This window comes from Gossypium hirsutum, chromosome D05 (genome assembly GCF_007990345.1).
Source record: "Gossypium hirsutum isolate 1008001.06 chromosome D05, Gossypium_hirsutum_v2.1, whole genome shotgun sequence".
In the NCBI taxonomy this organism is placed as follows: Eukaryota; Viridiplantae; Streptophyta; class Magnoliopsida; order Malvales; family Malvaceae; genus Gossypium; species Gossypium hirsutum.
In genome coordinates, this window is record NC_053441.1 from 23,805,532 (window position 1) to 23,862,833 (window position 57,302).

At 33.0% G+C, this 57,302-nt stretch overlaps 5 protein-coding genes across 7 annotated transcripts in view; 2 read left to right on the plus strand and 3 right to left on the minus strand.

The window, feature by feature from the left end:
• Positions 1 to 5,666, minus strand: part of LOC107914065 (laccase-15) — an 8,682-nt gene extending 3,016 nt beyond the window's left edge. Inside the window, exon 1 of the mRNA XM_016842795.2 lies at positions 5,483 to 5,666. Coding sequence (XP_016698284.1) covers positions 5,483 to 5,512 — 30 coding nt within the window. The 5' untranslated portion in view covers positions 5,513 to 5,666. The remainder of the gene's footprint in view (positions 1 to 5,482) is intronic.
• A 2,444-nt stretch (positions 5,667 to 8,110) lies between these two features.
• Positions 8,111 to 10,719, minus strand: LOC107914068 (putative laccase-9). Of its 2 annotated transcripts, none has more exons than XM_016842800.2 (7): positions 10,555 to 10,719; positions 10,179 to 10,330; positions 9,852 to 10,096; positions 9,644 to 9,769; positions 8,953 to 9,538; positions 8,527 to 8,876; positions 8,111 to 8,393 (listed from the first exon to the last, which is right to left on the minus strand). In XM_016842800.2, the coding sequence occupies exons 1-7, from the start codon at positions 10,651 to 10,653 to the stop codon at positions 8,356 to 8,358; spliced, it is 1,596 nt and encodes a 531-aa protein (XP_016698289.1). In that variant the 5' UTR covers positions 10,654 to 10,719; the 3' UTR covers positions 8,111 to 8,355. The 2 variants fall into 2 exon arrangements, with proteins under 2 accessions (XP_016698289.1, XP_016698288.1); XM_016842799.2 differs by having other exon boundaries at positions 8,111 to 8,424; positions 10,555 to 10,717.
• A 5,221-nt stretch (positions 10,720 to 15,940) lies between these two features.
• On the plus strand, positions 15,941 to 18,017 carry LOC107914070 (laccase-14). The gene is made up of 5 exons (XM_016842803.2): positions 15,941 to 16,117; positions 16,215 to 16,366; positions 16,457 to 16,677; positions 16,759 to 16,869; positions 17,525 to 18,017. The coding sequence occupies exons 1-5, from the start codon at positions 16,019 to 16,021 to the stop codon at positions 17,827 to 17,829; spliced, it is 888 nt and encodes a 295-aa protein (XP_016698292.2). The 5' UTR covers positions 15,941 to 16,018; the 3' UTR covers positions 17,830 to 18,017.
• Positions 18,018 to 35,887: 17,870 nt separating this feature from the next.
• Positions 35,888 to 38,513, minus strand: LOC107914069 (laccase-15). Its single transcript, XM_016842802.2, has 7 exons — positions 38,347 to 38,513; positions 37,966 to 38,117; positions 37,633 to 37,877; positions 37,423 to 37,548; positions 36,750 to 37,338; positions 36,285 to 36,637; positions 35,888 to 36,193 (listed from the first exon to the last, which is right to left on the minus strand). Exons 1-7 carry the CDS (start codon positions 38,431 to 38,433, stop codon positions 36,054 to 36,056), a joined length of 1,692 nt encoding a protein of 563 aa, XP_016698291.2. The 5' UTR covers positions 38,434 to 38,513; the 3' UTR covers positions 35,888 to 36,053.
• Positions 38,514 to 46,929: 8,416 nt separating this feature from the next.
• Positions 46,930 to 48,076, plus strand: LOC107915270 (laccase-3). Of its 2 annotated transcripts, none has more exons than XM_041094407.1 (3): positions 46,930 to 47,446; positions 47,536 to 47,685; positions 47,774 to 48,076. In XM_041094407.1, the coding sequence occupies exons 1-3, from the start codon at positions 47,268 to 47,270 to the stop codon at positions 47,886 to 47,888; spliced, it is 444 nt and encodes a 147-aa protein (XP_040950341.1). In that variant the 5' UTR covers positions 46,930 to 47,267; the 3' UTR covers positions 47,889 to 48,076. The 2 variants fall into 2 exon arrangements, with proteins under 2 accessions (XP_040950341.1, XP_016699918.1); XM_016844429.2 differs by having other exon boundaries at positions 46,930 to 47,437; positions 47,774 to 48,049.
• Positions 48,077 to 57,302: the final 9,226 nt, after the last annotated feature.

Here is a 57,302-nt window from a genome sequence, read left to right on the forward strand (position 1 = left end):
CCATAAGTGGAGCTTTGAGATTTCTATGTGCTTCAACCTTTTGAGGCAAACACTGTTATTGCTCGAAAAGTTGTTTTTAGCCCAAACTGGAAGGAACGTGCCACAAATAAATGGCACTGTAATCAACATCGTTTCGGCCTATTTGGAAACCCTAAAACATAGATCTCCAATCATCTTTTGATAAAGATGACACATTGCTCAACTAGAGAATAATATTTCGTTTGAAATTTTGGGCTAATTAATGTGTTTTTTTTCTGCCTCTGCGTCAATCTCCAAAAACCCAACTTGATTGTGGATTTAACCACGTAAAAAAAATACTACTAACGGAAATATTTGCTTAAAGCTCCCTTATTTTTATTTACAAAAGAGATATAAACCCTAAATTTGGGCTCATTATAGAATGTCATCTCAATTTAAAGAGTAACTGTTAGATACAAGTATTTGATGGATTTCGTATCATCATATCTCAATACTTGGAACTTAAACAGGATATGAATAACCGGAGCAAAGCTAAAAACTTAAATGAACAAGAAAATAAGCCAAAAAGCACTTTCGTTACAATTAAATTTTTTAAAATTACAATTATATCAACAATCTCAATAAAAATCAATAGTTATGAACACTCAATTGAATAATGAATTAACTAAATAAATTTGGTAGAAGTAGGGAAAAGTGGGTAGTTGAGATAAATTAGGCATGGAATTAGGCATAAATGAGGTGATGGAAGGTGGATGCATTGCCGAGAAAAAGAACAAGAAATGAAGGGACTGATTTGGCTAAAACATACTTTTCTTTCAATAATTAGTGAGAAAGCAGATCTAGAAGATTACGATATTCAGGCTATAATTAGGCTAGAATTTAGAAACAACTAGGATAGGACTTCCCTCTATTTATATTGATTTCAAATACAAGTAACTCTCCAGGAAAAGAAATTTCATTCAAACTAAGTCATTCTCTGTATTCCGCTATTTTCCATTTAAAGCTAAAGCCAAACCTTGCTGTTAATCACACTACATTTATCTATTAAAAAAAATATGTAGTACTAAAACTGAAAATTCCTTAAACATATGTTTAAACCAAGCTAATAGCTTTGAAAAATATGTAATTACATGCTTTTACCAGTAATTAATGAAAATCTGTCTTTTTCTTTTTCTTTTCCTAAAAATACACTAAAGACATGGCATTTTTTTAGCTTTACAAGCATCTTCAAACACGGCTTGGGCTAGTATCAATGAAGAAAATTTCAAAGAAAACCAATATGACTAGTAATTAAAAGAGCTTTTCAACCTAGTTGGGATAACATCCAACTCTCGTCATATGATCACCATATCAGGGCCAACCTGCAGTGCCCTCAAGGGTCAGGACTCAATTGTCCTAAGCATTTCATCAAGAATGTCATTCATACATCCTCTACTACCAGTGCCATCAATAGTGTAAACAAGACTAACAAATAGTAATAATCAAGAAAAAGAACAGAAATTAGTGATCAAAATTAGTACAAAGGATGGAGGCCAACAATATCATAGCAAACTCTATGCACGTAGGCTAAGGTATCAATCACCAGGCCGAGCTCGTGGATACGCAAAATATTATCAAAGACTGCTAAGTAAAAGTAACCTCGAGACCAAACTTTAACAAGAAAAACATAAGGTTGCCTGAAAATGAACTCTCATATAAGAAAAACATGTGACAACTACACACAAACACGTCATCATATAAAACTGGAAAATTCAGCCTCACACAATGGTAAAGATCAAATAGATGTATAAATGCATATTTAATCAACCAAAAATACTAAGTCTGCATTTCTTTGATGCATTAATTACAAAGGGTTATTATTTGATACACTTGTGGAGTTTTTTAACTCCTAGGATATGGTGCCCTTGGGGCTTTCTATTTGATTGTATTGAAAGGCGCAATGAATTGGGATTTCCCTATTGGGCCGGGTTATTTCAAGGCATGCAGATCATTTATGATGAAAAGGATGAGCTTCAAGAGATTTAGCGTTCTTGCAGAGTGGAACCATGCAGTACCAGACACGAGATAGATCTTCCAAAGAACAAGGCTTTTTTCGAATAAGCCAATTCATTTGGGATCTTGCGGATCCACTCTTTTTCCCATACAAAGATCAGCCCTTTGTCTCTGTGTTTTCACACTGAGAATTATTTGCAGATGAAGAGATGTCAAAGGGGCTTCTTACTTCCCAAACAGAGCCTCCTATATCTATATATAAATGTTGGTTTATCAAAAATACGCAAGAAAAGCACTTCAAATTATTGATTCATCGCCTGAGATGGCTTAGAACCAATAGTTCATTATCCAAAGGATTCTTCTGTCCTAATACCCGATCCGAGAGTTATCAATATTTTAACTCCGCAAGCGGACTTAAGAAACTGCCAAGTGTCCTTAATTGATATTTTAAAAAAAAACTAAATAAACAAGACATGTGGCAGTTTCTTAAGCCCTCTTGTGGAGTTAAAAATCTCCACCGCCAATGTATCAAATAATAATCCAATTAAAATTGCAAATAATAGAGATACTTTAACACAAGTAAGATATATTTCTAAGACTGCCCAGAAAAGTATGCTCAAAGGAAAAAGAAAAGTGAATAAAATACACATATATACTTATAGTTTGGCACTCTCTATTGCATTTAATAATGCCAGAAGTCAAAAGTATAACCACCATATACAACTTTTTGGGGAATAAATTGGACTCTTTTGGAAAAGTGCAACTAAAAAGAACCCTCAGATCTCATAGCTTTGTCAAGATCATGTAAAGTTCAAAGTAATCGCATTCATCAATAGCTTTTCACACACCACCTTACCACCAAGAAATATCTAATATATATACATACACACAAAACATGTGTACATAGAGAGAGAGAGAGAGAGAGAGAGAGAATGAAAGTAGGTGGAGTGCAAAAGCCAGAGATGAATAGAGAACCAGAACCATCCAATCAAAAATGAGTTTTCCATCATTGGGCAGATAACAGCAACAGTAGAATCACAATGAAATCCGAGACATAAGTGTCTCCAACCCTACATAACACTGTACATAGGAAAACTATGATCTCCTTAGAAGGGTATATACGGAGAAAGCAAAAGGCACAATGGTCACAAAGGCTCTAATCAGATTCAGATACCATAAAAGCCTATAACAACAATATAAAAGGACGATGTAATGTCATCATTGTCATAATCAAACAACTCACTATATTCATTCCAATCTACAGCTTCAGAGTTCAGGGGTAAAAGTAAGCAGAAACAACAAACAAAGAATACGCCATAAAACAACTCATCATTGGCCACATATCAAAGCCTTTGAAATTCATAGAGCATATGTTAGGCAGATGGGAAAAAAAGCACTGAAAGGTTTACTAGATAAGTATCACAAGTAACAAACATGAAAATTACTCATTGAGGTGTTGAACAGGAAAAAGGTTGACAAGAGTTTTTCAACAACTAAATGTTTAACACTTCCAAAGCAGCAACTGAAAATGAGGGAGATAACATGATTGATGGCCTATGAAGTGAATCAATAAGAGAGATGATAAAAGTTCAAAACTGTCCCAAGCATTTAAATTAATAATAAATAAGTTTTTAAAAAAGGCAGAGCTGTATCTCAACTTTAGCACAATTCTTAGAGAGGCCTTCGATAATTTCATCTAACAACAAAAGACCATGCATTGTGAACTGTGATTAAAAATAAGATATAGTCAGTGAGATTGACAAAATCCTTAAGACTAATGAAGCTAAAGGCTCATACAATCCATCCCAGAGAGACCCTACTACGAATCAGTAGCATTACATTTCCATATTATCCTCAACAAAGGACAAAATGGACAGCCTAAAATAACCCCATTATAGAAAACTACTAAATTACCATGCACACAACTATGGGTATGCAAGAGAATGATCGAGATACAAATTATATGCAGAAAATATAAATAGCATGTTACATGTTACATTACCCAACAAAAGGATTCAAACGAAAATAGTATGATCAAGATACAAATCCTGGTCCATCTCGAATATTACAGTAGCTGGTGGTGGCGGCAAAAAAAAGATACACATGTACTTACAGTAAAATCAGAGGAAGAAGAATCGTGAAAAATAGACACACATATTTATGGTTTGGCACTGTATATAGCATTTATTAATGCCAGAAGTCAAAGGATAAACACCATACAAGGTTTTCTTTGGACTAAATTGGCCTCTTTCGAAAAAGTGCAACTAAATAGAGCCCTCAGATCTCTCATAGCTTTGTCAAGATTATGTACAGTTCACGGTAAATTAATTCATCAATAGCTTTTCACACACCACCTTACCACTAAAGAAATACCTAGTATATATATATACATACACACAAACGTGTGTACGTAGACAGAAGAGGAGGTGAAGGAGGAAGTAGGGAGAGACAGAGAGAGAGAGAATGAAAGGAGGTGGAGTGCAAAAGCCAGAGATGAATCAAAAAACAGAACCATCCAATCAAAGATGAGTTTTCCATCATTGGCAAAATAATAGCAACAGTAGAACCACAATGAAAACTAAGACATAAGTGTTTAAAACCCTACATAACATCGCAGAGAGAAAAAAACTATAATCTCCTTGAAAGTGTACACATTGAGAAAGCAAAAGGCAACAAGGCCACAATGGCTCTAATCAATATAAAAGGAGGATGTAATTCAAAGAAAGTAAAATTCGCCCAGATTTCATTGTTTTTATAATTAAACGGTAGAGGAACCCACTTCTCTCGTTCCAATCTACAGCTTCGGAGTTCAGACATAAAAGTAAACAGAAGCAACAAACAAAAGAACTACCCTACATGACAGCTTCTCATCATTGGCCACAGATCAAAACCTTTGAAATTCATCAAGCAAATTTTACACAGACGCAATCGAAGGCATTGAAAGATTCACTAGACGTACTTTCTTAAGTGTCACCAGACAACAAACAAGAAAATGGTGGAATAAAAGGCATCGAGTACAGACGAGGGAGATACTATAATTGATGGCATATGAAGTTCATCAAAAAAAGGAGATGATTGAAGTTCAAAAACTGCCCCAAAGCAAATACATTAAGCATTTAAACTAATAATAACATTAAAGACAGATAATATTTCAGTTTTAGCACAACTCTTAGAGAGGCTTTGAATGATTTCATCTAGCAACAAAAGACCTTGCATTGCAAACTATGATTGCAAATAAGATATATCCAGTGAGATTGACAAAATCCAGAAGATCAATGAATCCAGAAGATCAATGAAGCTAAAGACTCGTACAAACCATCCCAGTGAGACCATACTACTAATCAGTAGCATCAGATGTTCATATTGTACTCGAGAAAGGAAAAAAAGAACAGCCTAAAAAACCCATTATAGAAAACTACTAGATTATCATGCATTCAACTATGGGCATGCGAGTGTATGATCGAGATACAAATGATATACAGAAAACATAAATAGCATGATGATACGTTACCCAAAGAATGCATTCAACCGAAAATAACATGATCAAGATACAAGTCCTAGTCCATCTCCAATATTACCGTAGCTGGTGGCGGCGGCACAAAAGAGGAAAAAAACAGTAATGAAGACGTAAGACAGGGAAAGGAGGAGAGACAAATGAGAGGAGACAGGTTAGGGTTTAAAGGCAAGACAATGCAGAATGACTAAAGCGCCATTGGTTTGAGAGGGAATGTCTCATTTTTTGTTAAAACATAAGAGTAATTATACTCAAATCACTTCATAAATTAATTAACTTTAAAAAATTATTTTTTATTCAAGATTATGATAAAAAATTTAAAAATTATATATTATAAGAAATAATTTATGTTGATTTTATAAAATTATAACTAAAAATTATATTATTTAAATCTTAAATTTATTTTTAAAATTATACCAAAAAATATATTATAAAAAATCATGTGTGTTATAAAAAATGATATAATATACTTATAAGATATTATTGTGACACCCACATCTAACTCAGATCGTCGGATTCGAACTAATGAGCTTATTTAAGTTACTGAGTTGTTAAGTTTTTTTTTAAGTCCAACTAGCGAGCTTCAAACAATGATTCGACGATCGTAACTGTGGATCTAAAAATCGGTATCGTAGACTAAAGAATAAAGTTATTTAGATTTTGGTTCATTGATTCAAGACGTAAAAAACTATTTTATGAAAAAAAAATCTACTGAAGAGAAAAGAGAGCTTTTGATTGATGCAAGTGATACGAATAAAGAAAGTCATATAACAACGATTTTATCAATCCAATTAAATAAGAATTTTGAAATAGTTCAATGATCATTTTGTAATTATATATAAAAAGATATAACGGTAATTAAATTAAGTTATTTGATTTTATTGTTTTAAATTCTTGATGCTATAATTTTAAAAAGAAAATCTTAACTATATAAATTATAATATGAATTTTATTAACTTGTATTAAAATTAAAAAAATAATATAAGAATGCTGGACGCTTTCAATTTCCTTGGGAATTTAATGGCCACGTCCAAAGTTGAAATAAAACAAGCTTTTTCTTTCTGTCTTTTTTTGACTTTTCGTCAGTTTTTATTTTTTGGGTATTTATGTTTGAAAATATGTTTGTAGTCTTCTTGCTTTGAAGAATGATTTTACCATAATTATTATTTTACTAATTAGAAAACAAATCACATTGTAAACTTACACACTCAGCACCAATCAAGAAATTGTAAGGAGTGAGAAAAACATGTGAAAATTGAAACTTAAATTATGTCATGCCAAGGTAAAGTTTTAAATAAGGGAACATATCAACACAATTTGGATTTGATTATGAAAGAAAGAGTCAAAGTTAAAATAAGGTAAATAAGTGGTTTTGTTTCCAACATACTCTTGGAAGTCAAGTCGGAGGAGGGTGGAATCTATATTTGCGTCCTGACATAGGAATGTGTTGGTTTAGGTAAAATAATTATGGTCGAGACAAAGGTTGGAATTGAGATAGAGGTTGGGTTAAATGAATTATAGCAAGTGGATCGGTACCGATTAGATGTGTGAGGTTAAAGTTTATATATCTAGTAAATCCGTATAAGTGATTATATCAAGGAGATTATTTTAAATTGAAGAAATTTGATGAATTCTTTCTAAAAGTTCATATTAAAATAGTACTAGTTGATGAGAGTTACTTCAAAAATAAAAAAAGTAAAGTCGAATTTTTTTTGTTATTCTCTCAATTCGAATAAAATGCAACTGGATCTAGTATGTATGAGTTGGTGATCAGAATCTATATGGATAGAATTTATAATGAGATCTCGAAAAACAAACAATTTTTGTTGGGCCTTTATCCTTCTTTTTTTTTATTTTTTGGTTCATTAGGGTTTTTATTAGTTAAAACTTCTAGTTATCTCGGTAGGAATTTGATATCTTTATTTCCATCTCAGCAAATAATTTTTTTCTACAAGGAATCGTGATATCTTTTTATGGAATTGCAGGCATCTTTATCAGCTCCTATTTGATAGAAAGGAGAGAATAGTATATATTTTTTGTGGGGTTTTTTTGAAAAAAATCGTCGTATTTTTTTATAATTCTTTATGAAAAATATTCAATTCAATTTACACTCATCGTGTCCTTTATATGGAAATCAGAGGCAAGGGGGATAAAAGGTGTTCCTGTTGAAGATGTCTTGACTGTTATACTTGTTGGTCATGACGATAAACTCAACTTTACGAATGTAAAAATTAATCTTGAATTTATTAAGGTAATGAATGAAGATTGGACCCACCCACCAACCAAGAAGGATAATATTTTTTTCCATTGTATTCATAACTATAAACTTATCTTTCAAATGACTAAAATGGCCTTTGAACTATAATCCTATCTTTATCATTCTCCTTATTCAACACGAGAAGAAAGGTCATTGGTTTCCACATTATTATTAGTGTGTTGGTCCAGAAATTGCAGATTTTCAGTCACGTTCGCATGTATGTCTTGTGGGGTAACTTCCATATAGCGACAAAAGAAAAAGGAGGTTCCAACTAAAAAGGTTTCATGCCTCCACTCCATTTCAAAGCCTTAACTTCGGGGGCAAACCCTGTAACTATTTAAAGATCATTTCTAACCAATAAAACAGAGTTTAATAGCCTTGGCGAAATAATAATCCAATACAAAATCATCCTTACAACGATCACAATTCCATTATTAATTACATTTCCATATGGGAATCTTATTAACAGAAATTCGAATAAAATTTGATCCATTAGTTTATTAAAAATAATGTAAATCCACAACTATATCCTTCTACTGGTTCTAGGTTCCAGGACAACGAGGCATGGTAGACGGCGGTGGGCGGATGCTGGTTTCCGTGGTGGTACCATTCCTCACAATGAAAACAGTGTCCATTCCCCAGCTACTATGCCTTTCGAAATGGCAATGCATAAACCATACCCCTGAAAATATGATATATCAAATTTGTTAATACTAGCTTTATTTTAAAGGAGGATGGAAGAGGATAAGATTTTTTTTTTTCTTCTCTCTAATTGAAAGCTTACCAGGATTGTTTGCAAAAAATCTGAGTGCAGCCCATCCTTTACCAGGAACGTGGATAGTGTTAATGAGGGGTGGATCAACCAGGTTGTAGGTGCTTGGATCTGTCTCATTGTTGAAATTTCCGGAACCACTTCCCACCCGATAGAAGCTGAAACCGTGCAAATGGATTGGGTGACTTCCACCACCACCCAATTGGGTTGCTTGCAGCACAATCTCAACTGCTTCCCCATAGTTTAGCACAACAGCCCTCGTCCCTAACTCAGCTCTCGTGTTGAAACCAGTCAAGTTTCCAGTAAAATCGTAGAATACTGGTGGATTAAGGGGAAAATCTTCCGTGAAAACACCACCGGTACTACAATAATAGAAAAAGTTAAAAGAATGCAACAATGAAACAATTTTTTCCCCTAGCGATGTTAAAATTGCTATACCTGTTGTAGTATGCCTGGAGAATGTCAATACGTGGGAAAACAAAGCTGACGTTGTTCAAACTTGCAACAAATCTATTAGGTAGAAGACATTGCGAGGTGTTGCAAGGCACGGTGTTGGTGGCGATTGTAATGAACACTCGTCTATCGATACCCGTTGGCACATTCAATGGGGGATTCTGGGTGACGTTGGTGTTTCTAATTCGGCTGATGAAGCTATTGGTAGCATTTGTATCGTCTCTCGCGGGCAGGGTTATCAAGGAAGCATTCAATCCGCCGTCGCTGTTCGTATATTGGAAAATGCCGGTTGTGATGTTGTCAGGAGGCATAGCAGAGGCATCAGAGAAAGGCCTGGTAGCCATGTAATATTGGCCCACGTTTTGGTTGGCGGAGACCAACACATCCATGGTTTGGCCAGGGCTTATCAATATGTAGTCGCTTGTGAACCTTTGAACGTAGGAGGCATCTTGGGCGACGACTGTGAGGGTGTGGTTCGTGATGGCGAAGAATTGCTGTTCGTTCATTGCTGCATTGATTATGCGGAGAAGGTACATCTTCTCATAATCAACTTGCATACGGAATATTGTATCTGCAACACCCAATTTACAAAATGTTAGGTCAGTTTACAGTGAAGAAAAAAAAAAGATTCGAAAGCCGATTAACTCGATCAGGACTTGGTAACTCTAGAACGTACCATTAGTGCATCCATATGTGTCTCCTAAATTTCCATTGATAGCATAAGCATCTGGTTGGCGAGGAGGGATACCGGTTGCAAGTGCTTGATCGATGATTTGCTTGTAGTCCCCATTGTACCATGATTCTGTATATACGTACAAGAAATCAAATTATTATTCATATGGTCATATGAGTAACACAACCAAAAAATCCAAACATATGCTTACGAAGTATGATTGTTTGATCCGCGTCTGGCGTGGGGAACGGATAAGTTTCGTTCTCGGCCGGTAAAATGATGAAGGCTCCCTGGACGGAACCGCGAGTCCAGTCACTGTGTGCATGCCACCAAAGGGTTCCTATTTCGTCCGATAAAATGACTTCGTACGTAAAGTTGGTTCCTGGTTGGATAGGGCACTGCGTTATGAACTCGGGACCGTCGAACCATGGATTCCTTGGTTGTTTCACGCCGTGCCTGCAACATGTTTAATTTATTGTAATCACTGATGAATTCAATTCTTACGAAAATTATCATTGGAGGAATGAATTATAGTTACCAGTGAATGGTGAAGCCATAGTTTCCTTGATTGTGGACATTAACGAAGACAGTGTCACCTCTTCGAACCCGAATCTCAGGCCCTGGATAACTGTCGTTTACGACCAGCAATGTCGTCGTGTTGCACAGCTTCGTAAAGTTCGACTCTCGCACCTGCAATAAAAAAAAAAAAAACAACCAAATGATATCTCATTACTGTTATTAATCAACGAAAAGTATAGAAAAAAAACGATAGTAATCATTTTGCTGTCTGGAAAAAAACCAAGCCAACCGACATGATTAGTCAGTAAATTAAGTAGGTTTAAGATTAATCAACGTAAGATTCAAAAAAGTCTATAAGAAACAACTGTGACATGTAAAGGAAAAAGGATACTCACAAAGAATTCATAGTGATGTACTTCAGCACTGCACAGGAACAAAGTGCTTAGAAATAGAACCCCTACGAACCATGTCACTGTATCTTGCTGTAAACCCATTTTTTTTCTCTCTCTAAAGTGTTCTTAGTTCTCCCCTGATTTTTCTCATCTTTGGGCTATAAAATTCAACCATTTATAGGAAAGGAAGCTAGTTATTGATTCACTTGGAACAAAGATTACACGGAACATGACATGTTATCTAGTTAAGCAAGTCGGATTTTTTTATACATAATATGGATTTTTATGTTCCAATTGTCAACTCTTTATGATATTTAGTTAACGTTCTTTTCATTCAGCTTGTTCATTGCTGTCCTTGTTTCATTTAATAATATTTTAAGCTACTGTTGAATCATTTCTATAAGCTTGTAGTTGAGTTGTTGTAGATTTTTGACTTTTTTATTTACTTTGGATGGGAAGTTTTTATGTTGTTTTATAATCCGCAATATTTTTATGATTCGTGTTATTTAATATCGATGAAGTTATTGTTTTATATAATTTTGATAATTTTATAAGGAAATTAAAATTATTTGTTTACATGTTTTTTTTGTATGAAAATGAATTTTTTCAATTTTTAAAAATATAAAATATTTTAGTATTACACTTAATACTTATAGATAAAATTAAATATTTGAAACTTAAGCAAGAAGTAAAACTATTAAACATACTATTAGAATACCTTTGAAAACCTAATAATATATGTACAACTGGAAGGTTTTATTTATTTTTTAAAAGATACACGATAAAATAATTAATTTGTAGAGTTAAAACTTTCCACAATCAATAAATCACATAATTATCCATAATTCATTGAACATCATCATTTAATAGTGACGTTAACATTTGAGATATATTCATAAGTTTTAACAATTAAAAAAAAGGAAGGATTAAGTAAGCATCTTTATAGTTGATATAGAATATGAATTTCCTAAGTACTTTGACCCATATTAACAAACAAAGATATCCATAAACCAACAAAAAGCAATTGTATGACTAGTCGCATGGATCCAATTTGGTAGGTTCATTAATAAAGAAAATTAATGTACGTAGAAATAAACAAAGCTGAATTCAATATCATGTATGGTTACGTCTTTCAAATTCATAACTTGGAGATTATCCAACTAGCTAGCCTGCCATTCACGACTTCCTCAATTGCTAACTTTGAAATAATTAGTTTGAGGTTTAAGGGCATCAAAATAATATATATTGGATACAGTTGCGTGTCAACGCGTTCTGTAGTAAACCATGCAAACTTTTCATTGGCTTCTTACAACTCCAGGGACATGATCCACAGTTTGAAATGTTTTACTTAGTTAGCCGTCCATGTCTGGAAATAACGGACACGTGACTTATTTATTCTTGTTCACTTATTTCATGCTATGACATTTTCCTCCATTTGTGTTTGTATGCCATTATACCACCATTGCCGCCTTGATTAACTTAGGACAACATTTTCTATGCATTAATTACTTATTATGCATGTCCAAATTTTATGTTTTAGATGTCTGCCACTATCATAATATTAAACATTATTGATATTTTTCTTACATGTTTTTGTAAATAATAAATGTACAAGGTTAAAATGAAAAAAATTAGTTTAAAATGTGAGTAAAGAAAACTTTAAATAAATAAATAAATCATAATAAAAATATTAAACTCATTCCAACTGCTTTTCAACTCTGGTGAAAGGAAAATTCAATATTAAAAATAGTATTATAAAATATTTAATATTGGATTAACTTGTAGCTTTAATTTAATAACCGATATTATCTATACTAGATTATGATACACGCACAATAAACATGAAAATAGAATTATATAATAAATACATTTATAAAAAATGATATAAATAACATAAAATATAAATGAAAGTTTAAATTCAATTTTTATGTGCATATATTTCTTATTTTATATAAAAAAAATATAAAATAACAATGTAATACACTTTGTAAACATATTTTCCCTCTAAATGGCAAAATAAAAAGAAAATTCGTCTCGTGTAGTATAGGAGAAGAACGGCCCTCCATTTCTGACTACATTTTGCTGATAAACCTGTCCACAAATACTTTGTCAATGACTTTTATCTTCATCTCTGACTTTTGCATTTTTCGATTTTTTAAATTATTTTATTGGTATACTTTTTAATATAAATTTGTTAGAGTCGATTATTTATTTGTGTTAAATTATAAAGTAAAAATTTGAAGATTAAAATATACCTTAAGCAAAGTTTTCAGAACTAGATCAACGGTCGAATTGATCAAGCCACTAGTTCGTAAAATTAGATTAAAAAAATCATTAAAAAATCATAAAGATAAAATATTTAAAAAATAAAAAATTAATTCAATTGATTCTTTATCATGATTCAACCAGTCCATATCAATTCGCAGATCAACTGATAAAATTAATGGTTTATATATAAAAAGCAAGTGGGTGTGTGGCATGTGTTAACATATAGGTATATAAATATTGAATTGACGTCATGATTATGTTATTATAAATAGTAGTGGTCACAACAATAATAAAAAAAACTACTAACACAAAAGTTGTTAACACAGATTGGAGAACTTCATTACACAACCTTAAACACTCTTATTTTTATATATCAAAATATAGCTCTCACAATTTACTACTCTCAAGTCATACACAATTAAATAGCCAAACAAGAAACATTGGTAAATATTCCTCCAAAGATTATCATCAATTTCGAAAGCCTCCACTATAGCTTTATTTTCAAGCCCTCATCTTTGAACCGCGCAGTCTTTGTAGCTTTGACAACTTTTTACCCTTTATTCACTTACCTTGTAAAACATAAGTTGAGACCGATTTACAAGTAATTGAATTTTACTTTGTTTCTACTATGTATTAGATAAAAAATTATTGATATAAAAATATAGTTTTAAAAAATGCCAATTAAATTAAAAAAATTGAAGATGGCAAATTTTCTGAGTGGTGAAAAGGTTTTCGAGTCCCGTTTGCCTGATGATTCAGGATACGAAAAAAGTCTGGTTCAAAGGGGGTGAGGGTGATGTTGGTGATGATATGCTTGTGGACTTGGAAATGAGGCCGAAGGTGTCCTGTAAACATATGTTGATTGGGGAAGGGAATACTGATCGGAGGGAGGCGAATAGAGGTGCTGGGAGTGGCAGTGGTGATGAGATAGAGCTTATGGAAAGAGATGTCAAAAAATCGATAAGCAATGGAATCCTAACTATAGAGTTTTCTAATCATATTCAGCAGATCCTATTTAAGGAAATGAAGACAACGATAGTCTTGAAGTTACCGGGGCAAAACATTGGATACGCCGCCCTTCACAATCGAATCAGTAGCTTGTGGAGACTGTCAAAACCGTTTCATTTAATGGATATCGAGAATGGGTATTTCCTAGCTAAGTTCCATTGTAGTGAGGATTTCAACAATGTTATGAATTATTTATGGTCAATACCTTACTGTTCAACCATGGACTAAATATTTTAATCCAAAGAAACCTTACCCGAGTGTGGTTCTCGCATGGATTAGACTCCGGGTCTCTCAAGATTTATGTGCAAAAGGAGCATCTTGGAAGCAGTTGGAGGTTTAGTGGGTAAAGTGGCAAAGTTAGACTTTAATACTGATAGCAAGACCAGGGGAGGTTTTGCTAGAATGACTGTCTTTGTGGATCTCGATAGGCCGTTGGTATCTCAAGTATTGGTGAACGAAGAGTTGCAACGGGTGGAGTATGAAGCTTTGCCTACAATATGTTTTTCCTATGAAAAATATGGCCACACGAAGGAGATGTGCTCATCACCAACGATGATGACGAATAGTGAGAAGGTTCAAGAAAATGGGGAATTGGGGTAAATAGAATTAGCTAACGGTGGAGAGGGGTCAATGTACAGACCATGGATGATGGTTGAGCGTAAATGTTGGTGGGTTAAAAAGAGTTGTGAAACCATAGGGAGGGGGTTCAGGAAATTCAAGTTTGGGGGTCGAGATGTATGGTATTGAATGATTCTGAAAATCTGGATGAATGTGGGCTGTCTATGGATATGGGAGTTTCGGGTGAAGTTACTACAAAATTGAAGGGTTGTTCTAATTCCAAATTGAGGAATTTAGGGAAAAAATCTTCAGGATTTAAGAAAGATGTTGGGGGCTTGGTGGATTCAAATGGAGGTATGGGTCGCTGCTTATTTGCTAATGATTATAGGTATGTTGGGAGTCTCAAGGAAGGAAAGAAATCTGTGGCCCGAATTTCTAAGGTGGTTAGTGGTCCTCAGGTGGGGCTCACCAGTAGAAGTCACTGGATTGTTAAAATTTTTTTTAAGTCGATTAGTGAGCTCAAAGTGACAATTCAGTGATCACAACTATGAATCAATACTCATTGACAAGTAAAAGAACATATATTAGATTCAAGTTGATCTGACGATTAGTGTTGGGGATAGAGAAAAAAACTATTTGGATTTTGATTCACAAATTTGAGATGTTCAAAACAGTTTCATGAAAAAATCGAACTATAGAAGAGAACGGGAAAGAGAACTTTTGATTGATCTAAGCGATGCGAACAGAAAAAATCATACAACAATTTTAATAACTTCGTGACATAAGTGAAAACTTTTAAATAATTCAATGACCATTTTATAAAATTATGAAATTAAATAACTAAATATAAACTTATTAATAATTTAATAACTTTTAAGTATAGTTACCAACATAATAAACTTGGAATCCAAGAAATGGAAAAAAAAAGGTGGCTACAATATGTCCTCAAGCTGTCAAGTTGTTCATTGTATTTTAAATAATTATGGTGGTTAAATAAAAAAAATTATAATCATATGAGGCAGATCCTCATTAGGGTATAAGGATTTTAGCTCAATTTTTGAAGTCCTTCAATTTTTTTAAAAAAATTACTATTAAACTTTCAAATTAAAAAAAAAATCTCTAAAATTTTAAAAATTTTGAATTAGACTTATCAAAACTTTTAAAAATTTTAGTTACACCCCTTAAAACCTTAATGCGATCATCGGTGAGCGATGAGCTTTCGTCCATGTGGGAAATGGAAGAGTCCATTTGCATGTAACTTGTCTTACCTTCATAATTAGCCTTCATGAAAAAGTCCATTTACAATGACATATTAGGTTGGGTAGAGGATCACGTCAAATCTTTTTGTCTGACTTTGACTATGATTTGTCTTTCAGATAATGTGTCTGTCTAGATAAGTTCTATTTTCAAATCTTCTATAGCACACACTTTGACTTTGAAGTTTCGCTAGGGTGGGTGGGTATAGTGATTTCAGAAACTTAAACTCGCCCCTAATCAAATGAATTGGACCAATGGCTGCTTTTTCATCTTCTTTTATAAATTATTAAGAAATGGACAAAAACCAAAGACATAAGAAAGAACGAAAGGGGAGACCTGAAGAACACAGATACATAGAACCAAGAAACAGAAAAACATGGGTTCTGAAAAGCAAGGGTTTATATGGTTATCAGGGCTTTTGTTTCTAAATATCCTTGCCTTATCCACAGCTGAAGTCCTTTATTACGAGTTTTTTGTAAGTTCCTTGCTTTCTTTTCCCCCTTCTCTGTTTGTGTTTGTGTTACTAAGAGAGAGCAGTACTGAGTTTTGATTCTTTGCTCTGTTTAAATTAGTTGCAAGAATCCCAGTTCACTAAGCTGTGTAGCACGAAGAGCATCTTGACCGTCAATGGCAGCTTTCCAGGGCCTGAGATTCGGGTTCGGAGAGGGGACACAGTTTTTGTCAACGTCCACAATCAAGGAAACCATGCTGTATCCCTCAAGTGGTAATATAAACATACATGTATATGCTTACACACCTTGTTTATGATGAAACAATTAATCATATATATAGATATATGTTTGAGGGTTTTTAGGGAGGGCGTTAAGGATTCAATTGATGGTTCGAATGAGCTGATTCAGCCAGGGAGAAACTTCACTTACGAGATAGAGTTAGAGGATGAAATAGGAACTCTCTGGTGGCACGCTACTAGTGCTTGGGCTGCGGCAACCGTACACGGCGCCTTTGTCATTTTGCCGGCAGCCAATGAAGACTATCCTTTCCCTGCACCTACTTCTGACCAAACAATTATACTTGGTACATCTGATTAACATGTTTGATTCATATATTTTGCAAATGAATTGCTTATATGAATCTTTTGGATTATTATTCCTTCAGGGGAATGGTTCAGGGAAGAGTTAACGGAAGCTAATCAAACCATAGCTCCTGGCTCAGCAGATGCTTACACTATCAATGGTCATCCCGGAGAAACTTACGGATGCAGCAACGGTATGTATGCACTATTCTTTATATCCTCAACATTCTCAACTTATGACAAAATGATAGGGATATTTACTTTTTTAAAGAAATAACTACGTATTATAGAAAAAATTACAAGTCTTTTTCCGTATTTAGATTTTAACTTATATATTTTTGTCTTATTTTGTTTTAATCATTCTACTATGCTAAAATTTGAAATTTAATACTTCTACATTAATTGAACATAATTTAATCTTTTTACTTTTATAATGTTATTAGCAAGTCCCCAATTGATACTACCTTGGGTCATTTCTGCTAAAATGATGACATTGGGCTAATTTTAAAATTGCTTTAAGAATTCAATTGATATGTACATTAATTATTAGTCGACAAAATTTACTAGATTTTCACATGGCTTTGACTGAATGACTGAAAAACAGTAAAAAGAATCATGTCATCACTTTAAAGGTAACAACTAATCGATTTACTAAGACAAAATTATGACAAAATAAACTAGAGAGATTAAAAGTATAAAATCTTTGTTGCTCAGCATTAAAACTATAATTAGACCCTTATTCTCAATATAATGTTTTTTAGAATAATAAATTCTAGTGTATTTAAATACATATGAGCATATGAGTGGTAATATTTTGTCGTTAATCCAATGAATTTGATATAATTGCAGATACAACGTATGAGATGCAAGTAGATTACGAGGGTCTTTACCTTGTTCGAGTAATAAATGCTATTGCCAATGAAACAATGGTGTTTGGCGTAGCATCCCACAGCTTCACCATTGTTGGACAAAGCGGGGCATATAGCAGACGTTCCTTTACAAATTCTCTAACCCTAGCACCCGCCCAAGTTGTTGATGTTTTATTGTGTGCAAACCAAAATGTAGGACATTATTACATCACTGCTCGACCTTCCTCCGGCGCACATATTACCAATGGAATTCTACGATATACCACCACTAGTTCTTTAATTTAGTCAAACAGTTTGCGTTGATAAAGATTAATAATGTTGATGTTCAAATAAGAAGACCACTCAATCACAATATAGGCGTGGAAATAATTTGATGTTTGTTGTTTTAAACGAGGAGTTCTAAATGTTGTAATGCATGCACTGATTTATTGTGGGTCAAATCAATTCATCGTGATTTTGAGTTAAAATATGCATAATCAAAGATTGTATGTTCACATGTTGAATTTAAATATCTAATAATCAAGCTGTATGAGTCTAGATTAAAGGGTCACATATTGGTTACTTGATTAAAATGAATGAATATCGCAAAATCTAAGAGTCACACATGTATTTCAAAAATCATTTGGAGTTACTATATAAAAGATTATAAGTATTCGATCCATCAAACCAAAAGTAAAAAAAAAAAAATCATATTCCATCTTGTGTATCTCTTTTCTTTACCATCTCTCTATTTTTTTTCAACAAAGTAGTAATCAAAGCTGGAAATCCTTCATTTGCTTTGCCACCATTAAAAGGGATCATTCATAAGCAAATTATGTTAAACATTATGTTTGGCCCCTCCATTTTCCTTTCTCTTCTCATTGGGAATTCCATGTTTATGCTACTTTCACATAATCAAATAGTACTTCAACAAAATTACTATTATCAAATATAACTGCTAACTTAGGCCATGCCAAAATTTTAAGTTTGTTTAATGTTTACAAAATTTTTATTTTTAGTTTGAATTTTAAAATTTTCAATAAATTTAGTCTTTAAAATTTATAAAATTTATCAATTTAATTTTAAATAAATTTTTTTAACTACAATTTTTTAATTACTATAAAATTAGTTCTAATTCTAAAAAAAATTTTATTTAAAAATTTATTTCACTAAAATGACAATTTTTAAAAAAATAATCTTTTAGTTAAGTATATATATGAATTATTATTTCATACATTGACAATTTATATTTATATAAAAAAATTGATTTTGGTGCTTGATGTTGTAGATAGAGACAATATTTTCTTGATATTGCTTATAACTGGAACATTTATTATCATTAGGATTTATATTTGATAAATTGATAATTTATAAATATATATTATGGATTAATTGGATGATGGGAAATTATAATAAATTTAAAAAATAAATTTAGACGACTTAGTTTTTTTTTATGATATATCATAATTTGATTAAATGAGTAAAAAAAAATAAGAAAAGAAAAGATGTAATTATCATTATTGGTTTGTTTAGCTAACTTTCCATTGAAAAGATGTAAATTTAGTGAAATGTCTAACCTTTAGAACAAAAACAAATAAAAAAGTTAAATGCAAAGTAATGTAAGGAGCAAAGTAAGAAGAGAATTAACACATGATATTTGTTAACGCGGTTTAGAGATAATGGTTGTATGTTTGCGGAATCTCGCCTAGTGAATGATTTTATTCAATAATCATCCAAACAACCTATTAGTTTAAGCCCAATCTATCCTTACACAGAGAAGTAATTGCAATCCGAATATCGACGCACAAATCACTCACCCAAATACTTCAAAATACAATTAATAAACTCTTTAAAGAATACCTAAAAAAGAGTCACAAAAAGAATACATTTATTTCACTTTAAACTTCTTAATATGACCATTTAAAGAGCTGAGCAGTTCTAAAAAAACTATCTTAAATAAATATGATAGTTATTTTAAAAAATAATATTTCAATCACCAAAAGATAATAAAACTTTCATGCACCTTAAGTAATTTAGTTGGGAGTCTTTAAAATATTAGTCGAATCATGTTTCGTGTTTTATCAAATATGCCACACTATGCAAATCCCAACCCAATGACATAATCATTACAATAGAATATAGAATAAGCAACAAACAACTTTCTCAACAGAATCTCAATTATGTTCTGTCAATGATTTGAATCTCAAATTTGTTCAATATACCAACTCGTAAAAACGATAGTATGAATCATCGGTCAAATGCATATTCGATTTTTTTTTAACTTAAAAGAATAATTTGAGCATATAAAACCTATAGCAAAGTTTTGAAATAACTACAGAAATTTTCTTAAGTGGCACACTTATTTTTGTGGTACAATTATTTTTGTGACAAATAGTAGTATTAAATTGTTTATTTAATCAAAAGATATGCTTACCAAGTATGATTGTTTGCTCTGTGTCCGGAGTGGGGAACGGATAAGTTTCGTCCTGGGCTGGCAAAATGACGATGGCGCCATGTACGGAACCACGAGTCCAATCACTGTGTGCGTGCCACCCAAGGGTTCCTATTTCCCCCGATAATACGACTTTGTAGGTGAAGTTGGTTCCTGGTTGAATTGGGCACTGGGTTATGAACTCAGGACCATCGAACCATGGATTCCTTGGTTGTTTAATGCCGTGCCTGCAACATGTTCAATTTATCTTAATCACTAATGGTTTCATTTCTTGGGGAAATTGCCATTGAAGAATGAAAGAAAGGTTATGATTACCAGTGAATGGTGAAGCCATCGTTTCCTTGATTGTGGACATTAACGAAGACAGTGTCACCTCTGCGAACCCGAATCTCAGGCCCTGGATAACTATCGTTTACGACCACAATATCGTTGTGCTGCACATCTTCGTAAAATGTGACTCTCGCACCTGCAATAAAAAATCACCACCGAGTGAAATCTCAACACTAAAATTATATATTAATCAACAACTATAAAAGAAACAATACTCATTTTGCTGTCTGAAAACAAAACCAAGCAACTGTCATGATCATGTCAGTAAATTAAGTCGGTTTAATAAGGGGTTTAAGATTATCCATACGAAACAACTATGAGATGTAAGAATATATATATATGAAAAGGAAAAATAGGGAACTCACAAAGAAATCATAGTGGTGTACATCTGCATTGCAAAGGAGCAAAGTGCCTAGAAAAAAAACCCCTACAAACCATTTCACTAAACCTTGCTGTAAACCCATTTCTTTTTTCTCTCTCTAATGTGCTCTTAGTTCTTCCCTGAATTTTCTCATCTTTGGGTCATAAATTTCAATAATTTATAGGAAAGGAAGATTGTGCTCCTTGAGCTTTTTTCTTTGCAGCTATAATTTGAATACACTGACTTTGGAAAAGAAGACAGAAAATAAATTGAATTTTCCGGTAAAAAATCACACAATCACGTAACATGTTTCTAGTGTTTTTTTTATTCATTACATAAGACGTTGTTAGTTAAACAAGTGGGATGGTTTGAGTAGATAATATGGATCTGTAATAGTTGGTTGACGTTGTTTTCATGATCTTTGTGGGGAATGGATTGTCCAAGTTTGGAGGTTGGCCTCTCCACTGCTGCTGTCCTTGTTTAGTAATATCTTAAGTTTTTAAACAAACATGATATGTTTGTTTGATATATACATTAATTAACCTGGAAATTATCCAGCTAGCCTGCCATGTACGACTTTATTAGTAGCTTTGAATCCATTAGTTTGCTGTCAAAAGCTATAGAAAGTTCAATTAGAACATATTGCATGCATTTTTGGTCGTATTAATGCGTTATACAAACTTGGCATTGGTTTCTTACAATTCCAGGAACATTGTCCAAGTTTGACTGACATGTTTTACTTAGTACTTAGCCATCAATGTCTGAAATTGTATATAAATAAATCGTTTTCATGAGAATGTTTCCTTTTTCTTGTAGCCATGATCAACTTAATTACATGTTTTGTATAAACATGTCCAAGTTTAACTTTTGTATGGTCGTGCATTTCGTGATATTAAAGATCTCTCTTTGAATAACAGAAATAAATAATTTTCAGAAAATGGGCTCCTCATTTCTAACTACATTTTGCTCATAGAAACACCTCACCAAAATTCTATCTCTTAATTACACGTGAATAATGACTTTTGCATATTTCAAGTTTATTTATTTATTTTATTTTTGCCAAACAATTTTTCATTTTATTAATATATTTTAATAAAATTTCAAATATTATTTAGCATAAATAAATTTTCAGAATCAACTTTCATTTTCATTGACAATTTGATTGAAGAAAGAAACAAGTACTCAAAGGCCACCAATGTAGAGCAAATTAGAAAAAATGTCCCTTAACTCCTTTATAAATAAAAATTTTAATCTAAAAATTAAATAATTTTTATTTAAAACGATAAAATTATAACACTTTGAGCACACATAAGAATTTATAACACAATTAGTCTAGCTTCACCTCCTTAGCAAATGATTGTTTCCATGAATAAGCAAGAAATGAATAAAATCCAAAAGATATTACAAAGGGGAGATCTGAAAAAGCACAAATATATAGAAAAAGTAAAACTTGAGTTCTACTAAACAATGATCAAAACTCAACACTATGAAAGAAGAAGAAGAAACTTCAGAGAATAAAATTTGAATTCGATAAACTGTGAATTTTAGAAGACTGTTCTTTCTGTACATTTTTATACTAGACATGTAGCAAACTTAGCTATCAGGTAACTACTTTCAATGGTCTAAATACTAGACACACGTGCACAATAACCCTTGAAAGCTTTCAGCTCAATTGCTAGTAGTTACAGTCATTGACTAATATTTCCCATGTTTGCTCTTTCCCTCAAATCAGAACTTCATCTGGAGAAAACACACACAGCTTCCTACGAAGATCAACAAAGAAGGCTGATGACAGAGGTTTTGTGGACAGATGTTTGGCTGGTATATAGTTGACTTGAAACCTTCCATCATACAAAATGCAAGTGTTTCAATAGTTGCAAATTGAAAGTTATAATTTACCAAAAGTTATGTCACTTAATTAATAACAAATGGTCATAATTGTTCAAGTAGATATCTATTGAATAATTATGTTTATTGCTAAAGATATGACTATCCATTTGGGTAGTTATATCCCTAGGAAGAGGCATGAGATCTCCTATAAATAAGAGTGAAGTTTCATTTGCATGACAACTTAAAAATATAGAAAAAAGTTTCTTTCTAATCTCCCACCATATTTTATATTCTTTATATATAGAAAATGATATCTTTGCTATGCTCCGTTCAATGCTCAATGGACTATTTCCATTAGTGCAAAACGTAGACAATCATTGGGCTTCATTGTATCTTTGAGATTCATTTGCCAGTAATCTATATAAAACTCAATAATGTCGTTTTCACTATTCTACTTTTTTATTATTTTGTTTGAAGACTTATTATATTCTAGAGGCAGAAATAAAAGCCTTAGGACAATCAATCACACTTGAATTTTATTTTTTATTTCTCTCAATTTCCTTTTCTTGGACTAGAATTTATAACAATCTTTAAGGCTTTTATTTTCTACTTTAGCCTTATATAATTATGGAGATTGAATTAACTTCAAATTTAAAGATCTACCAAGACATGATCATGGAGGATAAAATAATGTTCATGTACAACTGCCGTGGATATATATTGAATTCTCTCACATATCATCTTTATGACCTACACAAAAACATAGCTTTTCCAAAGGAAATTTGGACTACATTTGAGAATTCAAATAGAAACGATAAGAAAGGCACAAAAGTTTTTTTAGCATTAAAATATTTGAATTTACAATCACTAAACCTATTGTGGATCAAGTGCATGAGTTGCAGATTCTATAGTTTTAAAATTAAGTAAATCAGGAATTTTGATTCTTGATTCACTTCAAGTTGGTGTAATTTTATCCAAATTGCTACCCTCTTGGGATGGATACCGAAAGAAGATACTGCATTCCTCGGAATCATTTACTATACAATTTCTTTTTGGCTCATTTACAAATTAAAGCTGAACATTACACTTGTGATGCACTTATTATTGGTTGAAGAGAATTATGAGAAAGGTAAAAAAAAAAAAACATAAAAAGAAGGCAGATTAAAGTTAGAATCTACGAAAAGTTGGAGATGTTTTGTTATTTATGTTTCACGTGTAAGTTGTCAATTAATTATATATATATAACATATTTTAAATGTTTATTATATACACATTAAACTTTTATTAAAGTCATTTTCATTTTGAATTTTTATTCCATCTACTTCTTCTTTTTAATCAGATTCTTAATTGCTTACGCTGATTCTTACCTCTCTTTTTTTTTAATTATTATTATTATTCTTTTATTTTATTTACTTCTTAAAAACAATAATAAAAGTTATCATATTTAAAATTTTATTTTTATAATAAATTAAAAATAAATTTAAATATAAAATTAAAATTACCTCGCAACGCGCGGTTTATTAAGATTACGTTTTCAGATGAGAAACTTAATAGCAATATTTCAAATGAAATTTGATCCATTAGTCTATTAAAAATATAAATCCAGATTTTTTTTTTTTTGCATTCTGCAGCTTGTACCACGTTACTTTAAAGAATAAATTATTCTATTTTATTATAAATTTCATATATTTGTACGGTTAAAAATTAATATAGTTGACGAAATAATCAGACAGTAACGTGTTATGTATACTTCATATTGACATACAGTGATCAATTTTTTGTTGGATAAACACGCTAGCGAACAAAATAGATAAATATAAAAAAACAAATATTTTTATATATAATAAAATATAAAAAAATAATTTATATTTAAATTGTCAAATATGTAAACCAATAAATATCCTAACAAAAAGTTGAAATCGAAAAGAAGAATAGAAATTTATTAAACGTTGTGGTCTGTTTAACACAGTTTCCTTAAGACAGATTCGGCTGCTCTTACGATACTTGGAGAAATATTGATCGACTATCTCCCAGGATACAACAACACAATGATCAATGCAGTAGCACCTCTGCAGCGATTAACGAACAAACGTTACCTTTTTCTATCACTGGTGTACAAGCCCAAATTGCCCGGGCCAAACAAAAACAAAGCAGGCAATTTTAGTTTTTTTTAATAGCAGGCCTAAACTCGTCTAAGGCCCAAATATCCAATAACAGGCCCAACAACCAATTTTCAAACCCTAGCCCAGCAAAAAAAAAATAGAATAGCAGAAACCCTAGCTTCTGCCTCAACGCCGCAGCAACTGCTTCCGCGCGTCATGCCCGTCGATCCCGCACATCGTGCCCCTCGCCGCCACGAATCTCGCGCCTTCCCTGCACGTTGAACCTACAGCAACAAACGCAAACAGAACGGCAAAAATCTTGCTAACAAAAACAAAGGGGATTTCTTTGGATTTGATTTCTTTTTCTTTTCTCGGCTATTTAAAGGCCAATTTTAATCTGTATTTGGGGAAATTGCAATGTAAAAACACACAGAAAAATCAGAGGAGAGAAAAAACTAATAGGAAAGAAATATAATTTTTTTTCTTTGAAATACAAAAGGTGATTTTCTTTCATTTTATTTATTTGGTTCATCATTCTTAGTTTCGTTTTTTATTTTTATTTTTATTTTTTTCCCTTTTTTTTGTTTTCATTTACCTTTCGCTTAAAACAACAAAGAAAAGAAGGAAGGAAAACTTACCTTTCGTCGGAGTCGCCGTGCCACCGCCATCTCCGTCGCAAATCGGAGCTTTGGTGAAGGCATAGGGCTGAATGGCGGCGCAAAGAAAGGGGTTAAGAAAAACCCTAGCAGACCACTGTGTTTTTAAAAAAGAAAAGAAGCAGAATGGTTTTAATTTTTTTTTTAGTTTTGTATCTTAAAGAAGGAACAAAAAACGGCGCCGTTTTAATGGCCAGATCCATGTGTTCTGCCCTGAATGGGGGATATTGCGCAATTGGTCCCTCCCTTTTGCAATGCGCTTCAATCAAGCCTGTTTTACCCTTTTTAAAAAATAGGCCGCATATTTTATTTTCGTTTCAATTTGGTCCCCCGATGCGCTGCGTTTTGGAGGGTGGGATTAATTTCCCTTTTAGTCCCCCATGGTCGTTCGCGCGTTCAAGTTGGTTCTTTTTTATTTATTTCCAATTTCCCCCTTTTTTTCGTCTTTTGCTCAATCTAATCCTTTTTGTTTTGAACTATTTTACTGTTTAATTATTTTTTTATATTATTATTATTATTATTATCATTTATATTTTTGTATATACAAACATATTTTTTATAATATAGATATGCTTTTATATTTTTTTTCTACTTTTGTAAATACATATTCACGCATATTTCCATATATATTTTATATATTATTCACATTTTTTTACAAATATATATATATATAAGTATACATGTACATTTTAGAATATACATATATTTTCTATATATTATAATTTAAAATATAGATTCATTTTTATAGTATATATATTTACATTTTTTTAAAACGTTTTTTTATTATTGTATATATATTCTATTATTTTATATACGTATTGTACATATATACATATATTTACATACACACATATTTTCATGATATACCCATACATTTATATTTTGTAAATACATACACATTTATAATTTAAATTAAAGTATGTGTTTCATGTTGTATATTAACATTTTATCTTGCTTTTAAAGAAAATATATGTTTTCATTAAAGCATTAAAATCATCATATTTTACGAATTTTCAAAATATTTGGCATTCATGATTCTCGAGAAAGATCGTGTCCTAACTTACTGGATTGCGATTATTTTTTCGATGAATTTAGAAAGCCAAGTATTTGTTTTGTAATAAACCCACAAATTTCAAATAAAAGCTTATTCTCGGGAATTCAAAAATGTTGGGTCCTAACTTACTGGTCATGACATTTTATTATCTCGAAATAAGGATTTCAAAATCAAAGGCAATACTTAGAATTTTGAAGATTTAAAAATATTGTGCCCTAACTTATTGGGTGTGATGTTTTATTTCTTTGAAATAAGAATTTTTTTTTGATTTGTTTGCGAGTTAAAATTTCTCTTTTAAAATCTTTTTAAATTTTCGACACCAAGACATTAAATAATCAATTTGGTACCGATTTTGGGCGTTACGAGGGTGCTAATCCTTCCTCGTGCGTAACTGACTCCCGGACTCATTTTCTCAAATTTAGTAGACCAAAATCATTTTAAGGTAAGCCAATCACACCTTAATAAAGGATCGGTGGCGACTCCAATTCTTGTTTTTCAAGTCGACAACTAATTTTTGTTTTAAAAAAACGGTTTTGACAGCTTGGCGACTCCACTGGGGACACTAGAGAGTCGAGCCATAAATTGATTATGTTTTGTCTTTTTGTCGAAAATCAAAAGTTTTTTAATCACGATTTCCTTTCACATTTATTCATCCTCATCATGATATGTTTGCATGATTGGACCAAGTCCAATAATCTGCATTTGCATTTTGCATTACATGGTCAGTTTTACCCCTCTAAGTGGGAGCGAGAAACTAGTCCTTCGTGAGGTTTTCACCTCCGTGCAGGGTAGTGGACCGCTTTCGGGATACATCCGTACCTATGTATTCGTGAGATTTTCATCTCCGTGCAGCCATAGGGAAATGTATCCCCCTAAACTGAACTCGATCCACATGAGCCTATAATGGGTGAGGATCGAGGAATTTGCTGGTTCGGGTACCCTTACTCTAGAAACTAAGCCTCATATAGTGAGCTTTAGGAACTTGCCTTAGGTAGAGCTATACCAAACCCTAGTGGATTCCTGAATAAATGTTCTTGCTATTTCATGTTTGTATTGGATTATATCTTTTTGGTGTGATACTGACTTGGGTTTATTTTGTTTTGATTGCATGACATCATGATAGCATTGCATTTGCATCTTAGAAAAGAGATGTTGATTTGAGCTCGATTACTAGATTAGAAAGCTTGTTATGGAATACGAGTTTCTTGATAAAGTGGAAGATAATACGGTGGTCTGAAGAAAATATGGCACGAAAAGCCTGCCAAGAGGAGTATACGACTTTGCTGCATGACCTGAGGATCCAAATTGTCAAAGTTTATTCAAAAGTCATCAAAGATCCCAATCTCATAAAGAAGCTAATAAACGTGAATGAGTAAGGATTTACGACCTAGATCAAACAAAAAGGAGATCAAATTCGTGAGATGTATCTTAATATCTGAAGGGTCGATGTCTTCACTTGGAGTATGAGGGTAAAGCTGTATATATATATCCACTTTATGTAAAGAGATTTGTTTTCTAGTAAAGCTTTCTAGCAAAAAAATTGAACATGAATCAACGTCTCTTTTAGCATTCATTTCATGCATTTGCATTTCATTACATCATATGCATTAAACACAGTTAAAAGATCCTAATTAACTAAGGTCATTCCTCAGTTAACCTGGAAACCAACCAACTGACCAAGCACCGTTACGGCACTCGAGCAAAGATTAAGGACATGGATCAGAGATTGGAAAAACTCGAACAGTGTTAGAAGGAGATGCAAGACCAACTTCACTTATAGGTGCAGGGGCGGTTAGATAAGATGCAACAGGATATGTCTGAGAAGATACGAGAATCCCAAGATGATATTATGGCGAAGCTAACCAAACTGTTGACTGGAGGAGGTGATAAAGGAAAGGGTCTCATGGCTGATGGCGAAGAGGGTAACGAGGATGAACTACTCTATCCTCCAGGCTTTACTCCTTCACACGCGCGAGCTCAAGCTGAAGCATACCCTCTCAAATCGACTGTCACAATCAGGCCTCAGCATTTCCAGACCGGTGCCCCAAATTTCCAGGCTGGATCGGGCTCCAATCCCGAAAATAACCATGTCAACTTTGCCATTCCTGACTTTAATGAAGTGGCTGAGAAGGAAAGAATAAAGGAGGAGTTACCGAAAAGGTTAAAGGAAAAGTGCAAGTGGCTAGAGGAGAAATTCAAGGCGATGGAAGTCACTGAAAGCTATCACGAGATTGATGCTAAAGAGCTGAGCTTAGTTCCTGATTTGGTACTCCCTCATAAGTTTAAGATGTCGGAATTCGAGAAGTACAATGGGACGACTTGCCCAGAGGCTCATATCACCATGTTCTGCAGGCGAATGGCTGGATACGTTAACAATGACCAACTATTAATACATTGTTTCCAAGATAGCCTAGCAGGGGCAGCATCTAAGTGGTACAATCAGCTGAGCCGTACCACGATTGGTTCATGGAGGGACTTGGCATAAGCATTCATGAAACAGTATAGTCATGTGACAGACATGGCTCTTGATAGAATTACCCTTCAAAACATGGAGAAGAAGTCGAGCGAAAGCTTTAGGCAGTACGCACAAAGATGGAGGGAAGTCGCCGTCCAAGTTCAACCACCGCTCTTAGAGAAAGAAATGACGATGCTTTTTATAAATACATTGAAAGTCCTGTTCATCACACATATGTTAGGAAGTGCCACAAAAAGCTTTTCTGACATAGTCATGAATGGTGAAATGATTGAAAGCGCCATAAGGAGCGGGAAAATTGATGCAGAGGAGAGTAATAAGAAGTTAATCTCAAGGAAAAGAGAAAATGAGGTGAACAACATGGGTTACTCTAAACTAGTTACTGTGAGTCAGCCAAGAACGGTGGCTACTAACCAACAAGGTTCATTAAGACAAGAATCTGGAGTGAAACCAGGTACTGAGAAGCTCCAGTTCATGCCAATTCCGATGTCGTATAAGGAGCTGTACCAAAGCTTATTTAATGCGCACGTTGTTTCCCCTTTCCACTTAAAACCCCCACAACCTCCGTATCCCAAGTGGTATGATGCGAATGAACAGTGTGACTACCATGCGGGAATTACAGGGCACTCAATCGAGAATTGCATTACCTTCAAAAAGCTAGTTGAAAAACTCATCAACATGGGTGTTGTCAAGCTTGATGACTCATCTAGTGCAAAAAATTCGCTTTCCAATCATGATTGACAATAGGGTGGATGCAATATATAAAGAGGTTTGGGGGTGTTCACATCGATGCCATATATACAGACACAATTAAAAGGGTCATTGTTAGATATTCGCCTGGGAGGTGTTATAAATAATGGACTGAAGAGGAAACCCCTATAGTATTTAGAATCTGTTAGAGTAATGTTCAGAACACACTTGTTGCTTTTAGCCTAGAAGCAATAAGAATTTCTTTGTGAAATAGGCTCATGTCCGGACATTATTATTTTAATGAAATACATTATTGCAATTATCTTTGAGCAAATGTTCTTTCATTCTTTACGATTCTTTCATTCTTTTGGATTTTTTTTGCCAAACCATTCATTCATTCATTCATATTATTCATACATTCTTTTGTATATTCTTAGGTACCCACTATGGGTCCCTAAATATCAATGACATGAGTGACGCTGCTACAGACTCAAAATTTCCTTTTGAGTGAGACATGTGTTTAGAGGGATCTCATGACTTTGAAGATGTCATAAATTGTAGCTTATCTCCTAACTTGTTGATGATGGTAAAGCAATAAGAGAAACAAATGAGACAATAGAGACAGTGACCTTGAGGGAACATGCATGACCAGAAAAAACAAAGCAATACGTTGTGGAGTTACTTCAAGCATTCAAAGATGTCTTCGCATGGTCATACCAGGATGTGCCCGGTTTAAGCGCTGTTATCGCAATCTGAACAACAGCCCGATATCAAAAATTTGCAGTATGTTCAAGGTGAATATCATGAATGGTGCAATGAAAACTCTACCGGGGCAATGCCACTCTTTCCAGTTTATCACGTTTTTTCATTGAAGTTAAAATTCTTTCTCTTCGAGTTTTGGCTGAGCTGAAGTAGGATGAAGATCCAATCCCGATATGACTAGTTGAACCTTGTTGAAGAAAAAGGCTAGAAATTATTCATCAAGGTCAGATGTACCAAGAAATGAATGATGCGAGCCTATAGCAAAAGGTTTGTCCTAGAGAATTCCATGATGGCGACCTAATGCTGAAGAAAATCCTCACTCTATAAAAAATATAACGGATGCCAAATTGGGAAGAACTTTATGTTATAGAGAAGGTCCTTTCCAAAAGAGCTTTGATTTTGAGCAAAATGGATGATAAACCTGTAAAGTCCTATAAACTCAGGTTCAGTCAGGAAATACTCCGCTTAAAGAAGGAGATGACCAAGGTAAAAACCCGAACAGGGCACTTTGAGTCATTAAAAATGATGAAATGAAAAAATGAAAAGTGAAAAGGAAAAATGAAAAATGGAAAAAGTAAAATGGAGAGGCCAAGGTGAAAACCCGCAAAGGGCGCCTTAGACCAAAGGGGATTTGAGTTGAAAACCCAAAAAAGGGCGGCTCAAATATTGAACAGAATGGGGCATGAGATTATCGGAGTAGCTCAAATACTGATCAGAATGGGGCATGCAGTGGTCTTGCTATACCTGAATCAACAGGAAAAGGTAGGCGATATCTTAGGGCATCGACAAAGTACTATTGATCTCCTAAACACATGTTAAACTCAGAATGGGCTTCAGAAAGTTTGTACAGAGAAGTTCAAGCTGCGATATTTGGGGCACCTAATCCTTATATTATTTTTTGTTATTCTTGGAACACTTCATTCATTTCTAAGATATGCATTCCTAAATCAATTTCTTTGTTATCTATCTTTATTATCTTTGATAACTTATTCATTTCGAGCTATGCTCAGAACCAACTCTATTCTTATCCATGATTTTTTTGCAAGCATGTTGCATTAGAATAATGGTTAATGGACTAATAAAACTTTCATAAGGGAAGTTTTGCATATTACTCTAGAAGTTTCTGAATAATATAGGAACCTCAAACAGGACTATTGTTTAGAACGCACCAGGTTGGAAATCTGATAAAGAATAGTCTAAATTAAGACTATCCATTTGAATTTTCTTGTCTAAAGTATTATTTGAACAAAATGGCAAGATGTCGTGTTGGTGACAAAGCTTCAATGAACAAGCAAGCAATAATCACCGAATAATAAGAAAAAGTTGTTCTTGGAGAAGATTTCTTCATTTGTGCATGAGCATTTGGTACAACACCCTGGGAATGGTGTAAGAGACTAAAAAGTTTCACATCCAGTATCCTTGAATTGTGATAACAGAGGATTGAGAAAAGGCCAAATCTTTTACTTTTGGGTTAAAACGGGAAAAGATGGTACAAATTTTGCATCCCAGTGGATCAAACTTGGAGGTTTACAGTGGGGGGCAGTCTGACTAAATATTTCTTTGGAGACGCCAGCTAAGCAAGAAGGTGTTATAACACATTGGCAATAAAACTTTAATAAACTTTGAGTAATGATAACCTAAGTGATGAGAAGGGATCATTCTAAGAAAATGACATTCTGCATTCATTCAAATGTCATTCATACATGTCTAGTTAGGAGCATTGGATTCATTATGATCATGACATCCTAATCATTAGGCATAATTAGGTTCACTATACATGTCATGTTCCCAGAGAACAGATCAGTGATGCTAGCAGATCTTGCCTTTCTGCATTGATAGTGAAGCAGATCAAAGATGGAAGATTTTACCTCCCGGTGGTTACAGTGGAGTACATTGAAGCCAGTAATTCTACTTCCCTGGATAGCAACGGAATAGATTGAAGATTTCAGATCTTGTCTCCCTAAACAATAGTGGAGCAGATCAAAGATGACAGATTTTACCTCCCTGTGGTTACAGTGGAGTACATTGGAGCCAGTAATTCTACTTCCCTGGACAGCAGCAGAATAGATTAAAGATTTCAGATCTTGTCTCCCTAAACAATAGTGACGCAGATCAAAGATGGCAGATTTTACCTCCCTGTGGTTACAGTGGAGTACATTGAAGCCAGTAATTCTACTTTCCTGGACAGCAGCAGAATAGATTGAAGATTTCAGATCTTGTCTCCCTAAGCAGTAGTGGAGCAGATCAAAGATGGCAGATTTTACCTCCTTGTGGTTACAGCAGAGTACATTGAAGCCAGTAACTCTATCCCCCTGGGCAGCAGTGGAATAGATTGAAGATTACAGATCTTATCTCCCTAGGCAGTAGTGGAGTAGATCGAAGATGGCAGATTTTACCTCACTGAGGTTACAGTGGAGTACATTGAAGCCAGTATTCCTATCTCCTTGAAGTTGCAATGGAGTGGATTAAAACCGCAGATCTCATCTCTCTGAAGTTGCAGTAGAGCAAATCGCATCAGATTTATCTTTAAGTTGTAGCAGAACAAATTGAAACTATAAGTCTTATCTCCCTGAAGTTGTAGTGGAGCAGATTAAAGATAGCAAATTGAGAAGCTACAGCATACGAATCTTATCTCCCTGACATTGCAGTGGAGTAGATTGAAACACTAGTAAGGCCGGGCACAATTGGGCTTTTAGTCTTTGCTCTATTCCCGTTACACGACAATGAGCAAAGAGGGGCAGCTGTACAAGCCCAAATTGCCCGGGCCCAAACAAAAACAAAGCAGGCAATTTCAGTTTTTTTTAATAGCAGGCCTAAACTCGTCTAAGGCCCAAATATCCCAATAACAGGCCCAACAGCCAATTTTCAAACCCTAGCCCAGCAAAAAAAATAGAATAGCAGAAACCCTAGCTTCTGCCTCAGCGCCGCAGCAACTGGCGCAGCAACTGCTTTCGTGCGTCATGCCTGTCGATCCCGCACATCGTGCCCCTCGCCGCCACGAATCTCGCGCCTTCCCTGCACGTTGAACCTACAAAAACAAACGCAAACAGAACGGCAAAAATCTTGCTAACAAAAACAGAGGGGATTTCTTTTGATTTGATTTCTTTTTCTTTTCTCGGCTATTTAAAGGCCGATTTTAATCTGTATTTGGGGAAATTGCAGTGTAAAAACACATAGAAAAATCAGAGGAGAGAAAAAACTAATAGGAAAGAAATATAAATTTTTTTCTTTGAAATACAAAAGGTGATTTTCTTTCATTTTATTTATTTGGTTCATCATTCTTAGTTTCGTTTTTTATTTTTATTTTTATTTTTTTCCCTTTTTTTTGTTTTCATTTACCTTTCGCTTAAAACAACAAAGAAAAGAAGGAAGGAAAACTTACCTTTCGTTGGAGTCGTCGTGCCACCGCCATCTCCGTCTCAAATCGGAGCTTTGGTGAAGGCATAGGGCTGAATGGCTGCGCAAAGAAAGGGGTTAAGAAAAACCCTAGCAGACCACTGTGTTTTTAAAAAAGAAAAGAAGCAGAATGGTTTTAATTTTTTTTAGTTTTGTATCTTAAAGAAGGAACAAAAAACGACGCTATTTTAATGGCCAGATCCGTGCGTTCTGCCCTGAATGGGGGATATTGCGCAATTGGTCCCTCCCTTTTGCAATGCGCTTCAATCAAGCCTGTTTTACCCTTTTTAAAAAATAGGCCGCATATTTTATTTTCATTTCAATTTGGTCCCCCGATGCGCTGCGTTTTGGAGGGTGGGATTAATTTCCCTTTTAGTCCCCCATGGTCATTCGCGCGTTCAAGTTGGTTCTTTTTTATTTATTTCCAATTTCCCCCTTTTTTTCGTCTTTTGTTCAATCTAATCCTTTTTGTTTTGAACTATTTTACTCTTTAATTATTTTTTTATATTATTATTATTATTATTATTATTATTATCATTTATATTTTTGTATATACAAACATATTTTTTATAATATAGATATGCTTTTATATTTTTTTTTCTACTTTAGTAAATACATATTCACGCATATTTCCATATATATTTTATATATTATTCACATTTTTTACAAATATATATATAAGTATACATGTACATTTTAGAATATACATATATTTTCTATATATTATAATTTAAAATATAGATTCCTTTTTATAGTATATATATTTACATTTTTTTAAAACGTTTTTTTATTATTGTATATATATTCTATTATTTTATATACGTATTGTACATATATACATATATTTACATACACACATATTTTCATGATATACCCATACATTTATATTTTGTAAATACATACACATTTATAATTTAAATTAAAGTATGTGTTTCATGTTGTATATTAACATTTTATCTTGCTTTTAAAGAAAATATATGTTTTCATTAAAGCATTAAAATCATCATATTTTACGAATTTTCAAAATATTTGGCATTCATGATTCTCGAGAAAGATCGTGTCCTAACTTACTGGATTGCGATTATTTTTTCGATGAATTTAGAAAGCCAAGTATTTGTTTTGCAATAAACCCACAAATTTCAAATAAAAGCTTATTCTCGGGAATTCAAAAATGTTGGGTCCTAACTTACTGGTCATGACATTTTATTATCTCGAAATAAGGATTTCAAAATCAAAGGCAATACTTAGAATTTTGAAGATTTAAAAATATTGTGCCCTAACTTACTGGGTGTGATGTTTTATTTCTTTGAAATAAGAATTTTTTTTGATTTGTTTGCGAGTTAAAATTTCTCTTTTAAAATCTTTTTAAATTTTCGACACCAAGACATTAAATAATCAATTTGGTATCGATTTTGGGCGTTACGAGGGTGCTAATCCTTCCTCGTGCGTAACTGACTCCCGGACCCATTTTCTCAAATTTAGTAGACCAAAATCATTTTAAGGTGAGCCAACCACACCTTAATAAAGGATCGGTGGCGACTCCAATTCTTGTTTTTCAAGTCGACAACTAATTTTTGTTTTAAAAAAAACGGTTTCGACAACTGGAATCTTGAAAAATATGGTGAGGAAAAGAAGAATTTTGAGAGAAAATAATATCGGTGTGAGAGAGTGAAATTGAGCAAAAAATTCCAAAGAAATCTTAGCATTTTATAGACATTCAAAGTGGAGTAATTTTTACAACTATCCATGTATAAGGAGACAAAATCTGCATTAAATGGGCAATTAAATCAATTTGATTAAAATCTAGATATATGTCCTTTTATATAAGATTTTGTATATATTTGTTGAGGAAAAATAAAATAAATTTCGTGTTGGAAATGAACTTAAAATATCTACAAACAAGTGTGGACCTACAACCCCACTTGCATGCAGTATAAGGATCTTAACTTAGCCATTCAATAACTTTTTGAAAAGGTTCTCATATATATATACACATCTCACACTTGGTATCTAACCAATGTGGAATCTAAGCTTTTCTTTTCCTCAACAAATATTTTCAAGTAGCTTACTTTGAGTATTAATTTCTCATTCATCACTTAACCATTTTGAGCATATAATATACTGTTGTAAATGTCTAATGGAGTAGAATATGAAACTATAATTTTATGATTCAACTCTCCAGTTTTACCTATTGAGAATATGCCTCAAAGTTCTCATAAATTACAAATTTTTTCAACATTTTTAACAGTAGAAATATATGAAAATTTTAATATATAGACCGGTTTATTTATTGATGTAATGTATATGGACTAATTTGTCCATCTATTAAGTAAAGAGGATAAAATGTAATATAATTATTAGTATAAATATACTTTTATGGTACGTTATATACACGTATCTATTTGTTCTATCCTGGTAGTAGTTCTAGGTTCGATGACAACGAGGCATGGTAGATGGCCGTGGGCGGATGCTGGTTTCAATGGTGCTACCGTTCCTCACAATCAAAACAGTGCTCATTCCCCAGCTAGTATGTCTTTCGAAATGGCAATGCATATACCACACCCCTGAAAACATTGTATTATATAAATATCAATTACTTAATAACTTTAGTTGTAAGAACGATGGAAGAAGATGAGCTTTCTAAATGAAACTTACCGGGATTGTTGGCAAAAAATCTGATGGCAACCCATCCTGTACCGGGAACGTCTATAGTGTTCATGAGTGGTGGATCAACCAGATTGTAAGTGCTTGGGTCTGTCTCACCGTTGAAATTTCCAAACCCAGCTCCCACCCAATAGAAGCTGTAACCGTGCAAATGGATTGGGTGACTTCCACCAGCACCCATCTGGGTTGATTGCAGCACTATCTCAACTGCATCCCCATAATTTACACAAATAGCCCTCGTCCCTACCTCAACTGCAGAAACTACACCAGTCAAGTTTCCAGTGAAATCATAGAATTCTGGTGGAAGAAACGGAAAATTTTCGGCGAAAACACCTCTGATGTTCCTGCAATTTTACAAAAACATTAACAATTAGGCAGCTACAATAATAAAACTACTACTCTTTTTTCTTTTTTCTTTTCTAGAGGTACCGAAATTGCTATTATATATATACACACCTGTAGTATGCTTGGAGAACGTCAATATGTGGGTAAACAAAGCTGACATTGTTCAAACTTGCAGCAAATCCGTCACTTACAACACACTTCGAGTTTTTACAAGGCAAGTCGTTAACGGCGAGTGTAATGAACACTCGTCTATTGATATCCGTATCTACCGGCACATTTATCGGCGGATTCTGAGTGACATTCGTGTTCCGAATTCGGCTGATGAAGTTAAGCATAGCATCCGTATTGTTCATTGCGGGCAACGTTATCAAGGAAGCATTCGATCCACCCACAAAGTTTGTATATTGAAAAATGCCGGTAGTAATGAAGTCAACGGGCGGGACATCGGAATCAGAGAAAGGCCTAGTAGCCATGTAATATTGGCCGGCGTTTTGATTGGCAGAGACCAAAACATCCATGGTTTGGCCAGGGCTTATCAATATATAGTCGCTCTTGAACCTTCGAACGTAGGAGGCATCTACGGCGACAACTGTGAGGGTGTGGTTCATGATGGTGAAGAATTGCTGTTCGTTCATTGCAGCATTGATTATGCGGAGAAGGTATGTCTTCTCATAATCAACTTCCATGCGGAATATTGTATCTGCAACACCCAATTATAGGCTCTTATTGTAAGGGACACCAAGGCGTACAAACTCAATCCAGTTTCATAATGCGGAGAACGTACCAGTTGGGCATCCATACGTGTCTCCTAAATGTCCATTGATAGCATAAGCATCTGGTTGGGGAGGAGGGGTACCGGCTGCAAGTGCTTTATCGATAATTTTCTTGAAGTTCCCATTGTACCATGATTCTGTAAATACATACAAGAAATCAAATTAAGAAGCGTATAATTATACACAGGTAACACAACCGAAAATTCAAAAGATATCCTTACCAAGTATGATTGTTTGTTCCCCATCCGGCGTGGGAAATGGAGAAGTTTCGTTCTCGGCCGGCAAAATGACGATGGCGCCATGGACGGAACCGCGAGTCCAGTCACTGTGTGCGTGCCACCACAGGGTTCCTATTTCCTCCGATAATATGATTTTGTAGGTGAAGTTGGTTCGTGGTCGAATCGGGCACTGGGTTATGAACTCGGGACCGTCGAACCATGGATTCCTTGGTTGTTTCACACCGTGCCTGCAACATGTTTAATTTATTTACTCACTAATGATTACGTTTCTTGGAGAAATTATATTTGGAAGAATGAAAGAAAGGTTATGATTACCAGTGAATGGTGAAGCCATACTTTCCACGATTGTGGACATTAACGAAGACAGTGTCACCTCTGTGAACCCGAATCTCAGGCCCTGGATAACTATTATTTACGACCAGCAAAGTCGATGTGTTGCACATCTTCTTAAAATTTGACTCTCGCACCTGCAATAAAAAAAATGATCACCCAATGAGATCTCAACATTGTTATTGTATATTGATCAACAACAATAAAAGAAAACAATACTCATTTTTCTGTCTGAAAACAAAACCAAGCCTCTGCCATGATCACGTCAGTAAATTAAGTAGGTTTAATAAGAGGTTTAAGAATATTCATACGAAACAACTATGAGGTGTAAGAGTATATATGAAAAGGGAAAAAAAAGGCACTCACAAAGAATTCATAGTGATGTACATCAGCACTGCAAAGGAGCAAAGTGCTTAGAAATAAAACCCCTACAGACCATGTCACTAAACCCATTTCCTTTTTTCCCCCCCTCTAACGTGGTCTTAGTTCTTCCTTGAATATTCTCTTCTTTGGGTCATAAGTTTCAATAATTTATAGGAAAGGAAGATTGCGGTCCGTAAGCTTCTTTCTTTGCAAGTATAATTTGTATAAGTTGACGGAAAAAAGAAAGAAAGAAAAACGAAAATTGCATTTTCCAGTAAAAGAAATTACACATCATGCACATAACATGTTTCTAGTGTTCTATTTTTTTTCATTACATAACACGTTTCTAGTTAAGCAAGTCGGATGCTCTTAATACATAATATGGATTTTTAATGTTTATGTCCCAATTAGAGCTTGTAAGATCGTTGATGTTAATTTAATTATCGTTAAAATTGTTTGTGGAAAATGAACTATTCAAGTCTGGATGTTGGCTTCTTCACCGTGGGCTGTCCTAGAATGCTAGTATTTTAAGTTATTAATTACTCAACAATAAACAATTTTGAACAAATTTTAATTATTTATTAAATAAATGTTTTAAAAATAATTATTAAACATGTTTATAAACATAAATGATTGACCAAGTGATCGAGATTGATCGTGTGAGTAGTGCTAGGGTGGTTAAGAAAGTCCGTAGACAAGAGGAAGAACGGTTGAATATTTGTCTCAGTTACCGCAGTTAAAACAATTTAGCTATTTTTAGTCCTTTTTAATTTGTTGTTGATATTTAGAGATTATGAATCTTTTAGTTGCTTATTTTTAGTTATTGGTGGTTGAATTTTTTCCCTATATATGTATTACTTTTTCAGTTTAATGAAACATACACTTTTCATCCAAAATTATTTTCACTTTATTCTTGCATTTATAGTTTCTTACACCAAGTTCTCAAAAATGCCAACAATTTAATATCAAACCATTTTCTTAATTGACCTATCATTGAGAGAATTTTTTTTCTTCTATGGATTCAGAAACATTTTTCACTGCACTTGCACAACTTATTTTCAATTAAGAAGACTATCATGTTTGGGCAACAAGGACAGAGACTTATTTGGAGACAAATGATCTTTAGGAAGCTATTGAGAAGGACTACGAAGTTCCTCCCTTGCCTACAAATCCAACTATGGTGCAACTAAAGAATAACAAAGAGAATAAAACAAGAAAGTCCAAGGCTAGAGCTATGTTATTTACTACAGTCTCACTAGAAATCTTTGTCAGAATTATGACAAAGAAATCAACATTTGAAGTCCGAAATTTCTTTAAAGAAGAATATGATGGAGATGAAAGGATCAACGAAATGCACATTCTCAACTTGATTAGAGAATTTCAACTATAGAAGATGGAAAACTCCGAGACAATTAAGGAGTATTTTGACTAATTACTCAACATTGCTAACAAAGTAATATTACTTGGCTTTAAATTTCCTTATTCTAGATTGGTTCAAAAAATTCTTGTAACAGTTCTTGAAAGATTTGTAGTAACTATTTCCTCACTAGAAAGCACTAAAGATCTGTCAGAAATTACTTTGGCAAAATTATTGAATGTTCTACAGCCACAAGAACAGAGAAGACTTTTGAGGTCTGAAGGGTTTGTCGAGGGGGCATTGCCTCAAGAGTTCAGTCAAATCAGGGAGACAAAGGAAATAAAAAAAATAAGAAGGAAAACTCAACTTTTGATTCTCCTAAAATCAACGGGGAAACAAAATATGTTTTTCCTCCTTGCAAGCATTGTAGAAAGAAAGGTCACCCATCATTTAAATGTTGGAAAAGGTCAGATTAGTAGTGTGAGAAATGTCAAAAGATAGGACATCATCAAAAGATTTGCAAAAGTAACTTTTAGCAAAAAGAAGTTACACAGATAGCTAATCAAGAAAAGAAAGAGCAACTCTTTGTAGCCACTTGTTTTGCAACTAGCAGCTCTAGCGATTAACGACTTATTGATAGTGGTTTGACAACCCTTATGACATTCAATTGTGATCTCTTCAGGGAATTGCACACTTCAATAATTTTCAAAGTACAAATTGGTAATAGAGACTATATTGTTGTTAAAGGAAAAGACACTGTGGCAATTAGATGTCTTTCAAGTACAAAACTAATCAATGATGTGTTATTTGTACCTAATATAAATAAAATTTTGTTAAATGTTGGTTAATTACTTAAAAAAGGCTCCAAAGTTTTCTTTGAAACCGATCATTGTCAAATCAATAATGTAGAAGGCAAAGATGTATTCAAAGTAATGATGAAAGGAAAGAGCTTCACTCTGGATTCTTTAGAGTTGGAGCAAAAAGCCTATGTTGCAACTAAGATCAATGTGTAAGTGTGGCACAAAAGGCTTGGACACTTCAATCATGTTGCTGTAATAAACCTACAAAAGAAGGATCTGGTTCAAGGGCTACCTCACCTTGAAGCTAATATACCAAATTGCAATACTTGTTAATTTGGTAAGCTAGGAAGTCTTCCTTTCAAAAAAGCAACCTAGAGAGCCACTAAAAAACTGAAATTAATCCACATAGACCTAGCTAGATCTCAAAAAACTTTGTCACTTAAAGAGAGTAAGTATTACATGGTTTTCATTGATGACTATATTAAGATGTGCTGGATTTATTTCCTATGGTACAAGTTAGAGGTTGTTGGGTTGTTCTGGAAATTCAAGGAATGGGTTAAAACTCAAAGTGGCTATAAGATCCAAGATGTTTTTTATTTAATTTTGACGATTTTTAGTTCTTAACGTTGAGAAATTGTTTTTGTTAGTTTTAAGCCATTTTTTATACCTAAATTGGCCAAATGCGCCATGGGGAACTAACCATATGATTGAGTGGTGTAGGTAGTGAAGGATGGCCCAAAATAAAAAAAAAATCACCTCTCAGATGGGGGTATAGCAATATTGAGTTATAAAAGTCGTGATACCCTTGATAGTGCTAAAGAGAAGGAAATTGAGGCCATTTCTAGTGATATCACGATACTAAGACACCTCAGGACCCCTAATGCAAGACTGGCGTGGGTATGGCGCTATCGATACTTGATAAGGAGAAAAATGACTACAGAGGTAGTTTTCTTCCAACACCAATGCCAATCAAAATACAACATTCATGGGCATTTTGGTTCAAAATTTTGGGTTGTAATCAGATGTTAAAAGCCACTTTTGGCTGAGAGCTAGAGGGGCTGCTTTATTTTTGTTCTTTCACCTTTTTGGCTTAGGTTTAGAGTTGTCTTCTTTATTATTTAAGGTTTTTAAATATAGCTTTAGGGTATTAACTATTTTTTAGTTAGTTTTACTGTAGCTAGGTGTTATTTATCTTTAAGTACTTGGACTTTGTATTGTATTTTCATTTTCATCCCAAGCTTTTAATATAGCTTAATCCTATTTTTAGTATCTTAGATAAAAATATGATCTTTAGTATTCTTGTGCATTATCTTTGCTGCCGATGTCATCTACTTCAAGAATCTTCCAAGAAAACCTTAAGCTTTCTTATCCTTATCTTTTGCACTTAATTTAATGCATACTTTGGGTGTTTATTTGATTGTTGTTTGTTTAGAAATGAGGATGAGTGGATAAATCTTAGGTGGTTAGTTGATGGAAGTGTTGTCTAGTTAGTTTTTGGTACAGGGACTAAATCCTAAAAACTGAACTAATTCAAATAGACTTTAAAACTTAGGTTTGAATAATTTTGAGTTATCCGATAAATGGTTGTTATGCTTAGCTACCAGGACAAAGGAGGCTCTAGACAAGCTAAGCCATCAAGAATAAGGAAGCAATATGAGTTCTGCACTCTATTTTGGATGGTTTATGAGATTGAGTTGTTGAACGATTTTGTGTCATGGCTATTTTGGGTTGTTAAGTCTGTCGTTGTGTGCAAAACTGTGATTGAGCATGTCGTGAATGCATAATTTTGTACAAGTATGTGAGTATTTGTAAGAATGATCCTTGAATGTTAAAACGAATAATGCATGGTGTTGAATATTCAGTGTACTTTATGTCATGTATCAAGTATCTACTTTGCATGAAATGCTTGTATTGCATGTTTATAACGGTGAAATATGGAGGGGAGATTTTTGACGAGATAGATGAGGTTAGGATTTGTATTAAGATTTTGTAATCCGATGTTGCTTGGTGTAAATCGTGCTATGCGAAGCTCCAGGCTTTGAAAGGGGACAGTATGGTGTTAAAGCATCAATGTTAAAAAAGGAAAAATAGAGGCATGGGGGATTAATAGAAAAATAGAGTTTCATTAATATTCACAATCCAGTGTTGCTGGGTGCAAATCGTGATGTGCAAAGCTTCAAGCCTTGCTAAGGGGACATTGTGGTGTTTGAGCATCAATGTTAGATGAGAAATGAAATGTTATCGATTGACTTACTAGAGTGTCACCATAACGACGGTTAGAGTAACACTGCGACAACAGTAAGATCTTTCGGGGCGACACCTCAAAGGAGATTTAAATGTGTAAGACCATAGTTCGGTTATGGCAACATAGAGGGTCCGCTAGGATATTAAGCATTTGGGTAAAATGTGTGAGACCATAGCTCGACTATGACGACATAGAAGGTCCACCAGGACCTTAAACATGGTGTAAAATGTGTAAGACCATGGCTAGGCTATGGCAGCATATGGAGTCCACCACGACAATAAATGCGAGGTAGTTTGTCGGGACAATAGAAACGGGATAGTCCACTAGGATTGTAATCATAGGAAATTAAGCAAGTGATAGTGAATGGTAGCTAACTAACGGGCTTGAGGAAGCCCACCAAGAGTGGAAAAAGTAACAAAAATGAGTAGAGTCTACCAAAACGGCAAACCTAGGAGCCGGAAGGACCTATGAGTGGTATCCCAGCAGGAACCAGACATAGGAAATGGCGTGCCAGTAATACCTAATGTTTAGGCGAAAAAAAGGGGGGATTGTCAGAGGATCACAGATAAATATTCGCCAAATCGTTACGGAAGGGTTAGGAATATGCAATCCTCAACAATGATGAGGAACTAAGAGGGAAATTGCGTGAGGGAATAAGTCCACAGATTTTGGTTGATAAACCATAATTGGTGATATTGAGAAGCTCAAGCGGATCCTAAATGTGAGAATTCGTATGTAAAAAAGGGTAGTCTATGACTGGTAAGTCCACTACAAGATACTTGAGTAGATAATCTGTAGGACAAAAGCAGGGATTAAGGCCTGTTTGGAATATATCTACTAATACCAAAGATTCGGAAAAATTGGAGCAAGATGAACTAACAACGCGGGCTAAATGTCATAGTTCAAGTATACTACAATGGTAGGTCATCTGTTAACCTAATTTACTGATAAGTTTAGAACCGTGAGTATTGAGCTAGTTAAGGTGCAAGGAAGCTGATATAAGGCGGAATCAGGCCAGTACCGTAAAGAATGTGCTTATGTCTAAGATGAAGGATAAGTCCACCAACGATAAGCTACGGGAAAAGGGAAAGACATTGACTACACTAGTGAAACCTACTAAAGGTTAAGGATAAATAAGGAGTTTTAAACTTCTGATTTAAAATTTATTACTCGAAAATATTGTTGATACACTGTTTAATAAAATTTCACTAAGTTTAATTAAACTTACAAATCTACTACTGCTTTGCAGGATAAAGGTTTAACTCGAAAATCGAGTAGAGGGATCAAGCTAAATACTGCCAATTGTGAGATGGGCATGGATGTTGTTCATGTATATAGAGGGACTCCCTTAGCGGCCACGCCTCGGGGATCGAGTCAAATGAAACTATCTTTATGTTTAATTTTAGTGATGTAAATACTGTTAAGTTGTAAGAAGAAGAAGAAGAAGAAAAGTTACATTTCTTGATATGACTTGATGTGTATGTATGAGTTTAAGTTAATTAGAATAGAATCGATGTTGTTGTCGTTGTTAAGTTATTCGGGTCCTTGTATAACCTAATATCTGAAGCTGGCAAGCGGTTGGGTCTAGGCACTACATTGAGTAAGAGTTTGGTGGATAGTATTCTTAGAGAATCCTTGGGTGAAAGGATTTTAGGTTACTCTAAGACCATTAGATACTCAACAGAGCTAGAGTCAGAACTATGTGTGATATTAATTGGCTTGCAGGTGGCATGGAAGGAAAGTCATTGAAGAATTCCGGTGGAGTTTGATAATTTGACAACTGTTAATCTTGTTAACGATGTTTGGGCTATGTCAAGTAATCTCTCTTTGGTCTGTTCTGTTTAGCATTTTAAGGAACGGGAATGGCAACTTTAGTTCCGACATGCTGGTCGAGAGGCAAATATGGGTGTTGATCACCTTGCAAAGCTATCTTTTGATGGTGATCTTACTACTTGGATTTTTCATGATGCGCCTGCTAGTTTAATAACCAATTTAGATAATGAACATTGGGGCTTGTCTGCTAGTTGATTGAAGCTTGATCTGATTTAGTTTAGCAATTTTGTTATCTTCATATTAAAAAGAAAAGTATTTGAAATTGTGAAATCATTATAAACATTATGAAATTGTATGAAAAAATCTTACTAAATTATAAGTGATTGTATCTTTTGCTTTGAAATAATGGGGAAGTACACTTCATATATCATTTGAAGCAATTTAATTACTCATCTTAAAAAAGTTAGGATAAATTATACAATTAGTTACCTAATTTTCATAAGTTTTTACTTTGAACACCTAAAATAAAATATATTTTCACTTTGGGCATTGCCATTAACAACCATTTTCATTTGGGTCACATGTTATTAATTTGAGGTAAAAAAATATTATTTTACACTCATTTTAGTCACCTAATTTTAATAAGTTTTCATTTTGGCCACTTATTTTCCTTATAGGATTTATTTATATTTTCCAAAAAAACTGAGCTTTTACTAGGAATTAAATTAATTTTCCTATAGAAACCCAAGTAATTTCCTATAAAACTCAGGTTTTTTTCTTTTACCGAAGAAATTAAAAGGAATTAAAAAGATAAAATGATTTTTCCTTGCAAAAAGCTTGATAATTTTTTGTGAAACCTCAAGTTTTTCCCTTTTACATAAAAAAACTAAAATTAATTCTAAAAAGGAAAAAAATAAAAGAAATTAAAAAGATAAAAACCTAAGTTTTCCCCGGTAAAACCCAGGTAATTCCTTATAAAACTTAGATTTTCCCTTTTACTAAAAAACTGAAATTAATTCTAAAAAATAATTTTTCCCTATAAAAACTCAAGTTTTTCTCTATAAAAATCAAGTAATTCCCTATAAAATCTCAAATTTATCATTGGAAAAACTAAAATTAATTTTTTTAACAATATCATTTTAGGTTATGGTCATATATGATCTTTTTGATACGATGCCTAAAACTACTCATATCCTCTCCCTAACTCATAGATAGGAGAATAATGCGTTTCAGTGCACTCAAACCCATGTCCTTCTACATTGGCAGCAATGCCCATGCCAATCGAGTTAAGATTCAATTGGCAAAACTAAAAATTAATTCTAAAAAAGATAAAATAAAAGAAATTAAAAAGATAAAATGATTGACCAAAATGGAAACTTAGTAAAGTTAGATGATCAAAACAAAAATGATTGTCGGCGTCAAGGCCTAAAATACAATCTTTTTTTTTCGATGCTAACTGTATAAGAAAAAAAAACTAGTAAAAATTCAACTTATCAAAATTAAGCCAAAAAAGGAAAAGAAAAGAAATAGTGATATGTGGTTAAACGTTGACCAAAATATATATATCGTCACAATTGTTAACCTGTTATGTTAGTTTCATAGTCTTTTTATTGTGATTCCATAAGATCTGATTCTCTGTTTTAAATTATTAAGTTGGAAATTATAGAGCTAGCTACCCTGTCTTCCACGACTTTGTTAATAACTTTTGAATCCATTCGTTTACAATATATATATATATTAAAACATTGCATTGCGTTCTCTAGAAAATGATACTAACTTCCCATTGGTCTCTTACAATTCCAGAAACATATGATCCAAGTTTTAAATTTTTTACTTACTTAGCCATGCTGCAATGTCTGAATTTGTAGATAAATAAATCATTTTCTTCCATGTTAATGAGAATGTTTTCTTTTTCGGTTTTATGCAATTGTACCCATCATTTGCTCAACTGCATATTTTGTATCGTTGGTTTTAGTTTAACTTTCCAGAAATAAATGGGCTCCTCTAGAAGAAGGATGGCTCCTCATTTCTAACTTCATTTTGCTCATACAAACACTTCACCAAAATTGTATCCGTTAGAGTTGTATGAACCAAATTCTTATTTTTAAAAAATGGACAAAGACTGCAGTCCGTCGCAGATCCCCATTAAGCATAAAACTGGACTGGGGTTGCAACTGGGGGTGTGGGGGCTGAATAGATAGGGGGTCTATGTAGTACTGTACAGACTGCACAAGTGGAATCCGTATAGAAGTACAATTCTTCTATTTGATATTTGATTTGAATAAGGTGTTTCAACCTTATTGCATTACTTCTATTAGACCTTGATTAGAATAAGGTTTTTAAACCTATAAATAGACGTAATTGTTCTCTCTCTTGTATTCAATTCGAATTCAACTGTTAATGAAATTTTATTCTTTTTTATTTTTCTTGAAAGGGTTTCCATATAAAATCATCTATGTGTTCTATTTTCTCTTTTTCTTTATGATTTATTGTCATTATTGGCGTTTGAAGTTTCAAATGGTAAATGACTTTTGCATGTGTCAAATTTTTCTATTTTATTTTTACCAAAAATATTTTCATTGACAATTACGTTGGCTAAAGAAACATGTAAATTGTCTGTCAAATATTTTGTCTGATTAAATGCGTCTAGAAAGTTGGGAATATTTTACTGCGCAGACTTCGAATGTCCTATAGCGTACGCTGATTTCAGAAACTTAAACTAACCTCTGTTTCTATAAATAAGTAAGAAATGAATAAAAAACAAAAGATATTACAAAGAAAGGGGAAACCTGAAGAGCACAGATACATAGAAAATAAAAACTTGGGTTCTCAAAAGCAAGGGTTTATGAGGATTTCAGGGCTTTTTTGTTATTTTCTGAATATCCTTGTCTTACGCAGGGCTAAAGTCCACCATTACAGGTTTTTTTCGTAAGTTTGTTGCATCTTTCTCTCGTTTCCGGTTGAGCAGCGCTGAGTTTTGATTTTGGGTTTTGTTTATTTATGTCTGTTTAAATTAGTTGGAAGAATCCCGGTTCACAAGTGTGTAGCACGAGCAACATCTTGACCCTCAATACCAGCTTTCCGGGCTCTAAGATTGGGGTTCGCATAAGGGACACAATTTTTGTCAATGTCCACCATGAAGCCAACCATGCTGTTTCCATCAAGTGGTAATACTAATATATACATATATGTATATGCTTACACACCTTGTTTATGATAAAACAAGTAATCATATATATGTTTGTGGGTTTGTAGGAAGGGCGTTAAGGATTCAATTGATGGTTCGCATGATTTAATTCAGTCAGAGAGAAACTTTACTTACAAGATTGAATTGAATGATTTAACCTCTTTCTACGTTAATGTAATATAAGTTTAAATTGTTCTTTGATTGATTAGATTTTCACTTCACTTACGAGATTGAATTGAATGATTTAACCTCTTTCTACCCTAATGTAATCTTCCAAATTGTTTTCTTTGATTGATTAGATTTTCATTTGATTCAATCAAAAAAATTCTTGTCATTATTTTAAAAGCAACTATTAATAATGTTATCAATTAAGACTTATTAAGAATATCATCTTGTCATTGTTAGTAGGAGTTTATTAGAATATCATCTTAATTTAAAGAAGATTAGACTCAGATAGTAAAACAGATAAAAACCCATAAAAAATGTGGGGAAATTACAACCATAATTAGACTGGGGGGTTAAGAAAAGAGATAAATATGCAGCTAAACAGCTACCATTCTCGTCCATGTTAATCCTTGCATATCATCGTGTAGTAGCTGCAACACCCTTGAAGGTGGATCTCGAAAAATCTGCAGACGAAACGATCGTCCAATAGACACAGCAGCCATCTCATCTGCTACACGATTACATTTACGATAAATATGCTCAACTCGAACCTCTCAATCTCACTAGAGCAAAACTAGAATTGACCGCAGAACCACATTCAGCGGTGCAACAATATTCTACTTTTGCAGTAAGTGCACTACTGATGCACTAACTGTCTCCAATATCACTTTTCTCATCCCCAATTTCCATGCCCGACAGAGATCACGGTAGACCCTTATTTTGAATATAAATAGTTTTCAAAATTCTTATTGCTTTCATCTCTTATAATTTGCACCATAAAAGTAGAAAAGACAGTTCAGACCACAAGCTTAAAGTTGTTTTGGGCAAACTTTCAACAATGTACTCCTTAATGAATTTTACCTTGAAGTGTTGGAGAGTGTTGCATAATAATTTTACTAAAAGAAGTATATGATCAATTTGCTGCCATCTATCACAACTCTTATAGTTAAAATAGGGTGATAGAGATTAAGTCTTAAACAAATCACTCTCTTGAGACTATATATGTCATCTCCATGATAATAACTAGTGCAAAGAAGTTTTACTGCATGCAATCCTCTAAGATACCGCAATCCCAATCACCCATTATCCATCTTACTAACCTGCACTATTTAGAATTAATGTTTCCACCACAATTAACATTTTCTTCACTCAATTTGATTAGCACTCTTAAAACTTAGGATTTTATTTTTCCTTTTCCTTTTGAAAATGGATGATTTTCCTACGAAAAATTAACCATATTTATAGCATAGAATTGAAGGAAAATTTTAACGAAGTGAAGCAAAACTCGCATCCTTAAATGCTTGTTGATGACAACTTTCTTTAATATTAATTTTAGTTTTCTTTTTTAATTAAAATACCCCCAACATTTCATCTTATATGTGGTGTGCGAAAAGTGATGATAAAGTAATAACAACAATAATTCTCAACATGATCTTTTTTATTCATATGGTAACATTTCAAAATTTTCAATTAAACACGTGGTACTATTTTGATAGCAAATATAGTGAATTTTTGGAAAATTAAAAAATTTGTTAGATAAAAGAATTCTTATGAAAATAAAGTGATCCATGATATAGGAATTAATGAGAAGAATTTTTGAAGTAAAAATGTGACAAAATGATCAAATCAAAAAATTTGAAAAGTTTGAGGATTAAAGTGTAAATTTGATCAAAAAGTGAAATTTGGATTATTATTGATTATTTTGCATGAAAATGTATTGGATACATGTTAGTGTGAGAAAAATCACTTTTGGACCAAATTTTGGACCAAATTGAAAGAATTCCAAAAGTATAGAGACTAAATTGTAGATTTCCCATTTTTATTGAGAGAAAGGTAAAAGTTAATATTTACCACCAAAAGACTTGTACTAAAGGTTTAGTATAAATTATGGGCTTGTATTGGACTAAGTGTTTAATTTTTTAAAGAAATTGAATTTTGAGACACGAAGGGGTGACATGGTAATTTTGTCACGAAGGGGGTATTTTGGTCAATTCTTAAGAATTCATTATGTATATATTATTTATATGAGATAATTGGTGCATGGAATAAAAATTGGACATTTAGAAATTGGACTATGTTGGCGGTGTAACACCGAAAAAATATCAGTTTCTCCAATAGTAGTATTTCGAAAGATAAATAGCAATTTTTTTCAAAAAGTAAGAGTTTGTCAATTGAAGAATGATAGTGAAGTCAAATTTTGACATTGAAAAAGCAAGTACTAATAGTAAAATTTTAATAAAGATTAAATTGAAATTTTGTGAAAAATAGATTAAAAGTGCAAATTTACCATTTTAGAAAAGGAGCAAAAATTTAAGAAATACTTTTTATGAACTTGACATGGATATGAATTGATAGGTGAAGTCAAAAAATTGGGATATGGACTAGATTGAAAAGTGGTGAAAAGTATAGGGACTAAAGTGTAATTTTACCATTTTATGAGAAAATGGCTTAATTGCAATTATACCATGAATAAAAAATATATATAAGTAATAATTACTTAGGACACATAGGTATGTGATGTGTCAAACAATTGAGTGATGGAAAAAGGTGAAATGACTATTTTACCCAAATGTCTTAAATATGACAAAAGATATTTTAAAGGACAATTTGGTCATTAAATATTATTTTTAAATTTTGAATTATAAAAGTGTGATATTTTGATGGGATAAATTATAACCAGTAATTAAAATCATGTGATTAAATGTGAACTCTTGATAAAATTAATTAAATAATTAAATGTTAAATAAAGAAAATTCTATAAATATGAAGAGAAATCACTCTTTTATAAGAACTCCAATGTGGGGTGCATGGAAAAAAGAGGAGAGGAACAAAAAAGCTTTACATTTAATTCAATTTGGTCTTTTTCTTGTTTAAACATATTTCTAACCTAAAATTCTTAGAAATTAAAGTGAGATATCACATCCAACTCTAATTCAAAAGTGTCATTTCATATGAAACCAAACATAGAGGCTTGAAGATGAAGATGGAAGTGAGAGAAATCTTGGGTAAGTTATTCCTGTTGAAACATTTTCAAATATTTGCAGTGTTCCAATAACTATTAATGAATGAGTGTAATTAATCAAAAGATTATATTATTTGATTTTTTGAAAAAGAATTATAACTATTTAAATAATATTATTTGAATAGTTGTAATATTAAATGAATAATTATGTGTTTATTTTAAAGACATTATTATTCAAAAAGACACCTAGTGATGATAATCTATGAAGAGACATGAAAATTCCTATAAATAGGAATGAGATTTCATATGGAAAACACACCAACAAATTCTAATATTCTTTCTTTCCTTCCTTCATTTTCTAATATTATTAGATTATTCTATAAAGTAGTACTGCAGAAGTCATTTGTAGAAATTGAATTTCTTGTTATACATTACTCAGTGTGTACTAGACTATTCTCGTCAGTGCAAAATGCAAAGAGTCATTGGCTCCATTGTATCCTCGAAGTTAATTTGCTTGGAACTCATTTGCACATCGAAGATAGGTGGGGGCGAATATAACCTTAAAGATAGTGGCTTGATACACACCTTGGAGCCTCGTTCTATCTCTTCTTTTTCTGTTCGAGTTTTGTTCGTGTGTTCGAGATTTTCCTCACCGGAGATTTGGACTAACAATTTTAAGGTTATAATTCATGATGACTACCACAACACATGAAAGTAGAATACTAAGGGAGTTGGCTTCCAACTAAATCAAACTTGATTAGTTTGTTGGTGGCAATTTTTAACGATGGCAGAAAAAGATGCACTTCTTATTATCAACTTTGAAGATTGCTTATGTTTTGGATACTTTAAGACCTGAAGAGAATAAAAATGAATCTGTTGCTGCAACCCGAGAAAGACAAAAATGGGAAATGTTGATTACATGTGCATAGGCCACATATTGAATGGTTTATCTGATGGTTTGTTCGATACTTACCAAAACGAGGTCACCGCTAAAGAATTATGGGACAAATTGGAGACAAGATACATGACCGAAGATGTTACAAGTAAGAAATTTCTTGTCAGTCATTTAAATAATTATCAAATGGTTAATGGCCGTTCTGTTATGGAACAATTCGTGATATTGAAAAGATGCTGAATCAATTCAAGCAATATGAAAATGGATGAAATGATTGTTGTATCCTCTATAATAGACAAACTTCCTCCATCTTGGAAAGACTTTAAAAGAAATCTAAAACATAAGAAAGAGGAAATGTCTCTTGAGGCTTTGGCAAATCATTTTCGTATTAAAGAAGAATATCGAAAGCAAGAATAGAACCTAAATTTTGAAAATGCCAAAGTGCATGTTACGGAGGAAGTACAGACTACTAAACCATTCAAGAGAAAGTTCAAATAGATTGATAAAGCACCTAAGTTAAAAAATAAACAAAAGGTCTCATGCTGTCATTGTGGTTAGCCGGGACATTTCAAGAATGAATGTCAATTTTTAAAAAAGAAATCATCTTCTAAGGCTGATAATAAGGAAAAGTTCGTTGCAATGATATCTGAAATTAATATGACACAAGATGATAATACATGGTGGATTGATACCAGAGCAACCAAACATGTGTGCAAAGACAAAAGCATCACAAAGTTCACACAATGTGAAAATGACAGTGTCTTGTACATGGAAAATTCTTCCACCACAGCAATCAAAGGCAAAGGGTCTGTCGAACTACAATTCACTTCTGGAAAGGTTTTAATCTTAAATGATGTATATTATGTACCAGAAGTTAGGAAGAATTTAGTGTCTGGAAGTCTATTGAATAAGTTTGGTTTCAAACTTGTTTTGAGGCAGATAAGTTCATTTTGTTTAAGGGAGGATTTTTGTAGGGAAAAGGTATATGTATGAGAGTATGTTCAAACTCAATATTATGAATAAGTATAAAAATACTATTTCTACTTATATGGTTGAATCTTTTTGTTTATGACATTATAGATTAGGTCATTTGAATTATAAAAAATTGAATGACATGTATAAGTTAGATTTAATTCCTATTTTTAATAATAATATTGAAAAATACAATACATGTATGTTGACTAAAATTACAAGGAACCCTTTCCCTAAGGTTAAAAGGAAAACAAAATTGCTTGATTTGATACATAGTGATTTATGTAACATGCATAATACTCCTCCATTAAGTGGAAAGAAATATTTTGTTACTTTTATTTATGATTTTTCTAGATATTGTTATGTATATTTATTGCATTCAAAAGATGAAGCGCTTGATAAATCTAAAGTTATAAATCTGAAGTTGAACTTTAGTGTAAATCATTTATCAAGTGCTTAAGATCGGTTAGATGTGGAGAATACTACAATCCAAGTTATTTTGAATCCACTGGAATTGTCCATCAAGTTTCACCCGCTTACACACCATAACAAAATGGTGTAGCTGAAAAAAAAATAGAGTCTTAACTGAAATGGTAAATTCAATGTTATCATATTCAGGTCTTGGACAAGGTTTTTGGGGAGAAGCTGTTCTAACAGCTTGTCATATATTGAATAGAGTTCCTAATAAGGAAACTAAAATAACCCCCTATGAATAATGAAAGAAAAGGAAACCAAACCTTAATTATTTGAAGGTTTGGGGTTGTAGAGCTATTGTCAAAGTTCCAACACCTAAACATAAAAAGTTAGGTGAAAGAGGAATTGAATGCATATTTATAGGATATGCACATAATAGCAAGGCATATAGGTTCATGGTAATTGAACCAAATGATTCAATTTCAATTAATACTGTTATTGAATCAAGAGATGCTATTTTTGATGAAAATAGATTTAATTCTATATCAAGATAATTACAGCTACAACAATTGATTCATTCTTCAAATGAGAATGAGATTCTATTGGAACAAATTGATAATAATGATGAATCTTGTCAAGAATTAACGAGAAGTACGAGGATTAAAAAGGTCAAAGATTTTGGACCAGATTTCATTATGTTTCTTGTAGAAAGAAATGGTGAAAGTATATGTAATAATATACATTATTGTTATAAAATGGAATCTGATCCTATTACATTTGAAGAGGCAATGAAATCTCAAGATTCTTCTTTTTGGAAAGAAGCAATACATAATGAGATGGATTCAATAATGGGAAATCAAACTTGGATCTTAGTTGATCTTCCACCGAGTTCCAAACCAATAGGTTGTAAATAAATCTTCAAAAAGAAAATGTAGGTCGATGGGACCATTGATAAATTTAAAGCAAGGTTGGTAGCTAAAGGTTTTAAACAAAAATAAGGTATTGATTACTTTGATACCTATGCTCCTGTAGCAAGAATTACTACAATTAGACTTTTAATATCACTTACCTCTATATATAATTTGGTTGTTCACCAAATGGATGTTAAAACTACATTTTTAAATGGTGAATTGGAAGAGGAAGTGTACATGGAACAATCGAAACGATTTGTTCTTCTAGGACAAGAGCATGAGGTATATAAGCTTATTAAATCTTTATATGGACTTAAACAAGCACCAAAACAATGGCACCAAAAGTTTGACAATGTTGTTTTAGCTAATGGCTATAAAATAAATAAATCTAATAAGTGCATATATAGCAACTTTGAAAATGGAAAGGGTGTCATAATTTGCTTATATGTAGATGACATGCTCATTTTTTGCACGAATTTGAAACAAATAGAAAACACAAAGAAATTCTTGTCAAACAACTTTTCTATGAAGGATATGGGTGTAGCAAATGTTATTCTTGAAATTAAAATAACCCGAGATTAAAGTACTATAGCTTTATCACAATCACATTACATTACATTGAAAAGGTGCTTAAAAAGTTTGATCTTTTCAACTGTATACCAGCATCTACACCCATGGATCCTTAAATAAAATTAGTATTTAATACTGGTAGGAAAATTGATCAATTGAAATATGCAAGTCTAATTGGTTGTCTTATGTACATAATGACCTGTAAAAGACCAGATATTGCATATGTTGTTGGGAAATTGAGTTGGTACACAAGTAATCCAAGTAGTTTGCACTGGCAAGCTTTGAATAAAATACTTAGATACTTAAAGAAAACTATTAACTATGGATTGTGTTATAATGGATATTCTCTAGTTTTAGAAGGGTATTCGGATGCCAGTTGGATTACAAGTTTGAAATATCATGCATCTATTAGTGGATGGATCTTCATTTTTGGTGCATGAGCCATTTCTTGGGGTTCCAAGAGACAAAATGTATTACTAATTCCACCATTGCAGCAGAATTATTTGTATTAGCCTCTGCATCTAAAGAAACGGAATGGTTAAAAAAATTGCTTTATGATGTACCTTTATGACCTAAGCTAATTTCACATATTTCTATTCGTTGTGATAGTGAGGCTACTCTAACAAAGGCATATAGCCAAGTATATAATGGAAAGTCTAGACACAGTGGATTAAGACATAGTTATGTCTGACAATTAATCTCTGATTGAGTGATCACTATTAATTATGTGAGGTTAAGTGAAAATTTGGTGGATCTTTTGACAAAAAGTCTTGCTAGAGATGCAGTAAAAAGGACCTCAAAAGGGATGAGACTCAAGCCCATTAATTAGAGTCACCCATGATGGAAACTCGACTTAACGCTTGGTATAACGTCAAGTCTTGAGTTCAATGAGACAAAGTACATCATTAGTATGCGACTATTAGTACTATAAACAAATCCATTCTAAGATTAAAGTGCTAGGTACCCGTAATGATAAGGGAAGAATGAGCAATGTACTCTTAATGGACGCATAACATAAATATGTTAGAGTGTGATAATTACGAGAACACTCTTGATGGGATCTACCTATGTAAGTGGAAGTGTGGCCGCTTTTAGGAGCTTAAGGGTTTGGCTCTGACAGCACTCGCGAAAAGAGGACACAAACACATGGTCGTAATAGTGTCCCTAGATACTATGCATTGACCGATGTTGAAATCATTGTGTGAGATGTGTTCGGTTAATGAAATGGAATATTTGGTTCAAAGCTTAGTCTACCATGCAATTTCGATTAACTTTAACATGTTTTAACTAAGTGAAGGTTCAATCGTAAGATACCTTCATTTATGCAAATTTATTTCCAAGAATATCAAAATCTAAAATATTTTGAAAATGGGGGGAGATTGTTGGAACATTTTCAAATATTTACAGTGTTCCAATAACTATAAATGAATGGGTGTAATTAATCAAAATATTATATTATTTGATTTTTTGAAAAAAATTATAACTATTTAAATAATATTATTTGAATATTTGTAATATTAAATGAATAATTATGTGTTTATTTTAAAGACATTATTATTCAGAAAGACACCTATTGATGAAAGATGCCTCTATGAAGAGACATGAAAATTCCTATAAACAGGAATGAGATTTCATTTGGAAAACACACCAACAAATTCTAATATTTTTCTTTCCTTCCTTCATTTTCTAATATTTTTAGATTATTCTATAAAGTATTACTGCAGAAATCATTTGTAAAAATTGAGTTTCTTGTTATACATTGCTCAGTGTGTAGTGGACTATTCTCGTTAGTGCAAAACGCAAATAGTCATTGGCTCCATTGTATCCTCGAGGTTAATTTGCTTGGAACTCATTTGCACACCAAAGATAGGTGGGGGCGAATATAACCTTAAAGATAGTGACTTGATACACGCCTTGGAGTCTTGTCCTATTTCTTCTTTTTCTGTTCGAGTTCCGTTCATGTGTTTGAGATTTTCCTCACCCGAGATTTCGACTAACAATTCATTTGGAAGACACACCAACAAATTCTTATATTCTTTCTTTCCTTCCTTTATTTTCTAATATTATTAGATTATTCTATAAAGTATTACTACAGAAATCTTTTGTAGAAATTGAGTTTCTTGTTATACATTGCTCAGTGCATAGTGGACTATTCTCGTCAGTGCAAAACGCAAATAGTCATTGGCTTCATTGTATCCTCAAGGTTAATTTGCTTGGAACTCATTTGCACACCGAAGATAGGTGGGGGCGAATATAACCTTAAAGATAGTAGCTTGATACACGCCTTGGAGCCTTGTCCTATTTCTTCTTTTTCTGTTTGAGTTCCGTTCGTGTGTTCGAGATTTTTCTTACCGGAGATTTGAACTAACAATTCCAATTATTATGTTATGTTTATTTGCATATATAATTTGATGTGAAATTGTAAAAATTAAGTGTGTATAATTATTTTCTAGGTTCTAAGCGATGAAAGTATTATGTTCATGTATAATGTGAATGCTGAATGATTTTAGGAACAATTTGACGGATGATTTTAAGTGATAAATTTGATAAAAATAGAAATAAGGACGAAATTGAAAATTATGAAAAATTTAAAAAATAAATGAATTAAATAGATAAATTAAAGTTTGGATTTTTTTGATAAGACTATAAGAATATGATGTGTGAAGTATTGGGAAATTGTACTTAAATTAGCATGTTTTAAATTAAAA

Coding starts and splice junctions, on each gene's coding strand:
- LOC107914068 (XM_016842799.2), bottom strand. CDS start 10,653: ATGGGTTTACAGCAAGATACAGTGACATGGTTCGTAGGGGTTCTATTT. Junction 10,097..10,178: donor TATGGCTTCACCATTCACTG/GTAACTATAATT, acceptor AACATGTTGCAG/GCACGGCGTGAAACAACCAA. Junction 9,539..9,643: donor CACATATGGATGCACTAATG/GTACGTTCTAGA, acceptor TGGGTGTTGCAG/ATACAATATTCCGTATGCAA.
- LOC107914070 (XM_016842803.2), top strand. CDS start 16,019: ATGGGTTCTGAAAAGCAAGGGTTTATATGGTTATCAGGGCTTTTGTTT. Junction 16,118..16,214: donor TCCTTTATTACGAGTTTTTT/GTAAGTTCCTTG, acceptor TGTTTAAATTAG/TTGCAAGAATCCCAGTTCAC. Junction 16,870..17,524: donor AACTTACGGATGCAGCAACG/GTATGTATGCAC, acceptor ATATAATTGCAG/ATACAACGTATGAGATGCAA.
- LOC107914069 (XM_016842802.2), bottom strand. CDS start 38,433: ATGGGTTTAGTGACATGGTCTGTAGGGGTTTTATTTCTAAGCACTTTG. Junction 38,118..38,346: donor TACATCACTATGAATTCTTT/GTGAGTGCCTTT, acceptor TTTTTATTGCAG/GTGCGAGAGTCAAATTTTAA. Junction 37,549..37,632: donor GGAACAAACAATCATACTTG/GTAAGGATATCT, acceptor ATGTATTTACAG/AATCATGGTACAATGGGAAC.
- LOC107915270 (XM_041094407.1), top strand. CDS start 47,268: ATGAATAAAAAACAAAAGATATTACAAAGAAAGGGGAAACCTGAAGAG. Junction 47,447..47,535: donor CACCATTACAGGTTTTTTTC/GTAAGTTTGTTG, acceptor TGTTTAAATTAG/TTGGAAGAATCCCGGTTCAC. Junction 47,686..47,773: donor CATGCTGTTTCCATCAAGTG/GTAATACTAATA, acceptor GTGGGTTTGTAG/GAAGGGCGTTAAGGATTCAA.